The sequence below is a fragment of the Ictidomys tridecemlineatus genome, unplaced genomic scaffold, assembly GCF_052094955.1.
Source record: "Ictidomys tridecemlineatus isolate mIctTri1 unplaced genomic scaffold, mIctTri1.hap1 Scaffold_765, whole genome shotgun sequence".
In the NCBI taxonomy this organism is placed as follows: Eukaryota; Metazoa; Chordata; class Mammalia; order Rodentia; family Sciuridae; genus Ictidomys; species Ictidomys tridecemlineatus.
Genome location: NW_027525604.1, coordinates 29,532 through 101,620, shown reverse-complemented (window position 1 = coordinate 101,620; position 72,089 = coordinate 29,532). Strand labels below are relative to the sequence as shown.

Genomic DNA, 72,089 nt, shown 5'->3' with positions numbered 1-72,089 from the left:
ACACCTTGGGGCTATGAGTGTGGTGACAAAAGCTTCCTTCTCCTTGGGACCCACACAGAGAAATGCTGTAGCTGAGGACACCTGGTGCCCATGTCCACAGTGAGGTAACTCTAACCCCAACCTGGGAACCCACCCAGGAAGGGACCATGGGTGCAGGCTAAAGGCACCTTGGAGCAATGACTGTTGTGACAGAGCTTCCTTGATTCCCTCACAGGGAGATGCCTTGGCTGGGGACACCTAGGGACCGTGTATACCATGAGATTTCTTCCCCTTTGCATCTACATGTGGATGGCACAGTGATTTGGGGATAACTGAAGTCTATCAGAGGAAAAGGTGGAGGAAGAATGAGGAAAAGCCTCTTTGTCCACTATCCCAGGTGCCGAGGAAGAAGCTCTGCTGTGTTTTTACTTTTGTAGGTAATATTTTGGTGGGACTTAATTTTATGAAAGTATTCCTTGTGAGGCTTTGACTGCTCACTGTCATAGTATATTTTATGGGGAGAAAACCCAGCACACTAAAAGGAGAAATTGAGGTACAAACTCAGGGTAGTACAGGGGAGGCCTGGGATTCCCAGCACAGGGAGACTCACTAGTGCCTGAGGGCAAATGCTAATGTTGCTTCATTGTTTATATTTATTCTGGGTAAGTCTGTACACAGTTGAGTGATTTGTCTGATAATTCCCAGAAGCCACTGTGGTGATAACTGTGCTTACATAGACATCTGACAGGTGTTTGTGGGAAAAACACTGGACTACATTACCCATAATTCTCAGGGGGTAGTAGAAGCTTACAGGAGTGTCCCCCACTGTGAGCTAGCAAAGTGTGGGACTACATTACCCACAGTCCTAAGGGGGAAGAAGCTCTCAGGATCCCACCAGAGAATCAGCAAAACACTAGACTACATTACCCACAATGCTTGGGTTGGGGGTGGGAATGGGAGGTTCATAGGAATTTCTTCACCACAAGCTGTAACGTGGGGACTACATTACCCATAATGCTGGGGGACAGAAATCACAGGATTCCCAAGCCTCCTGTGAGCTGGTAAAAGAAGCGAATAAATTATTCACAATCTGGAGGTGGCAGATGCTTCCAGATTCTCCCACAGGAGCCAGCAAAATGCTACACTACAGTGCCTTCAGCCCTCTGGTGTGGAAGTTCTCAAAAGCCCCCTTTCTCCACCCCCCAGGCAGGCAAAAATGCTGAACTACATTATTTATAATCCACGGAGGGGTAGGTAGAAGTGCACAGAATCAACCCCCCTGAGCCAGAAAATACAGGGACTTTATTACCATCCTACTGGAGCAGAAGTTCCCTGGGTTCTGCAGAGAGAACCAATGCTGGACTACATTACCCACAATCTATAAGGGGGTTAACCTCATCGGAGAACTGCTCCCAATAAATTGACAAAATGCTGGACTACATTACCCACAGCCCTCAGGGTCAGAAACTTTTAGGAGAATTATTTCCACCTCTTCCCGTGAGTGGGAAAAAATCTGTACTAAATGACCTACAATCCTAAGGAAGATGAAGCCCCAGGAGCCCCATGAAGAGCTAGCAAAATGCTGAACTACTTTACGAAAAGAATGGAGTTAAGGTTTGGGTTTTTCTGACTCTCCTTGGGGGATCCTGGGTGCTTCCTCACCCTAAGAATTATGGGTGATGTAGTCCTTGATCTTACCCACACACCTCTGCCAGGAGACCCATGAAAGCTGAATGCACATGCTTGCCCTTATACCCTGAGGATTCTGAGTAATTTTAGGGGTAGGGATAGGGGTAGGGCTAGGCAAAAATTAGCCACAGGTCAAAGGTCAGTGAGATTTACAAAACCAAGAGGTACTCTTGAATTTCTGCCACTAAAGACCATGGGTAGTATAGGCCCAGGTTTAACCACTGACACTGGAGATCCTGGGAAATTCTTCCCCTTAGGATTATGGATAATGTAGTCCCAATATTTCCTGCTCTTAGCTTGGTATTGTGGGAGGCTCTCCCCAAATATTGTGGGTGAAGTATTAACAGGTGTATGGCTTAGGTTGAGGAATTCTGGGTAATTCCTCCTACCAATTCACATGGAATTGTGGGTAATATAATCCCATGTTTTATTCAAACTGTGGAGACTCGTGGGAGATTCCTCCCCTGTTAGAGTTATGGGTAATGTAGTTTCATGATTTATTGGCTCTGTGCAGAGGATCTTGGGAACTTCCTCCCTCCTAGGATTATGGGTAATATAGTACAAATTGCCTGCCCATTGCTGGGTATTCTGGGAGCCTCCTCCCTGAGGATTTTGGGTAATGTAGTCCCATGATTTGCCCTCTCCATGTAAAGAATTCTGGGAATTTCCTGAGCCATAGAATTGTGGGTCATGTAGTCCCACGTATTACACAGTGGGTGATTTGCAGAAGCTTCCTTTCCTGTGGACTTGTGGGTATTGTAGTCCCATGATTTAGCCTCTCTGAGCAAAGAATTCTGGGAACTTCCCCTTCTTAGAATCATGAATGACATAGTATCAACATTTGCTGTTCACCACTGGGTATTCTGTGAGCCTTTTTCCATAAAGACCGTGGGTGAAGTAGTAAAGAACATACCACTTACTTTGGGCAGCTCTGGGAATTCCACCCAATAGAATTGTGGGTAATGTAGTCCCATGATTTGTCCTCTTTGTGCAAAGGATCTTGGAAACTTCCTCCCCTTTAGTATTATGGGTAACATAGACCCAGTATTTCTCCACTCACCACTTGGTATTTTGGGTGCCTCCTTCCCTGAGGATGATGGGTGAAGTAGTCGGGAGCATACCACTCACTTTGGGGAATTCTGGGAGCTATCTCTCTCTCTCTCTCTCTCTCTCTCTCTCTCTCTCTCTCTCTCTCTATTTGAATTGTGGGTAATGTAGTCTCATAATTTGTTTTCTTCATGCAGAAATCCTGAGAACTTCCTCTGCTGAGGATTATGGGTAGTGTAGTTCCAACATTTGCTTGCTCTCTGCTGGGTATTCTGGAAGCCATTTTACCCCTTAGTTTTATGGGATATATAATCCCAAGTTTTGCCTGCTCACTGTAAGAGATCCTGGAAAATGCGTCTTCATAGAATTCTGGAAATTAAAGTTCCATTATTTGCTTGTTCACTCTTGGCTGCCCTGGGAGACTCTTCCCCTAAGAATTATTAGTAATTTAATTTCAGATTTATTGCTCACTTTGGGGAATCTTGGGTGCTTTGAGCCCATGTAATTATAGGTATTATAGTTCTAGACATAACCACTTCGGAGGGGGAGGGGGACACCATTACCCATAATCCTAAAATGGAGGTAGTTCCCAGTATCCCGCTTCTTCCATTTTAGTATTATTGGTAATGTCTCAGGTTTTTCCCTGATAGCAGCAGGGTCTCAAATGAGGATTATGGGTAATGTAGTCCAAATTGCCTGCCCACTGCTGGGTATTCTGGGAGCCTCCTCCCTGAGGATTTTGGATAATGTAGTCCCATGATTTGCCCTCTCCATTCAACGAATTCTGGGAACTTCCTGTGCCATAGAATTCTTGGTCATGTAGTCCCAAGTATTACCTAGTGGGGGGGTCTTGTGGAAGCTTTCTTTCCTGTGGACTTGTTACTTTCCCAATGAGGATTGTGGGTAATGCAATCTTGGGTTTATCACTCACTGGGGGATTCTGGGAGATTCCTCCCCCCATAAAGATTTAAATACAGTGTCAGGTTTACCACAGGCCAAGGGGTTCCTGGAACATCTTTGCCTTAGGTAATACAGTTCCAAGATTTATGAATAACATGCCCACATTTTTCCTTGATAAGCATTGGCAATACTCGGAGCTTCCCTTTTTTCTTGGGATTGTGCATAGTGTAATCCACACTGGTTTAGCTGGCCCACAATAGGGAATTAGGAGTTCCTAAACCTTAGTCTGTACATGATACATTCCTGGGTTTACCACTTATGTCAGAGGATCTTGGAAACTTTCTCCCATTAGGATTGTAGGTAATGTAGTCCCACGTTTTACCTGATCACTTGGGGAATCTTAAGAATTTCTGCCCATAGTAGGATTGTGGGTAAAGTGGCCTCACCATGAGGAATTTTGGAGTCTTTCTTTTTAGAAAATTATAGATAATTATGGATAACTAAATTATGGTTAATTTAGTCCTGGGTTTAACCACTCAACATGGGGTATTCTGGGACCTTCCTACCTCAGAGAAGGGCACCGTTTGCAGCAAGCAGCACCACCCAAAGGAGCCGACTCCATGGTCTACCAACTCACTCAAGTCAATTCCTTTCTATGGAACCTCCCGCTGCAAGGACACCGGGCAGCCTTGGCTTTAGCTTTCCTGGGAGTCCACTTGGGTGAGCAACAGAGGCCTGGGGCCGCTCACCCTGGAATCCCAGCTCGAGCTGGCGTCTGCGCAGATCGCGACCTGGAAGGAGACCCCGCCCTTGAGCCTCAGGGGGCTAGACGGAGCCCAAGCGCCATGGCAGGCAGCCTAGTGCAGGCGGGCTTCCTTCTCTCTTCCGCTGGTCCTCCCGTGCACACCATTAGCTCACCTGGACGCTACCGTGGGTCTGCGGTCAGTCTTGATTGCTTCGGCCCAGGTGAGGCAGGCTCCCGACCTGCGGTGGCGTCGCACAGCGAGAGGGCGGGCGCGGCAGGCGGGATGGGAGCGTGCTGGGGGACCGCGGGGTGGCGGGGCGCAGAGGCTCCTGCCGCTGCTGTGTGGTGCAGCGGATATAGCGGCGCGGGGGAGAGGGGCGCCCTGGAACGCGCCGTCCATGGCCGCCTTCGGAACTCTAACTGGGCGCCAAGGTCCTAAGGTGAAGGTCAGGTGGAGAGCGACAGCTCCCTCTGACCGGGCAGGCGGTGGTCGCATCCTTAATGCAGAGGGGTCTGCACTGCTCCGGAGTCTGCGTCTTAGAGGTCAGGGCTGTAATTAACTGGAGGGACTCATTTTGTAGCAAAGGGATCTGCAGCCTGTGATGGCAGGATGTTCAGAATTGATGGCTTTGAGTGGTAAGCAATGGAATAGTGAGTCAATGATGTCTGGACTCCCAGAGCTGCTGCTTTTTTTTTTATATGGCGAACAAGGAAGCTGATGTTCTGTTTATAAGACTTAAAGTGCTCCAAGATTTATGAGAAACATCAGGGAAGTGTGGTTCTGTGATGGTAGGACTCACAGTACTGCTGGACTCTGGTAGTAAGGGAACTGGGATTCTATTGATGACTGGACAACCAAGACTACTGTCTTCTAGATAGAAAGACATGGAACTGTTGTCTATGACAGCAGTACACACAGGGCTGCTGCAATCATCATGGAGACACAGAAAGTTGTGTTTCCATGATATTTCAGAAATCCAAGGGCTGCTGATGTCCACATGGAGAGGCAGGTAACTGGTGTTGTAAGATGACAGAATTCACTGGGTTACTGGGCTGTATGATGGCAGGATTGACAGAGCTGCTGAATTCCATGTGTAAGCAAGGGGAATTTATGGTATGCCTCACAGTACTGCTGGGATCTGCTTGGAGAGCAAGTTAACTTGGTTGTATGATGGCAGGAATTGCCAGGCTGCTGGGTTTAATGTGGAGAGCAGAGATGGGTTTCTCTAATGACAGGATTCCTGGGGCTGCTGGTGTGTATGTTCAAGGGGAGACAATTGGGTTTCTATGATGGCAGAAATTGCAGAGCTTCTTGAATTTACATGGAAGTCACAGAAATTGGGGTTCTGTGATGTCAGGACTTACAAACTTGCTCTGCTCTTTGTGGACAGCTAGGGAAATGGGTTCTTATGATGGCAGGATGTGAAGGACTGATGGACTGCTGTAGAAAAGCCAGGCAACTTGGTTTCCATGATGGGTGGACACACAGTACTGATGGGCTGTACATCAGGAACAGGAGAATGGGATTCTATGTGATCAGGAAATCATACTGTCCATAATTTCCATTGCTAGTGGTCTATAATGCTCATGGTCTCAGAATTACCATGGCTGCTGGAATCTATTTGGAGATCCACAATGCCAGGGCTACTTCTGTCCATATTCAAAGCCAGGCAACTGGGATAATGATAGCAGGAAATGCAGGGCTTCTGGGCACCAATTGTACAGACAGATGACTGGGGTTCTATTGATGGAGAGATGTGCAATACTGTTGAATTCTATATCCAGAAAACTGGAGTTTTCTGATGGAAGGATTCTTAAGGTTGATCATGTCTACTGGCAGATCCAAGAAACTTGATATCTAAAATGTGAACTATTGCAGGGTTGCACATGTCCACATGGAGAGACAGGAACATACAGGATTGCTGTGCTGTATATGGAGACCCACCTAACTGGTGTTGTATGAGAGCAAGAATCACAGGGCTGTTGTGCTCCGTAAAAAGAGCTGACAGTTTCTTTTTTTTTTTTTTTTTTTAATGGGGGATGAAACACCATAACTATTATAATTTTTTACTCAGATCCACATTTTTCTTTCTGGAACTCTTTATGAGCCTGTCCCTCATTTTCATGACTTAGACAGATGGAAAGAACACATACACATTTTGCTTTGAATATCTTCTTCTAGTTCTTTGGTGTAAAAACCTAGGAATAGATTTGAGTACTATGATAATTCTAATAATTCTAATTTTAACTTTTTGATGAAACTGCAATTATTTCACACACAGGTTACACATTTGTCTTCATTCTTACCAATGCTTGCTATTGTAAATTATTTTAACAGGAGTGAGGAAATTTCACTGTGACTTTAACTTACATAACCATAATTAATGAGACCTTAAGCATCTTTTCATATTTGCCAGTGCAGTGTGTATTTAAGTTCTTTTTCAAGTTGAAAAGCATATATATATATGCCTTTTATTTCTTTATGTGTGTTGGTGAGTCATAATAAGAAATCTGGACAAGGCACAGTGTTGGATGCCTGTTAATCTAGAGCCTTGGGGAGGGTGAGGCAGGGGGAATACAAATTCAAAGCCATGCTGAACAACTTATTGATACCCTAAAGCAACTTAGGAAGACCTTATCTAAAATTAAAATAGTTGAATAAATAAATAAATAAAGGTACGGGGATGGAGCTCAGTAGTTAAGTGTCCCTGGGTTCAATCTCTGGTATATATAAAGGTCTTTGACCCAGTTTCCTGGCACTAACCTCCTGATCCTTCAATCTATGAAGCAGTGAAGCAGTGTGTCTATTTGCAGCCAGGGAGGTGAACCATGATCTATGATTTCTGGGTGGCCCTGGATGGCTGGGTGCAGTGGAACCAACTCTGTGATTAGCGCATTGGAACTTGTGCCCTCCCACAAGTTTGGGGAGGATTGAGGATTTGGGAGGATTAGTTCCAATGAGCTAATCACAGAAGTTGATTAAACTTGTGGGAGGGTACAAGTTCCAATGAGCTAATCACAGTAGTTTCAGGTGATCACATGAGCAATTATTTAATAAATCATTAAATGAAAAGCAAAAGGACAGGGGTTAAAGACCTTCCATGTTGCTGAAGGTGCTGGGAGGTGGGACCTGGAGAGGGCATGAAGGGACACGCTCTTTATGACTTCTTTTACCTATTTTTGTCACCTGCCTATTCAAGTTTATTATTTAAGATATGTTTGAAAGATAGGCTTTGGGGTGAATTGGCAGTACTAAGTACACTCCTTTCTGACTCCTGTGAGCCACATTAGAAAAAAAGGGGGCCTTGAAAGCTCACATTTTTTAAAAATATTTAGTTTTTAGTTATCGGCGGACACAATATCTTTGCATGTGGTGCTGAGGATTGAACCCGGGCCGCACGCATGCCAGGCAAGCACACTACTGCTTGAGCCACATCCCCAGCCCTGAAAGCTCACATTTGTGTCCATGAACATGGGAGGTAATTACATCTTCTTGAGTCATCTTCAATTTCTTTATTCTATCTTCTATAGATTTCATTGTAGAGATCTTTCACCTCCTTGGTTAGATTTATTCCCAGGTATTTTATTTTCTTTGAGATTGTTGAGAATGGAATAGTTTTCTTGATTACTTTCTCTGCAGATTAATTATTGATGTATAGGAAAGCTACTGATTTTTTATGTTGATTCTGTAACTCGCTACTTTGGCAAACTTGCTTATTAGCCCTGATAGTCTTTTGGTGGTGTTTTTTTGAAATTCTAAGTATAGGACCAAATCATCTGCCAACAGTGATAATTTGACTCCTTTCTTTCCTACTTTTAATCCCTTTATTTCATTCTCTTGCCTAATTGTTCTGCCTGGAATTATATTAAACAGGAGTGGTGAGAGTGGACATCTTTGTCTTGTTATTGATTTTAAAGGAAATGCTTTCAGTTTTCTCCTGTTTACTGTGGGGTTGGCTTTAGGTTTTTTCATATATACCCTTTAGGGTATTGAGGTAGGTTCCTTCTATCCCTAGTTTCTTCATTGCTTTTATTTTGTCAAATTTTGTGCTGAATTTTATCAAAGGCTTTCTCTGTACCTATCAAGATGACTAAATGATATTTGCCCTTAATTCTACTTATGTGATGAATTACATTTATTGATCTGTGTATATTAAACCATCCTTGCATCTCTGGTATAAAACCAAGTTGATCATGATGTACAGTCTTCTTAGTATGTTGTTAAACATGATTTGCTAATATTTTACTAGGTATATTTTTTAAAAATCTAAGTTCATCAATGATAGTGGTCTGCAGTGTTCTTTACCTGATGTGTCCTTATCTGGTTTTGATATGAGAGTGATACTAGCTTCATAGAATGAATTTGGAAGTGCTCCATTCTTTTCTATTTCATGGATTAATTTGAGGAGTATTGGCTTTAGTTCTTCTTTAAAGGTCTAATAGAATTCAGCTGAGAATTCATCTGGTCCCAGGGTTTTATTTTTTGGAAGGCATTTTTTATGGTTCTATATATCATTCCTAGTTATTGGTCTGTTTAGGTTTTCTATGTCCTCTTGATTCAGTTTTAGCAGGCTGTATGTGTCTATCAAAGGCTTTCTCTGTACCTATCAAGATGACTAAATGAGGACAACCTGGTGTCTGTAGGACAAGGAACCTCCTGGCAGTAAGGAGGCAGGGCTTATTGCCCCATGTGGAAGTGCCACAGGTCAGAGCAGTGCCCAGAGCCCAGCCAAGTGTAAGATCCCTTCTGCAGTCTTCCTTTCTGCCTTTCTCCTCTGAATTACTTTCATGTATGCTATGTAGAAGTAGCTCCCATTCCACCTGTTAATTGGTATAATTCAGACTCAAGATCAGAAAGGCAAGGCCTGGGTATTTACTCAGCAGTTCTCAAAACTCCTTACATAGGCTCAGTCACTATTCCTAGACATAACTTTGTCCCAGCCTCAATATCATGTGTAAACACCACATCATGCCTATCAGCTTCTGGCCCCACCATATTGCAGGGCCCAGTCTTAGATGAAGGAAAAACCAAACCTGCTTGCATCAGACATTGAGAAAACTCAGAACCAAAGCTTGAAAGAAAGGTTTAAGTCTTGAAAGGGGGAATAGCAAATGAGGGCATTTAGTTTTAATTTTTATTTTCTTTTTATGTGGTGCTGAGGATTGAACCCAGGGCCTCACATGTATGAAGCAAGCGTTCAGTCGCTGAGCCACACCGCAGCCCCGCAAATGAGGGCATTTACTGCATGGTTCTCCAAACAATGTGGGGTACATTGAAGTATGGGCAAGTACCTATGTGGAATTACATTGTGGATGCAGTGACTTGAAGCGTGAGTACAAGCTGAATACAGAGCTATGGAGAGGGGAGCAGGATCCATGCACAGAGGGTGGCGGTGCTAGAGCCCCAGAGTGCTTTCCAACCCTGAAAGCACCAGCTCCTCGCTGCCCATCTGGTGGGAACCAGGACAGCACTGCCACCGCCTGGCGCAGGTGGGAAACTACAGCTCAGAGTTGTTAAGTCACATAGCCAAACCATGCAGGCTTGGTCCAGGGTGCAGCGGAATTAGAACTCAGAAATCACGACCTGGAATGCAGGCCTTTCTCCCACTCCAGCGCCCTGGATTGACTTTATGGAGCCTGGAGGGCACTAGCCCTTCCCAGGTGTGGCTTCAGGGGTTCCGGGTCTCCACACTCTGCTGCCAAAAAGGTCCTCTGTTTGTGTCACCCATTGGAGGTACCTGCGGACAGAAGCCAGGTTGTAGGTTTCTGAAAGGTGCTTGGTTTATCCTGCAGTGGAAACTGTGGGCCTGGCATCAGCGCACCACGGCTGGGCTCTGCCCTTTCTCCTCCAGGCTCCCCAGCCCCAGGAGGCGCTCACCTGTTATGCTCCACTCTCACAGAGGTGCCACCAGTCCCCGGGAGCCAGGGACACTCTGCTCACCCAGAGGAGACCTGCAAGATTCCGGTGGGTTGGAGCTATAGCTACTAACCTCAGGGCCACTATGGCTCAATGAAAATGAAGGGAAAAGTTAATTGGAACAACAGATAACACCTCTGCAGCCTCTGGACACAGAGAAAGTTGCTCAGATGGCAGAGTGTGCAAAACCCAACAACTGGTAAACCATCCTTTTAGATCAAAACATGGGATGATGGGCTCTATTTTAGCTAAAATATGCAAACATATGTTGAATAACCAGAACAGTGAATTTCAGAGGTTGTGCATCAGAACTAGGTAGTGGAATAGCTCTCTTCGCAACATTAAACAAGCTAATCAATCAACAGAATCCAAGCTCAGGATGCATTTGCAACCTGGGAAAGAGATAAAATTAAAAGTTGGGATGGAGGTATGAAGCTCTAGCATAATGTCTTCTTTTTTTTTTTTTATTTTTTGGTTCTCAGTGGACACAACATCTTTGTTGGTATGTGGTGCTGAGGATCGAACCCGGGCTGCACGCATGCCAGGCGAGCACGCTACTGCTTGAGCCACATCCCCAGCCCCAACATAATGTCTTCTAAGCTAATCAGAGGTGAGACATAGGGGCCATAATGACAGCCACCTCCAGGTTCTCCCCTAGATGTGGTTCTGTGGGGATCCTGGAGTTGCCTCCATGTTTGTCTGTTGTTCCCCAGGAAGCTCCTATGAACAAAGATGCAGGCCTGGGTTGTTGTGCTTGCATTTTTCTGAGTTTACCACCCACATCCAGAACTTTTTAATCTCTTTCCATAGGCAGCAATTGCATACTGAGCCTGAGTTTATCAGCTGCATTTACAGGTGTTTCTATTCAGAATTCACTTTTCCCTCTGTGAGGTATGCAAAAGTAAAGGCAGTCCAGAGTAGAGATCTGGGGGAGCTCAGAGACACCAGGGCCTCCATGGCATGGATTCATAGAAGTTATGGTATTTGTTCACCCATTGAAGCACATCCTGATTGCTTAAGGTATTTGGGGCATTGTGAATAGAACTACTATATGTAACGGTGTGCTGTTATCTCGGTATACATTTTTTGAGGCAGTTTTCTATATTTTTAGGACCATATGGTGACACCATGTCTAACTTTGGGGAAAATGCCCAGTTTTTTGATAGTGTTGAACTGTTTTGTGGTCTTCCAGCAATGCACAAGAGTGCCTGTGGCTGTTCATCATCCTCATGGTTGATACTATACTTACTAAAGACCTTAGCAGCTCGGTAGGTGTGCAGTGCACTTGGGGTCTTAGTTTGTGCTTTCCTCATGACAGGTGATACTAAGAATCATTTCTATGCTTCTTTACCATCTCATATCTTTCTTGTGAGTTTTCTGTTCATATATTTACCCATTATGTTGTCTTATTGTTGAGTATTACTATATTTTTTACACAAGTTTGTTTTAGACATATACTGTCCAAAGATTCCCCCAGTCTTTGATTTGTCTTTTTATTTCCTTAATATGATTTTTTACAGAGGAATTTAATACATTCCACATTATCAGGTTTTTCTTTCATGGATTTCTTGTTGTTATTGTTTGTTTGTTTGATAACAGGGATTGAACCCAGGGTCCTTAACCACTGAGCCACATCCATAGCTTTCATGGATTTTGGGGGTGGGTTGTATTTAGAACTTCATCATGAAACATGTGGTCATGCACATCTAGAGTTTTACAGTTTCCCATTTTAAATGCAAATCTAGAGAGTATTTTGATAGGTTCTGGCATCCATATGTGTGTGTCCTTTTGAAGTCAGTGACGTCTAGTCTAGGTTTAAAAAGAGCGTGTTGGGAATTTCTGGAATGCACTGAATCTTCAGATCAGGTTTGAGGTAGTTTCATCTTAATTATATTGAGACCTTAACAAAGACTATCTCTGTATTTATTTATATTTTATTTGATTTCTTTATAAACATTTCAAGATTTTCTGAAATATGATTGTACTTTATTACTTACATGTAAGTACTTCAAATTTGGGGTCTCTATTTTAAATATTAATGCTTTAAAACTTTTCTTATTCCAGTTTATAAATTTCACTGTTTCCCCAACATGATGGCTGAAATATAGAAAATCAATGAAATTTTGTCTACGGGCCATGTACTTTGCTGCTTGCTATCTCTATCCATTCTGATCAAGACATAGGAGGTAGGCTCTATTTCTTTTCAATTTACAAAATCATGACCTGGAATAGTCAGAACTATGAATTTAAGAGCTTCATTGTACCTAGCACAAGGGGGTGCAGCTCTGAACAGTGAACACCCAGCATCCTTCACTGCCCACAGTGGCCAGCAGGGGGCACTCAGAACAACTTTCTCTGATCAACTGCTTTTGGGGGCTGTGTTCTGTGCCCTAATCAAACTTCCTTCTCCTGGGGACCCACCTGAGTGATGCCACATCTAGGGACTCCTAGAGGCTCTATCTAAGGTGTAGACCAGAGGGTTTTTTTCTTTTCTTTCTTTCTTTTTTTAATCCTAGGGAGACACCTGGAAAGATACCATGGACTGGGGATGCCTGGTGGATATGTCTACCGTGAGGACCAGAGCTTCCTTCCCCTTGGCACCTACCCATGGAGACTCCACTGTGGATTCAGGATGACTGAGGTCCATGTGAGGAAAACATGAGGAAGAAGCTTCCTGTGCACTGCCTGGTGGGCTGAGGAGTTTCTGCCATGTTCTTTACTTTCTCAGGTAATATTTTAGGAGAATTTACTTTACAACAGTATTTCTTACTGAGGCTTTGGCTGCTCATTATCATGGTATGTCAATGAATTTTGTGTGGCTTGAGTGTCTGAGGACACAAATGCCCCCTCAACATGGTGCAGGGAGGGCCCAGTGCCTGTAGTCTCATTGGGGCCTGAGGGTAAGGGCTCATGAAAATGCAGTAAAAAGCTCTCAGGAGCCTCTAGGGTGAGAGATGCAAAAATTATGATGGATCGCACTACCCAGAATCCTGGATAACTGCAGAATCCTCATTGCAGTTACCAGAGCCTTCTGCAGTGAAGGCAGCATGGGTCAAATGACAGATTGTGCTACCCATAATTCTTGGGGACCTGCAACTTGCAGAGACCTCTGCAGAGAGGGCTGTACTGACAAAAAATCAAACTATGCTGCCAATTACTTTTGGGTGCCTGCTCTGCCCAGAAGCCTCTGGGGGTGAGAATTTTAAGGGCAGAATACAGGACTTCAGTGCTCAGAATCTCTGGGGATGCCTACATACCCTGTAACCCTGTAAGTCTTAGAGGATTTGGTGGTGATGGTTTTGTTGGTAGAGCTCACTTCCTAGAATCTCCAGGGTCCCAGGGAAAGCATGAGGTCTTCAGCTCCTGTGATCCTCAGCAGGAATGTGCAGGCCAAACACTAGACTGCATTATCCAGAACCCTCAGGGACTGCAGCTTTCAGAATCCTCTGTGGTGAGTGGGCAAACCACTGAACTGCATTACCCACAATCCTAAGAGGGAAATTTAGTTTCAGAATTTTCTGCAGTGACTAAGAAAAACACAGGACTAAATTACCCACAAATCTCGGTGCCAGTAGCTCTCAGGGTTCTCTGTTGTGAGGACTCTTGGACTGAGAGCTTAACTACAGTATCCATAATCCTTGGTGGGGTGTGTTGCTCAGGTGAGTATGCAGCCTGCAACACCCAGAGGCCTCCCAAGTGAGAGCTCTGCATTATGCAGGTCAGACTACACTACCTACAATTCCTGGGGACATACTGGTGAGTGTGCTGCCTGCAATTCCAGGAGGCTTCCACAGTGAGATCTTCAGTACCAAGGCAAGCATGTGGCCTTCAGTTCTCATCGTCCTTGCAGGAGGGGCATGTAGGCAAAACACTGGACTACCTTATCCAAAAACCTCAGGGGGAATTAAGTTCCCAGGATCTGCAATAGTGAGGGCTTCAGGGTAGAGAGCTGAAGTATACTACCTAGATTTCTTGGAGGTGCCCCGTGTCCATGTGGCCTAGAACTCTCAGAGGCTTCCACAGTGAGGGCTATGGAGGTAGAGGGCAAGACTACCAGAATCCCTGGGGGCCTGCAACTCCCAGACACCTTCCTTTTGAATACCGCCGGGGAACACTTTGTATTGCACTACACAGACTCCTCAGGGGTGTCTAGGTAGGTTTATGCTACACAGATCCCAGAGCCATGATGGGGGTGAAGTCCACTTAGATAGGATGGATTGCACCACCCAGAATAATCAATGGCCCACAGCTCTCAGTGACCTCTGCAGTCAGAGCTGACTGAGTAGAACTGACTATAATACTCAGAATTCCTGGAGGCTCTGAGCTCTAAGTAGTCACTGTACAATTGAACATAGCACCAGGCTATAATACCCATGATCCTTGGGGGCTTGCAGCTCCCAGAATCCACTGTAGTGATGCTGCATGGGCAGAACACCAGAATACACTGTCTAGAATCCCTAGGGATGCCAGAGTGACTGTGTAGCCTGCAATTTCTAGAGACCTCTGCAGTGGGGGCTGCATTGTAGAATACTGGATTACACTACCCAGAATCTTGGGTGGGGGTATGAGGTTGAATGTGCTACTTGAAGCCCCCATAGACTTTTGGAGTGAGGGCTGAGTGGGCAGAATTCCAGGCTACACTGTTCAGAATCACTAGGGGTGCCTGAGTAGCCTGCAGCTCACAGAGACCTCTGCAGCTGGGCTGCAATGTGGAATACAAGACTGCAGTACCCAGAATCCTGGTGGTATGAGGGTGAATGTGCTACTTGCAACCCCTAAGCTTCTGGGGTGAGGGCTGCATGGGTAGAACACCAGAGTCTACTGCCAGAGTTCTCCAGGGTGTCTGGGCCAGCACATGGCACACAGCTTCCATGGTCCTGAAGGGCCAAGACTGTGTGAGCAGAGCACCAGACTACACTGTCCAGAAACCCTGAGAACCCTGAATCTGTGTAGCCTGAAGCTCCCAGAGGCATCCATGGTGAGAGCTGGACAGGCAGGACAGACTGAATGATCTAGAATGCTCTCATAGGCTACTGGGAATTTGGTCTGAGCTCAGGTTCTTCTACCCTCCTACAGTGATCACCCTGGGCTGGGAATTAACAGATTTTCTTAGAACCCCTGATTCTGAATTGGAGCAGTCCCTGGCTAAGTCACTCTGTCTCAAGACTACATGTCCCAGAAGACTCTGAGGTGGTCTGTTTCTGGCCTCTGTCCTTGGGCTGAGGGTCTAGACTCCCTGTAGCTGCCTCCCTGTGTGCCTCTGCCTGCCTGTCTCAGGCTGCTGAAGCATTTGGCCTGGTGGAGTGCAGCGAGGGGGTCTCCTGGACTCCATTTCTCCTCTTCTGAGATTCCACTCCTCAGGTGCCACAGCCAGACCTATTAGAGCAGTGGAAACATATTTTATTCATTAAGTGCTGAGGATAGAAGAAGGTGCTGACATTCACCAGGTAGCCAGGAGAGGCCCCGCCTCTGAGCTGGGAGGAGCTCCTGCAAAGCGCATGGCCAAAGGGGCGTGGTCAATAAGGGGCAGGGCCTTGCCGCCATCTTTAATGCTGCCTCCTTGAGAGTGAGGAGCTGGCTTCCCCCTCAGGACCAACCTAGGAGAGCCCCAGTCCTTGGAGTGTTGGGTCACTCCACAGGTAGTGGCAGAGCTCCCTTCTCAGAGCAGATTGAGAGAGACGTCCAAGTTGCGGACTCTCGTGGGTCATGCCTCCAGGGGCTCACAGAGCTCCCTTCTTCTCAGAGCAGCCTCAGTGTTGATTCTTGGCTTAGGGACTTTCGTGAGTCGTGTCTCTAGGGATGCCTGGGGTTCCCTTCTCCTCAGCAGCCTGAGAGAGACACTTGGTGTGGGAACCCTCTTGGGCCACGTCTCTAGGGGTGCCTGAGGCTCCCTTCAACTCAGAGTGGCCTGAGGGAGATGCCTGGTGTGGGCACCCTCTTGGGTCATGTCTCTATGGACGCCCAGGGTTCTGTTCTCCTCAGAGTAGCCTGAGGTAGATGCCTGGTGTGGCGACCATTTTGGGTCACATTCTAGGGACACTGGGGGGCTCCCTCATCCTTACAGCAGCCTGAGGGAGATGAAAGGCCTGGGGAGACTCGTGGGTCACGTCTCTAATTAGGCTGGGGGTTCCCTTCTCCTCAGAGCGGCCTGGGGCTGACGCCAGGGTTGCTGTGAGCCACGGTTGCTGTGCGTGGCCGAAGGGGGCATGACCAACCAGGGGCGGGACCTCAGTGCCATCTTTAAGGCCGCCTCCTTGAGAGTGAGGAGCTGGCTTCCCCCTCAGGACAAATCCAGGTTTCGGAGTGTTGGGAGTGTTGGGTCACTCCATAGGGAGGGGCAGAGCTCCCTTCTCAGAGCAGATTGAGAGAGACACCAAGGTTGGGGACTCTCATGGGTCATGCCTCCAGGGACTCACTGAACTCCCTTCTCCTCAGAGCAGTCTCAGTGAACTCTTGGCTTAGGGACTTTTGTGAGGGATGCCTGGGGTTCCATTCTCCTCAGAGCAGCCTGAGGGAGATGCCTAGTTTGGGGACCCTCGTGGGTCACATTCTAGGGACACTGCGGGGCGGCCTCATCCTTACTGCAGCCTGAGGGATATGCCAGGCCTGGGGAGCCTTGTGGGTCACGTCTTTTAGTAGCCCTGGGTTCCCTTCTCCTCAGAGCTGCATGGGGCGGTTGCCAGGGTTGCTGTGCTTGGCCAAAGGGGGCGTGGTCAATCAGGGGTGGGGCCTCACCGCCATCTTTAATGCCGCCTTTTTGAAAGTGAGGAGCCTGCTTCCCCCTCAGGACCAACCCGGGAGAGCCCCATTCCTGGGAGTGTTGGGTCACTCCACATGGAGGGACAGAGCTCCCTTCTCAGAGCAGATTGAGAGAGTTGGGGACTCTCATGGGTCATGCCTCCAGGGGCTCACAGAGCTCCTTTCTCCTCAGCACAGACTCTTGGCTAAGGGGCTTTTGTGAGTCATGTCTTAGGGATGCCTGGGGCTCCCTTCTCCTCACATTGGCCTGAGGGAGGCGCCAGATGTGGGGAGCCTTGTGGGTTGCAACTCTATGTAGGCCCTGGGTTTTCTTCCCCTCAGAGTGGCCTGAGGGAGATGCCTGGTGTGTGGACCCTCGTGGTTTATGTCTCTTTGGATGCCTGGGGTTCCCTTCTCCTCAGAGTAGCCTTGGGGAGATGCCTTGCTTGGGGACCCTCATGGGTTATATTTTTAGGGAAGCCTGCGGTTTTCTGCTCAGAGCAGCCTGAGGAGATGCGAAACATGGGGACCCTCATGGGTCATGTCTCCAGGGACACCTGTGATTCCCTTTTCCTCAGAGCAGCCTCAGAGTGGTGGCTCAGAAGGTTCTGGCAGCCCTGGCAGCTAGTGAGGGGATGGTGGGAAGCATGAGGAGCAAACCCTGTCCTGGACCTGAGAGCTGAGGGCAGCCTTGGCTGTCAGCCCCACTCTGTCCTTCACAATTTCATCCTGGCTCCCTGTGCAGCAGTGACCCTTCCTTAGGCTATGACCCTCATCATCTTAACATAGTGACTCAGGGTGGTTTATAGGGAACCTGGCAGGGAAGAAGAAGGAATGTATAAGGAGGGAGGAATGTACAGCCTAAGGGAAGGGGACCTCAGTCCACTTCCTTGTTTTTCTTAGTGTTTAAATGGTTTGCTTTTTCTTGCAGTGTTACATAGTAAAAAAAAAATTTAAAAAGTACGTATGTTAACACTATGTTATTTTAAAAAAAATTTTAATTTTTATTTTTGGGTACTGGGGATTGAAATCAGTACTTATCTTTTTTTTTTGTTGTTGTTGTTGCATGTGACCACTGAGCCATATCTCCAGCCCTATTTTGTATTATAGAGACAGGGTTTTACTGAGGTGCTTCATGCCTTCCTTTTGCTGAGGCTGGTTTTGAAGTTGAGATCCTTCCACCTCAGCCTTTTGAGCCGCTTTAGTTTAAATATATTACTTCTAACAAAGCCAGAATTTATTAAAAAAACATCTCATGTTTTTTGTGGAACCAAACTCATGAACCACATTTTTCTTTTTCTTTAATCTCTGCTTAGTTTTTTTTTTCTTTAAATTTTTTTAGTTGTAGAAGGGCACAATATATTTATTTTATTTTATTTATTTTTATGTGGTGGTGAGGATCAAAACTAGTGCCTCACACATGCTAGGCAAGTGCTCTACCACTGAGCTACCACAGCCACACGTTTTTCTTTTGGTGGAGAGTTTAATTAGAAAGAAGCCACCCCTCCAGGACCCTCTTGCTAAGGCCTTCCCCTCCAGACCCTGCCTCTCCTCTAGACCTCACCTATATTCTATGGCCCTGCTTGTCCTCCTGAACCACCCTTTTCCCTCCTTCCTACCCTGCCTATCCTCTAGGTCCTACTCATGTTCCAGGGCCTGTCCCTTCCTCAGGTCCCACACCTCTGTGAAGCCCTGCCCCCTTGTGACTCATTCTCCCCCTTCTTCAGACCCTTTCTCTCCTCCAGATCTTTCCCTTTTTCCTGTCCTACCCCTCCTGCAGACCTCACCCCTCCTCTTTAAAAAAATATTTTTCTGTTGCACATGGACACAATGCCTTTATTTTGTTTATTTATTTTTATGTGGTGCCTAGGTTTGAACCCAGTGCCTCACACATGCTAGGCAACTGCTGTACCACTGAGCCATAATCCCAGCCCAACCTTCCTTCTCTTTAAGACCTTGACTCTTCTCCAAACCCCACTTATTTTCCAGGCCCCCCCTCCTTCTGACCTTCCATCCCTCTCCTCCAGACTCTGCCCCTGCTAGTCTAGGATGAGCAGTTCCCTGGCTGTTGTGCTAATTGGCAGTATATTTGTAATGGTGCACAAATAACATCTTTTGTATAAACACTGACATCCTGCATTGGATGAATTATCTTGACTAGTATCAAAATTTGACATACCATAAAAAAATTTAGAAAAGTCACCTTTCTCTTTTATTCTCTATAGATCATGAACATTTGAAATAAAATTAGAATTTGTTAAAGGGCAGATGACAGCCAGCCTTGAGCCCTGATGATCCCAGGATCCCATCCAGTATCAGTCCAAGGTTTTCTATGCTAATTGATTCATTTATTTTTCTTATTTTAGAGTTATTTTGCTATATAATTCCCCATGGCCTTTGGTTCTGTGTAATAGGTTTTTGCTGTTCAATTTTTAATTAATATTCTTTCAGTTTTCTACAGAATTTTTAAAATATTTTTTTAGTTGTCAGTGGATATTTTTATTCTATTTATTTATTTTGATTATTTATATGTGGTGCTGAGGATTGAATCCAGGGCCTAACACATGCCAGGCAAATGTTCTGCCTTTGAGCCACAACTCTAGCCCTGTATAGGATTTTTAATTCTGTGAACTTCTATTTTTTATTTATTTTGTATTTGATTACACCAATAAGGAATATTTTAAAAATTTCTTTTAGCTTACTCTGTTTTTGATAGAATTGTTTTGTTTGAGAGAATTGTCTTGTTTGGAAAGGCTCATAATCAAATGATTTTAATTATTTTCCATTTATTAAGACATGTTTGAGACTGGGTGTGCAGCTCAGTGGCAGAGCATTTGCCTGGCATGTGAGAGGCCATGGAGTCCATCCCAGCACCACACACACAGAAGATTTCTTTGGCAGGACTCAAGCATGAGAGATATAGTTTCAAAAGATCATGTATTGGGGCTGGGGTTGTGACTCAGCAGTAGAGCACTCGACTGGCACATGCGAGGCCATGGGTTTGATCCTCGGCACCACATAAAAATAAGTAAATAAAACAAAGGCATTGTGTTGAACTACAACTAAAAGAAAATATTTTAAAAAAAGATCATGTATTTACACATATACACATATACCAAAGTGCCTCTTCCAAATTCATATTAAATTATTCTAAGAAAATTTCAGATCAGTTTTAAAAGAGAAGAGGGATGATGATATTTTCAATGTTAACTATTGATATTTCATGATATTTAAAACCACTATAGATGAAATCTCCTGAGATGCAAATCATTACAAAATGTAAGAGACAAGTCAGTAGTTGCTTTTTTGTAATTCAGATACATTTACTAAAAGTAAGCTTTTTAAAAAACAGATATTTTCTTTTTTTCAAATTTAGAAAGCATTTCCATATGTCCTATTAAAGTTCTATATTCATCAGAAAGTTATCTTATTCCTTGCATACAAAGGGATGGGCCTTCTAATGAACATGATACTTTATGTTGTCAGAAATTCTTGTGGGAGACCTCTTTTAAGTGTTTTGCCTCTGTTCAAAATATCATTAAAAAATGTATCAATTTGCTTTTGATTTCAGAAATTTGTTTTTCTTTTGAAATTATGTATTTATTAGTATTTAGGGTTATTTCATGTAGTAAGTGACATGATTACATTTTATCCTAATGTTGGTGCCCCTATGTGCTTATAAGGTGGCTTTCAGAATGCAGTTGAGTATCTCTCTCATATTTGTTGGATTCATTAGAAAAGTACGTGCACTTTTGATCATATTTAAATGGTTGCATTTGAATTATTAGAAGCAGAAATCAGACATGTTAGTATTGTGAGCTGAACAAAGTGCAGGTTTACTTTAATCATTTTGAGGAGGTTGACATAATGGCTTCTGCCTTGTTCTGTTCCTGCCATAGTTTTCAGATATCTCACTTGGAGAATTTTTTTTTTTTTTTTTTGGCACTGGGTATTAAACCCAGGGCCTTGCTTGTGCTATTCAAGCCCTGAACTACATATGTCCCCAGTCTTTGTTACAATTTCATTCTGAGACAGGGTCTAGCTGAATTGTTAATGTCAGCCTCAAATTTGTGATCCTTCTGCTTTATACTCCCAAATAGCTGAGATGACAGGCATGAGTCAAAGTGCCTGGCTTGTCCTGGAGGATTTTGATGTCAGTATCATGTTTCCAATGTGTTAATAATTTCCTAAGCTAGACTATGTTCATATCATATGTTTCTTATCAATAGTCAATAAAGCCTTTTTGTTGTTTTTTGATGGTATGCTTAATGTGAACATGGTTTATGATGTGACACCACTGTTTATGGTGATCTAGCTATGCAATACACTGTAAGGAGAGTATTTTGATTCTGAGAGTCTCAAGTGTTTTAGGTCCAATATGTTTCCTTAAGAGGAGTGATTATTCATTTTCTATTTGATTACAAAAATAAGACAAATTCATTTTTTTTTTGTGGTTCTGGGGGTTGGTCCTAGGGACTCCTGCATGCTAGGAAATCTTTCTACATCCCCAGCTCCATAGATCATTTAGTTGTCATTAACTTCATGATGAGCTAGTGACAATAAAATTACTTAGAAGTTCAACTAGAGTTAGACTCATACAAGAGTGTGGGCATCCCTAGCTCCTTGTGATTTCTAAAAGGTAAAGTGTTTTATCACAACACAGCAGCATCTAACATAATTTCTGGACCAAGCTGACACCTCTGCTTCTCTTGGATCACCACTTCCTGCAGAGTTCTTGGAGGAGATGACTATTTCTTTGACTATTTGTCCCAGTCACAAATATTTGATTATATTGCTGCTAAAAAGGTATGCATAGAAATAAAATAGAGACAAGGATTTTTTGGGATAAATGATTCAGACACAGTGAGTCAATTTGCATTAGGACTTTTAAAATATAAAGTCACTCTTTCAAGAAAGTTAAACCAGGAGTTGGAATAGAATCTCTAAAATGTCATTTTTTTTCTCCTCTATTGATCAAGTTTTAAGAAGGCAAACCTAGAACCTAGTGAAATGTCATTTTTTTTCTCCTCTATTGATCAAGTTTTAAGAAGGCAAACCTAGAACCTAGTGACAGCATAAAAATATAAGGAGTTTACTTATGTTATTACTTCAACATGAAATATGTAAAAGAAGCACATACTTTGAATTTTATGTTATTTTGAACTATTTGATTTTTGTGTTATGAATGTTCATAATAAAATACAGAAGTAGCTAAGAGTATCAGTTACCAGTAATTAACTGTATGAATAATTAAACAAGTAAGTGTTTGAGAAAATATAACCATGTTCTAAGGTTTTACTTTAGAGTAGTTTAATTTTTTTTTTTTTTTTTGGTGTGGAGGTACTGGGGATTGAATCTAGGGGCACTTAATCATTGAGCCACATCCCCAGCCCTTTTTAATATTTTATTTAGAGGCAGGTTCTCACAGAGTTACTTAAGGCCTCACTGAGTTGCTGAGGCTGGCTTTGAACTCAAAATCCTCTTGCCTCAGCCTCCCAAGATGCTGAGATTACAGGCATGTGCCACCATGCCAGGCTTAGTTTTATCTTTATACAGAGATTGAAAAGAAAGTTCAGATATTTCCCAGGTAGCCTCAATCTGGTTTCTTCCCTTGTTATGACTTAGGTGAGCTGACTCTAAAGTGTTAACATCTTAGACCATTTGTCATGAAGAAAAAATAATGGTATGTTAACATTAACTGAAGTCACATATCCTTTGGATTCTCAGTTCTGTGTCTTCCTGTTCTAGGATCCCATCTAGGAGCCAACATGTCTCCATAGACTTCTCTTGGGGTGACAGTTTCTATGAACTTCCTTGTTCTGATGACCTTGAGAGCATTGAGGACGACTTGTCAGGTATTTTTATAATTTTTTTTGAATTTTCCTTTTTTCATATTTAAACTGGGGCTGTGGGTCTGGGGGAGGCAGGTCACAGAGGTGAAGAGCTGCTCTGTCATCTCTTGTCCTTATTGTCATATTAGTATTGACTGTGCTCATCTGGCTGAGGCAGTGCCTTTCAGGTTTCCTTTTGTTTCTCATATTTAGCCTGGGGCTATTGGACTGATGGAAGCTGGTTACTGAGATGAAAAGCAGCTCTATCATCTGATGCCCTCAAGGTGAAATGGTGGTATTGATTGTGCTCACCTGCTTGAGGAAGGGCCTTTCAGGTTTCTTACTGTGATGTTACTCTTTTTTTGCATGTCCACATTGTCTGTTCTTCTGGAGGAAGTCATAATGCAGAGCCCATGCTTAGGGATCAGAGAGTTAGCTCTACTTTCCTGATGACTGTGTCTGTCTCAATTATATGGAATTCTTCTGCACAAGAGGTTTCTATTCAACCTCATTTGTTTGTATATTCAGTCATTTATATATATCAGTCATCTGGATAGTTTTCTTAAGCTATTTTTTGTTCTCCCTCACCCTTTTTAAATACTACTTTGCTGCTCAATTCATCCCTACTTTAACCATTGGGAATTCTTTCCATTGGAGATCTTTCCATTATCTCCTGTTGTCCTTTAACATATTTTCTGGTTTTGTCTCAAAGTTTTTTCTTTCTGATATTTAAATTACCCTGACTTATATATTTACTGTCTTACTCTTAGTATCAGCCATTTATTCAAAGAGTCCTGGCTCCTTTGATTAGAGAGTGATAATAAAATCTTTCATCTGGCAGGGGCTGTGGCTCAGTGGTAGTGCACTCATCTGGCATGTGTGAGGCACTGGGTTTGATCCTCAGCACCACATAAAAATAACAAATAAAATAAAGGTCTTTAAAAAAGTCTATAAAACATATTTCATCTTGCATCTTGATCCACACAACTGACAATGCAAAGAAGTGTATATGTATTCTAATCTTTTCATATCCCCTAGTTATAACTATGTTTATGTGGAACTATCTGTGAATGTTTTAAGCAAAATGTGAGTTTATACTAATCTGCAGTCTGTGGATTCTGACCCCTTATGACATATATCCTTCTGCCTTCACCCCTTGTTTATCATAACACCCCATCTAGCTCCCAGTTTCTGCCATATAAATAATTCATTGTTTCATTATGAGCAATGAATTTATTATTGCTCCAGATTATGGGCTTTGACGTAATAAGAAATACACATTCAGGGCTGAGGATGTGGCTGAAGCGGTAGCGCGCTCTCCTGGCATGCGCGCGGCCCGGGTTCGATCCTCACCACCACATTCAAACAAAGATGTTGTGTCCGCCGAAAACTAAAAAAAAAAAAAAAAAAAAAGATATACACATTCAGCCTCTGCACCCAGTTCCTGGTACAGCACTCCTAAAATCTTCATATTTTCTGAGTGACAGAGGTATTAGGAGCAGTTTTTGTTCTAATATTGATTCTTTTACCTTGGTTATTTGCACAGAGCTCCTAAATCCTGTAGAATCTCCTGAGGGCCTAGGAGGGGCTTGTGCTTTAATAAGGACTTTTGGTGAACTCTGGGGCAGCTTCAGGATGGAGGATGGTCATGAGAAAAGCCACAGGAAGGGTGGTGCACCCCAACTCCATGTACATGGAGACTCCTGTGCTGGGAGGCTCCTGGGCCTCATCCTGCACAACTTTTCCTCTGTAATTTGATCTTTTCTAGAATGTCATAAAAGGTAAACCATACAGCATGTAGCCTCTTCAGCCTTGCTTATTTTACTTAGTAGTGTACCAGGTAGGATTTATCTATGTCCTGTGTAGGCTGACAGTTCATTCCTTTATATTCTGTGTTGGTTATGCATTCAGCTATGGGAGGACGTTCTTATTTATGATCTGATCAGCCTCATAGAGCTGCCATGCATAATTACATGCTAGTTTTGTTTTGAAATACCTTTTCAAAGAATTTCTCTAAATGAGGATAATTTATAGGGACACTGTTGGGTCATAGATTGGACTTTTTTGCTTTGGGAAGAACTGGCACATCATCTTCCAAAGTGGCCATGCCACATGTTCTCCTAGTAATACCTGAGACTGCTGGTATCTCACATCCTGCAGCTGTTGGTTCACTGCTGTTTCTTAGAGTTCAGCAGTTCTAATAGCTGTGTCATACTACCTCACTATCGTTTTAATTTATGATTCCCTGATGATATGGGATGCTGAACATAATTTTGTATAACTATTTGCCATGTTTTACAGAGTAGGAAAATTGTGTGTGTGTGTGTGTGTGTGTGTGTGTAGTGCTGGGGATTGAACCTCAGGCCTCACATAAACTAGGCAAGTGCTCTACCACTGAGCTATAGCCCATCCTTTAAAAAATTTCCTAGGCTGGGCTCAAGTTTGCAATCTTCCTGCCCCAGCCTTTTGAGTAATTGGGATTGTAGGCCTGCAACAGTGCACTTCGTAAAAATTGAACTTTATAAAGTCCATGTTATTGGTATTTTTTTTTCAGTCAGTTGGTATTTGGTATTGTGAGTTAAAACTCATCATCAAGGACTGGGGAAGTAGCTCAGCCTTAGAAAGTTTGTATAGCATGTGTGAGGCCCTGCATTCAACCCCTCATACCAGAAACAAATATACCATCACTAAATCTAAGATCACATAGATTTTCTTATTTTTTTTTCAGATTTCTTTTAGTTTTACCACATTTTATTTATGGACTATTATGAATTAATTTTTGTAGGAGTTTCTGTTTTTGTCTACATTCATTTCACTCAATATGGTTTGAATAACTTGTTCAATCACCATTTCTTAAAAAAACAAGGATACTGGGTTTCATTTTAGTTTGAATTTCCAAAATCATGGCCTTGAGTAATATAGATACAGTACTGAATTTCATCCATTTCTCAGGAATGTCAGGGGGTGCCCATACACCACTGAATTGAAGCATTCTGTGCTGGGTCCTAATGACCACCAGAGGGTATGTGCCACCTTCCTGGATATGGCAGTGTCATAATACTGTTATGGTGGAGTGATAATACTAACATGTTGTTCATGTGCAGCCTCTAATGCTAATGTATTATCCATAGTAGCTTTTGATGCTATTGTGTCCACATGTGGCCTCTGATACAAATATAGTATTTGTAGAGTGGACTTGAACACTAATACAACAGCTTCCATGTTAATATAATGTCCACATCATGGCCTCTAATATTAAAATAATATTCACAACATGGCATCAAAAACTAATATAATAGCTGCCCTATGGTCTGTAATCCAAATATAATATATATTATAACATCTAAAACAAAATAGTATCTCCCTATGATCTTTAATACTAATATGATATCCATAGTGTAGCATCTAAGGCTAATATAATAGCTGCCCTGTGTCCTTTCATGTTCTTATGGTATTCATAGCTATTGTGGTTTAGATATGAGTTGTCCTTTAAAAATCTCATGTGAGTCAATGAGAGAAAATTTAGATGTGTAATGACTGGATCCTGAGAGCATTAACCTGCATCAGTGCACCAACCTAATGAAAGTATTAACTTAATTATCCACTGATAAAGATTAACTGGGTGGTAACTGTAGGATATAAAGATAAAGATTAGGGTATAAAGATAAGATTCTGATGGATCAAAACATGGGATGATGGGCTCTATTTTAGCTAAAATATGCAAACATATGTTGAATAACCAGAACAGTGAATTTCTGAGGTTGTGCATCAGGACTAGTTAGTGGCACAGCTCTCTGCAACACTAAACAAGCTAATTAATCAATAGAATCCAAGCTCAGGATGCAACCTGAGGAAAGAGAGGAAATTAAAATTGGGACGGGGGTATGAAGCTGTAGCATAATGTCCTCTAAGCTAATCAGAGGTGGGTCACAGGGGCCCTAATGGGAGCCACCTCCAGGTTCTCCCCTAGATGTGGTTCTGTGGGGATCCTGGAGTTGCCTCCATGTTTGTCTGTTGTTCCCCAGGAAGCTCCTATGAACAAAGATGCAGGCCTGGGTTGTTGTGCTTGCATTTTTCTGAGTTTACCACCCACATCCATAACTTTTTAATCTCTTTCCATAGGCAGCAATTGCATTCTGAGCCTGAGTTTATCAGCTGCATTTACAGGTGTTTCTATTCAGAATTCACTTTTCCCCCTTTGAGGTGTGCAAAGTTAAAGGCAGTCCAGGTTCCAGACCAGAGTAGAGACCTGGGGGAGCTCAGAGACACCAGGGCCTCCGTGGAATGGATTCATAGCAGTTATGCTATTTGTTCACCCATTGAAGCACATCCTGATTGCTTAAGGTATTTGGGGCATTGTGAATAGAACTGCTATATGTAATTGCCTGCTGTTATCTAGATATACATTTTTGAGGCAGTTTTCTATATTTTTAGGACCATATGGTGACACCATGTCTAACTTTGGGGAAAATGGCCATTTTTTTTGATAGTGGTGAGCTGTTGTGTGTTGTACCAGCAATGCATAAGAGTTCCTGTGGCTGCTCATCATCCTCATGGTTGATACTGCACTTAGTAAAGACCTAGCAGCTTAGTAGTTGTGCAGTGCACCTTGGGGTCTTAGTTTGTGCTTTCCTCATGACAGGTGATACTAAGAGTATCATTTCTATGCTTCTTTGCCATCTTGTATCTTTCTTGTGCATTGTCTGTTTAGATCTTTACCCATTATGTTGTGTTATTGTTGAGTGTGTTACTATATTTTGTACACAAGTTTGTTTTAGACATATACTTTCCAACATTTCCCCCAGTCTTTGACTTGTCTTTTTATTTCCTTAATACGATTTTTTTTTAACAGAACAGTTTAATACAGTCCACATTATCAGGTTTTTCTTTCAAGGTTTTGTTGTTGTTATTGTTTGTTTGGTAGCAGGGATTGAACCCAGGGGTGCTTAACCACTGAGCCACATCCCCAGCTTTCATGGATTTTTTTTTTGGGGGGGAGCTGTATTTAGAACCTCATCATGAAACATGTGGTCATGCACATCTTCTATAGTTTTACAGTTTCCCATTTTAAATGCAAGTCTAGAGAGTATTTTGATAGGTTCCAGTGTGGATTCAGGATGACTGAGGTCCATGTGAGGAAAACATGAGGAAGAAGCTTCCTGTGCACTGCCTGGTGTGCTGAGAAGTAAATTCTGCCATGTTCTTAACTTTCTCAGGTAATATTTTAGCAGAACTTATTTTACAACAGTATTTCTTTTTTTAATATTTATTTTTTAGTTTTCGGTGGGCACAACATGTTTATTTATTTTTTTGTGGTGCTGAGGATCAAACCCAGCACCCCAGCGCATGCCAGGCAAGTGTGCTAAGGCTTGAGCCACATCCTCAGCCCCACAACAACAACAGTATTTCTTACTGAGGCTTTGGCTGCTCATTATCATGGTATGTCAATGCATTTTGTGTGGTTTGAGTGTCTAAGGACACAAATGCCCCCTCAAGGTGGTGCAGGGAAGGACCAGTGCCTGGAGTCTCACTGGGGCCTGAGAATAAGAGCTCATGAAAATGCAGTAAGTAGCTCTCAGGAGCCTCTAGGGTGAGAGATGTAAAGATTATGATGGATTGCAGTACCCTGAATCCTGGATAACTACAGAATCCTTATTGCAGTTACCAGAGCCTTCTGAAGTGAGGGCAGCATGGGTCAAATGACAAACTGTACTACCCATAATTCTTGGGGACCTGCAGCTTGCTGAGACCTCTGCAGTGAGGAGTGTACTGACAAAAAATCAAACTATGCTGCCAATTAATTTTGGGTGCCTGCTTTGCCCAGGTGCCTCTGAGGGTGAGAATTGTTAGGGCAGAATACCAGACTTCAATGCTCAGAATCTCTGGGGATGCCTACATACCCTGTAACCCTGTAAGTCCCAGATGATTTGGTGATGATGGTTTTGTTGGTAGTGCCCACTTCCTAGAATCTCCAGGGTCCCAGGGAAAGCATGGGGTCTTCAGCTCCTGTGATCCTTAGCAGGAATGTGCAGGGATTAGAGACTTTAGCTTCTAGAAGAATCCTCTGTGGTGAGTGGGCAAACCACTGAACTGCATTACCCACAATCCTAAGGGGAAACTTTAGTTTCAGAATTTTCTGCAGTGAATAGGAAAAACACAGGACTAAATTACACACAAATCTCGGTGCCAGCAGCTCTCAGGATCCTCTGTTGTGAGGACTGTTGGACTGAGAACTTAACTACAGTATCCAGAATTCTTGTTGGGGTGTGTTGCCCAGGTGAGTATGCAGCCTGCAACTTCCAGAGGCCTCCCAAGTTAGAGTTCTGCATTATGCAGGTCAGACTACACTACTTACAATTCCTGGGGACACACTGGTGAGTGTGCTGCCTGCAATTCCAGGAGGCTTCCACAGTGAGGTCTTCAGTACCAAGGCAAGCATGTGGCCTTCAGTTCTCATGGCCCTTGCAGTAGGGGCATGTAGGCAAAACAGTGGACTACCTTATCCAGAATCCTCAGGGGGAATTGCAGTTCCCAGGATCTGCAATAATGAGGGTTTCAGGGTAGGGAGCTGAAGTATACTACCTAGATTTCTTGGAGGTGCCCCGTGTCCATGTGGCCTAGAACTCTCAGAGGCTTCCACAGTGAGGTCTATGGAGGTAGAGGGCAAGACTACCAGAATCCCTGGGGGCCTGCAACTCCCAGACACCTTCCTTTTGAATACCGCCGGGGAACACTTTGTATTGCACTACACAGACTCCTCAGGGGTGTCTAGGTAGGTTTATGCTACACAGATCCCAGAGCCATGATGGGGGTAAAGTCCACTTAGATAGGATGGATTGCACCACCCAGAATAATCAATGGCCCACAGCTCTCAGTGACCTCTGCAGTCAGAGCTGACTGAGTAGAACTGACTATAATACTCAGAATTCCTGGAGGCTCTGAGCTCTAAGTAGTCACTGTACAATTGAACATAGCACCAGGCTATAATACCCATGATCCTTGGGGGCTTGCAGCTCCCAGAATCCACTGTAGTGATGCTGCATGGGCAGAACACCAGAATACACTGTCTAGAATCCCTAGGGATGCCAGAGTGACTGTGTAGCCTGCAATTTCTAGAGACCTCTGCAGTGGGGGCTGCATTGTAGAATACTGGATTACACTACCCAGAATCCTGGGTGGGGGTATGAGGTTGAATGTGCTACTTGAAGCCCCATAGACTTTTGGAGTGAGGGCTGAGTGGGCAGAATTCCAGGCTACACTGTTTAGAATCACTAAGGGTGCCTGAGTAGCCTGCAGCTCACAGAGACCTCTGCAGCTGGGCTGCAATGTGGAATACAAGACTGCAGTACCCAGAATCCTGGTGGTATGAGGGTGAATGTGCTACTTGCAACCCCTAGGCTTCTGGGGTGAGGAATACATGCGTAGAACAACAGAGTCCACTGCCAGGGTTCTCCAGAGAGTCTGGGCTAGCACATGGCACACAGCTTCCATGGTCCTGAAGGGCCAAGACTGTGTGAGCAGAGCACCAGACTACTACCCCGAGAACCCTGAATCTGTGTAGCCTGCAGCTCCAGAGGCATCCAGGGTGAGAGCTCAACAGGCAGGACAGACTGAATGATCTAGAATGCTCTCATAGGCTACTGGGAATTTGGTCTTAGCTCAGATTCTTCTACCCTTCTACAGTGATCACCCTGGGCTGGGAATTAACAGATTTTCTTAAAACCCCTGATTCTGAATTGGAGCAGTCCCTGGCTAAATCACTCTGTCTCAAGGACTACATGTCCCAGAAGACTCTGAGGTGGTCTGTTTCTGGCCTCAGTCCTTGGGCTGAGGGTCTAAACTCCCTGTAGCTACCTCCCTCTGTGCCTCTGCCTGCCTGTCTCAGGCTGCTGCAATACTTTGCCTGGTGGAGTGCAGTGAGGGTGTCTCCTGGACTCCATTTCTCCTTTTCTGAGATTCCTCTCCTCAGGTGCCACAGCCAGACCTAGTTAGAGCAGTGGGAACATATTTTATTCAGTAACTGCTGAGGGTGGAAGATGGTGCTGACATTCACCAGGGAGCCAGGAAAGGCCCCGCCTCTGAGCTGGGAGGAGCTCCTGCACAGCGCATGGCCAAAGGGGCGTGGTCAATAAGGGGCAGGGCCTTGCCGCCATCTTTAATGCTGCCTCCTTGAGAGTGAGGAGCTGGCTTCCCCCTCAGGACCAACCCGGGTGAGCCCCAGTCCTCGGAGTGTTGGGTCACTCCACAGGGAGTGGCAGAGCTTCCTTCTCAGAGCAGATTGAGAGAGACACCCAGGTTGTGGACTCTCGTGGATCATGCCTCCAGGGACTCATGGAGCTCCCTTCTCCTCAGAGCAGCATCAGCATTGATTCTTGGCTTAGGGACTTTCGTGAGTTGTGTCTCTAGGGATGCCTGGGGTTTCCTTCTCCTCAGTAGCCTGAGAGAGACACTGGGTGTTGGGACCTTTGTGGGCCACATCTCTAGGGGTGCCTGAGGCTCCCTTCAACTCAGAGTGGCCTGAGGGAGACGCCTGGTGCTGGCACCCTCTTGGGTCATGTCTCTATGGACGCCCAGGGTTCTGTTCTCCTCAGAGCAGCCTGAGGTAGATGCCTGGTGTGGGGACCATTTTGGGTCACATTCTAGGGACACTGGGGGGCTCCCTCATCCTTACAGCAGCCTGAGGGAGATGCCAGGCCTGGGGAGCCTTGTGAGTCAGGTCTCTAAGTAGCCCTGGGTTCCCTTTTCCTCAGAGCTGCCTGGGGCCTTGCCAGGGTTGCTGTGTGTGGCGGAAGGGGGTGTGGCCAACCAGGGGCGGGGCCTCACCGCCATCTTTAAGGCTGCCTACTTGAGAGTGAGTAGCTGGCTTCCCCCTCAGGACCAATCCAGGAGAGCCCCAGTCCTAGGAGTGTTGGTTCACTCCACAGGGAGGGGCAGAGCTCCCTTCTCAGAGCAGATTGAGAGAGACACCCAAGTTGGGAACTCTCATGGGTCATGCCTCCAGGGACTCATGGAACTCCCTTCTCCTCTGAGTAGTCTCAGGGGACTCTTGGCTTAGGGACTTTTGTGAGTCATGTCTCTAGGGATGCCTGGGGTTCCATTCTCCTCAGAGCAGCCTGAGGGAGTTGCCTGGTTTGGGGACCCTCGTGGGTCACATTCTAGGGACACTGTGGGGGCAGCCTTATCCTTACTGCAGCCTCATCCTTACTGTAGCCTGAGGGATATGCCAGGCCTGGGGAGCCTTGTGGGTAACATCTCTAAGTAGCCCTGGGTTCCCTTCTCCTCAGAGCTGCCTGGGGTGGTGGCCAGGGTTGCTGTGCTTGGCCTAAGGGGGCATGGTCAATCAGGGGTGGGGCCTCACCGCCATCTTTAATGCCGCCTTTTTGAAAGTGAGGATCCTGCTTCTCCCTCAGGACCAACCCGGGAGAGCCCCATTCCTGGGAGTGTTGGGTCACTCCACATGGAAGGGCAGAGCTTCCTTCTCCGAGCAGATTGAGAGAGACCCAGGTTGGGGACTCTCATGGGTCATGCCTCCCGGGGCTCAGGGAGCTCCCTTCTCAGAGCAGCCTTAGCGCGGACTCTTGGCTTAGGGACTTTTGTGAGTCATGTCTTAGGGATGCCTGGGGCTCCCTTCTCCTCACATTGGCCTGAGGGAGACACCAGATATGGGGAGCCTTGGGGGTTGCAACTCTATGTAGGCCCTGGGTTTTCTCCTCAGAGTGGCCTGAGGGAGATGCCTGGTGTGTGGACCCTCATGGTTGTGGTTTATGTCTTTTTGGATGCTTGGGGTTCCCTTCTCCTCTGAGTAGCCTTGGGGAGATGTATGGCTTGGGGAACCTCATGGGTTATATTTTTAGGGAAGCCTGGGGTTTTTTGCTCAGAGCAGCTTGAGGAGATGCGTAGCATGGGGACCCTCATGGGTCATGTCTCTAGGGACACCTGTGATTCCCTTTTCCTCAGAACAGCCTCAAAGAGATGGCTCAGAAGCTTCTGGCAGCTCTGGCAGCCGGTGAGGGGATGGTGGGAAGCATGAGGAGCAAACCCTGTCCTGGACCTGAGAGCTGAGGGCAGCCTTGGCTGTCAGCCCCACTCTGTCCTTCACAATTTCATCCTGGCTCCCTGTGCAGCAGTGACCCTTCCTTAGGCTATGACCCTCATCATCTTAATATAGTGACCCAGGGTGGTTTCTAGGGAACCTAGCAGGGAGGAAGTGGGAATGTGTAGGGAGGGAGGAATGTACAGCCTAAGAGAAGGGGACCCCAGTCCACTTCCTTGTTTTTCTTAGTGTTTAAATGGTTTGCTTTTTCTTGCAGTGTTAAAATAGTAGAAAAAAATTGAAAAGTACATATCTTAATAGCCCACTATGTTATTTTTAAAAAATTTTTTAGGGGCTGGGGATGTAGCTTAAGCGGTAGCGCGCTGGCCTGTCATGCGTGCGGCCCGGGTTCGATCCTCAGCACCACATACAAACAAAGATGTTGTGTCCGCTGAAAACTACAAAATAAATATTAAAAAATTCTCTCTCTCTCTCTCTCTCTCTCTCTCTCTCTCTCTCTCTCTCATCTCATCTCATCTCTCTCTTAAAAAAAATTTAATTTTTACTGTTGTGTACTGGGAATTGAGCTCAATACTTATCTTTTTGTTGTTGTTTTTGTTGTTGTTGTTGCTGAGCCATATCTCCAGCCCTATTTTGTATTATAGAGACAGGGTTTTACTGAGGTGCTTCATGCCTTGCTTTTGCTGAGGCTGGTTTTGAAGTTGAGATCCTTCCGCCTCAGCCTTTTGAGCCGCTTTAGTTTAAATATATTACTTCTAACAAAGCCAGAATTTATTAAAAATATATCTTTTTTTTTTTTGTGGAACCGAATTCATGAACCACATTTTTCTTTTTCTTTAATCTCTGCTTAGTTTTTTTAAAAATTTTTTTAGTTGTAGAAGGGCACAATATATTTATTTTATTTATTTATTTTTATGTAGTGGTGAGGATCAAAAACAGTGCCTCACACATGCTAGGCAAGTGCTCTACCATTGAGCTACCACAGGCACACGTTTTTCTTTTGGTGGAGAGTTTAATTAGCAAGAAGCCACCCCTCTAGGACCCTCTTGCTAAGGCCTTCCCTTCCAGACCCTGCCTCTCCTCTAGGCCCCACCTATATTCTATGGCCCTGCTTGTCCTCCTGAACCACCCTTTTCCCTCCTTCCTACCCTGCCTATCCTCTAGGTCCTACTCATGTTCCAGGGCCTGTCCCTTCCTCAGGTCCCACACTTCTGTGAAGCCCTGCCCCCTTGTGACTCATTCTCCCCCTCCTTCAGACCCTGTCTCTCCTCCAGATCTTTCCCTTGTCCTGCCCCTCCTGCAGACCTCACCCCTCCTCTTTAAATTTTTTTTTTGTTGCACATGGATACAATGCCTTTATTATGTTTGTTTATTTTTATGTGGTGCCTAGGTTTGAACCCAGTGCCTCACACATGCTAGGCAAGTGCTCTACCACTGAGCCATAACTCCAGCCCAACCCTCCTCCTCTTTAAGACCTTGACTCTTCTCCAGACCCCACTTATCTTCCAGGCCCTCCCTCCTCTGACCTTCCATTCCCCTCCTCCAGACTCTGCCCCTGCTAGTCTAGGATGAGCAGCTCCCTGGCTGATGTGCTAATTGGCAGTATATTTGTAATGGTGCACAAATAACATATTTTGTATAAACACTGACATCCTGCATTGGATGAATTATCTTGACTAGTATCAAAATTTGACATACCATAAAAAAAAATTTAGAAGTCACCTTTCTCTCTCTTTTATTCTCTATAGATCATGAACATTTGAAATAAAATCAGAATTTGTTAAAGGGCAGATGACAGCCAGCCTTGAGCCCTGATGATCCCAGGATCCCATCCAGGGCCTAACACTTGCCAGGCAAATGTTCTGCCTTTGCGCCACAACTCTAGCCCTGTATAGGATTTTTAATTCTGTGAACTTCTATTTTTTATTCATTTTCTATTTAATTGCACCAATAAGGAATATTTTAAAAATTTCTTTTAGCTTACTTTGTTTTTGATTGAGAGAATTGTTTTGTTTGAGAGAATTGTCTTGTTTGGAAAGGTTCATAATCAAATGATTTTAATTAATTTCCATTTATTAAGACATGTTTGAGACTGGGTGTGCAGCTCAGTGGCAGAGCACTTGCCTGGCATGTGAGAGGCCATGGAGTCCATCCCAGCACCACACACACAGAAGATGTCTTTGACAGGACTCAAACATGAGAGATATAGTTTCAAAAGATCATGTATTGGGGCTGGGGTTGTGATTCAGCAGTAGAGCACTCGACTGGCACGTGTGAGGCCGTGGGTTTGATCCTCAGTTCCACATAAAAATAAGTAAATAAAACAAAGGTATTGTGTTGAACTACAACTAAAAATAAAGAAAAAATTTTTTAAAAAGATCATGTATTTACACATATACACATATACCAAAGTGCCTCTTCCAAATTTATATGAAATTATTCTAAGAAAATTTCAAATCAGTTTTAAAAGAGAAGAGGGATGATGACATTTCAAATTTAGAAAGCATTTCCATATGTCCTATTAAAGTTCTATATTCATTAGAAAGTTATCTTATTCCTTGCATACAAAGGGATGGGCCTTCTAAGAAGCATGATACTTTATGTTGTCAAAAATTCTGTGGGAGACCTCTTTTAAGTGTTTGCCTCTGTTCAAAATATGATTTAAAAATGTATCAATTTGCTTTTGATTTCAGAAATTTGTCTTTCTTTTGAAATTATGTATTTATTAGTATTTAGGGTTATTTCATGTAGTAAATGCCATGATTACATTTTATCCTAATGTTGGTGCCCCTATGTGCTTATAAAGTGGCTTTCAGAATGCAGTTGAGTATTTCTCTCATATTTGTTGGATTCATTAGAAAAGTACATGCACTTTGGATCATATTTAAATGGTTGCATTGGAATTATTAGGCACCTGGGCCTAATCCTGCACAACTCTTCCTCTGTAATTTTGTCTTTTCTAGAATGTCATGAAAGGTAAACCATACAGTATGTAGCCTCTTCAGCCTGGCTTATTTCACTTAGTGTACCAGGTAGAATTTATCTATTTCTCTGTAGGTTCATTCCTTTATATTCTGTGTTGGTTATGCATGTAGGTATGGGAGGACTTTTTTTTTTAATTTTAATATTTATTTTTTAGTTTTCGGCAGACACAATATATTTGTTTGTATGTGGTGCTGAGGATCGAACCCGGGCCATTTGTATGTGGTGCTGAGGATCGAATGCTACCGCTTGAGCCACATCCCCAGCCCTGGGAGGACATTCTTATTTATGATTTGATCAGCATCATAGAGCTGCTATTCATAATTACATACTAGTTTTGTTTTGACATACTTTTTCAAAGAATTTCTCTAAAAGAAGATGACTTATAGGGACACTGTTGGGTTATAGATTGGACTTTTTGCTTTGGGAAGAACTGGCACATAATCTTCCAAAATGGCCATGCCACATGTTCTCCTAGTAATGCCTGAGACTGCTGGTATCTCACATCCTGCAGCTGTTGGTGCACTGCTGTTTCCTCAGTTCTCAGCACTGCATATAAATAAATAAAAGTCCATTGATTACTAAAAATTTTTTAAATGAGCAATTGAGTTGTGTGCCTTTGGAGTGAGACCTCTGAAACCATGAGCAGCAAATAAGCTTTTCCTTTTTAAAATTTTTCTTGTCAGATCTTTTGGTCACAGTGGTGAAAAAGCTGACTAAATCAGTGAATGGGTTTTTGCTGTGAATAATCTATACGATTCAGTAGTCTTTGGAGATGGTTTGTTGGGAGAGGAAGTTTGAAATATTTAGAGATAAAGCTGGAAAAGGTTTAGTAAGTTGCAGGTGGAGCTTAATGAGGGATTCTGGTGTTTCTCAGAAGTCTAAAATGCCAATAGGATTGTAAAAAACAAAGAATGGAGTTGTAAGGTTTCAGAGGAAGAGGACTCTATTGAAATACGACTAGAGGGCATTCATATTACACTCTTGCTAGGAAGTTGTCTACATTTTGCCCGTGTCCTGAGACATTCTATGAGGTGATGAGCTAATTAATCTGGCAAAGGAAATTTCAAGGCAACACAGCATTCAGGTAGTGAGATGGATATTGCTGGTGACCTTTAGTCAAATTTACTATGGATCAGATCAGGAAGCAGAGCAGAAAGATTTTAACAATTTCCACTTTGCCCAGAAAAATGTAAAACTGGGGTGAAGGAAGTTGTTATTGTTCAGGACATTACCACTGCAGAGATGCTAAATTACTTTACCCAGAGACAATATAAAAGATGGCTTGTGGGCATCTTAGGAATTGAAAAGATCTCACCTATCTCTGGCTCAAGGTTATAAAAATAACAATTCTTTGAGACCATTTGTGCACCTGCTTGAATAAGGGGGTTGGGAAGTTGTTTCACCATGCTAAGCACTCAGAGGATACTACAGCCATAGTCATAGAAATCTTGCCTACTGGTTGAGATGGTAAAAGAACTTGGCATCAACCAAGTTGCTTTTTCTATTATCTTCTTTTTTTTTTTTTTTTGATTGGGGGACATTGGAGTTAGGGAGTTATGGAGGCTTTCACTGCGATTTCAAAGGAAAACCTGGGAGGCCAGAAAAATGGTTAGTTGCTGTGGGTAGCCTCTGAGAGTGTGATATATGAAGTGAGAAGGCAGCTGGAACTGTAGTGGAGACCCCCAAGATTAAGAGATTCCAGTACCATGGAGAGTCTGCCAAGGAAAGCTGTGGGAATCAAACAGATGTATAAGCTGAGAGAGTCTTGTGGGTTGCAACCAGCAAAGCCATAGGGCAGAGCTGCACAAGCCCTTTTGGAGAGAACATCACCATGCCATGTGCCTCAGATGCTGGTTGTGGAACTATAGGTTTTGTGTGCCCAACTGAGTGTTAGTGTTTGTTTGGTCCCACTGGTACCAGTCTTGGATATCAAGAACAGGTCCTTGTTTCCCTGATGTTGAAGATTAAACACCCATGAAATGCTTAGGTAAGCATAGAAACCAAGTTTTATTTAAGAAAGAAATGAAGATAGACTTCTCCAAAGAGAAGGGAGCTCAGAATTGAATGTCTGTGGGGATGGGTGTGTCTTGCTCTTTTATATACCCCAGACCCCCTACATATGTGCCTAAGGGCAGGAAGAAGCAGGAATGTGACCTATCTGGTCCCCCCAGGCTAGGCAGGGTTGCACGCAGATTGCTTTTTTGGCAAAGAAAGCATGTGGGGAGTCAGTACAGTGGGCTTATTTTATATAATTATTCTCTTAACCTTATGTTTCCACCATCCTCATCTATCTCTCCTTGACATCACCCCTTCTTTAAAAGACCCTGTGCTGTTATTTGTTGATTTTTATGTAACTTGCTTTTGCTTTTTATGGGAGCTCATTGCAGAGAATTTGCCTTGAATTTCATAAGAGACTTTGGACTTGGCCTTTTGAGTATGCTGGACTCTTGGGCTGGGATATAGCTCAGTGGCAAGCATCTGCCTTGCATCCACAAAGCCCTGGGTTTGACCCCTGGTAATAAAAGGAGAGAGGGAGAGAGGGAGAGAGAGAGAGAGAGAGAGAGAGAGAGAGAGAGAGAGAGAGAGAGAGAAGAAGAGAAGAGAAGAGAAGAGGAGAGGAGAGGAGAGGAGAGGAGAGGAGAGGAGAGGAGAGGAGGAGGGGAGGGGAGGGGAGGGGAGGGGAGGGAGAGAATGAGAATATGAGAAAATATTGTTTCTTGGAAATGGACTCAAATATTTTGCATTGTGAGTGGACCTGAGCTTTTCTGGGCCAGGGTCAGAATACAATGGTTTAGATATGAAAACTCATGTGGGAGAATATGCAAGAAAGTTTTCAGGTGAAATGATTGGATAGTGACAGCCTTAAACTGATCAACATGTTAATTCACCCATAAGGAAAACTTAATAATTATAGGTAGGTAAAGTGTGGTTGGAGGAGCACTGGAGGCATTCCTTTGGGAATATATTTTTTCCCTGGTCTCTCTTTCCTGTTTCCTGTTTGGCATGTCCTGACCCGCTCTCCTCCTCCATACCCTTGGGTGAGGTGATGGTGTTCTGTCTCACTTCAGGCCCAGAGACATGAATCCACTTTCTGTGAATGGAGACTTTGGAAACTGTGAGTGCAAAATCAAAATTTTTATTCTCTAAAATTGTTCTTGTCACAAATTTTAGACACAGTGACAAAAAAAATCTTACTAAAACAATACTGCCTAGAAATAATATAATAGTGGCCCTTTGACTTTTTATGCTAATGTAATATTCATAAATAGCATCTAGAATTAATTTAATAGCTACCATATAACCTTTAATGGTATTATTATATCAATACTATAGTATCCAAAACTAACATAAGCCTGCACTCTGGTCTTTAATACTGTTTCCACAACTCAGTTCTTATCCTCAATGTCAATCCTATAATGAGTGCACATTTTTGAGAAAAAGGAAAAAGAAGATTTATTGCTTTGATAGCGAAGGAGAAACACAGGGGACTCCTGTCCCAAAGTCTATGATTCTGCCCATCAGGAACAGAGGCCTTTTAGAGAGATTATTCAAAAGCTACATTGCATGTGTTCTCTGTCTGGAATTGTAATTTACTTGTTAATTTCAGAGATAGTAATTTCTGAGATCTTCTTGTACCATCCCCAAATTCTGTATGACTTAATTCCTGAGGTGGATGTGTGTGTACTTAAGGACAGAGAAATCTTCCTAAATGGGAAAGGTAATCCTGTTTCCCCTGAGATTAGGGAGGGGAGAGATTAAGGAGGAGCAGAGAGAGAAATAAAGAAATATATATATATCAAGTGCTCTACCATTGAGCCACAACCTCAGCCCCAAGAAATATGTCCTTTTAAAAAATAAGTTGGTAGGGGAGGTGGTAGTTTTGGCTCAGTGGTAGAATACTTTCCTAACACATAAAATAAATAATAGGTATTGTATCCATCTACAACCCAAACCAAAAGAATTTAAAAAAAAAGACAACTGCTTTCAATTTCAATATTCTACTATATTAGTCATTTATTTAAAAAATATTCTACTATATTAAAAGATAGTTACAGTGGATGAAGGGAAAGCAAGGAACAAGAGATGGGTAATCGAGAAATGAAAGATGGAGACCAGGCAGAGATACACCCCAGAGTTTGTCAGAGCTGACAAATAATGGCCATATGTCTGTAGGAAAGAGAGGCAAAACAGGCTTGAATTCTGGGATTTTTATAGGGCAGGTACAGGATTCAGAGCCCGGAGGATTCTAATACTAAAGGTTAAGGTTTGGGTTGGTATGGGGGAGTGATGAGCCTTTCTCAGAAAGGGCCTTGCGTGGGAAAGTGAAACTTTTTCCTTAAAATGGCAGCTGTCATTTAAGATATCCATCCAGATGCTAAGCAAGGACCTTACAGTGGCAGAGCATAAAGGGCTATATTCAAAGTATAAAGTGGACCACTGTAATAATACAACTATAATATCCATAGTACAGCAACTAAAACTAATATAGTAGCTGTCATGTTGCCTTTAATATTAATATAATATCATAATGTGGTCACAGGGCAGCTTTTATATTAGTTTTATAGGCCACTGAATGGATATTAATATTAAAGGCCAAAAGGCAGTGATCATATCAGTTTGGTATGCCATAGTGTGCATGTAATATTAGTGTTAAAACTGAAATAAGAGCTGCCTTGTGCCCTTTTAATACTAATATGTCATCTATACTATGGAATTGTAACTGATATAATGGCTCCTCTGTGAACTTTATAACTAATATGATATCCATATTATGGCATCTAAAACTGATATATTAGCTGAAATGTGGAATTTAATGTTAATATTATATCCATCCTGTAAACCTAAAAATAATATAGTAACAGCCCTGTAGCCTTTAATATTAATACAATATTCATATTATAGCATCTAAAACTAATATAATAGCTACCCTGTGGCTCTTAGTATTAATAGTATATCTATATTATAACATCTAAAACTAATATATGTGCCCAGTGCTCTTAGTACTAATATGATATTCATTAAATAACATCTAAAAAACTGATGTAATATATCTTGTAGCTTTCAAAAATTTTTTTTAGTTATAGATGGACCCAATGCCTTCATTTTATTTGTTTGTTTTTTTATGTGATGCTGAGGTTCAAACCCAGTGCCTCACATAGGCAAGTGTTCTACTACCGAGTCACAACAACAGCCCCTCTTGCAGCTTTTAATAATAATATGATATCCATATATAGCATCTAAAAGCAATATACTATCTTTCATGTGGCCTTAAATATCAATATACTATTCATGCTATGATATTTATAACTAACATAGTAGCTGCCCTTTGTCTTTAATATTAGTATAATATTCATATAGTGACCTATAAACCCAATATAATAGCTGCCCTGTGACTTTAAAAAAAATTTTGTGTTAGTTGTTTTTATTTACTTTTGTAGATGGACACAATACCTTTATTTTATCTGTTTATTTTTATGTGGTGTTGAGGATCGAACCCAGTGCCTCACATGTGCTAGGCAAGCACTGTACCACTGAGCTACAACCGCAGCCCTGTCCTGTGGCTTTAATACTTTTAATGTAGCATCAAAAATTGATAAATTACCTCCCTGTGACTTTTAATATTAATATAATCTCCTTACTATAGCAACTGAAACTGATAGCACAGCTGCCCTGTGTCCTTTAATACTAATATACATTCTATAACACTTAAAAGTGACATAATATTTGCTTTGTGGCCTATAATATTAATATGATATCTATAAGAGCTTTTAAAACTGATATAAGAGCTGTCCTATGTGGTGTTTAATGATGATAGTATTTTAAAGCTGATATCATATCTTTCCTATTCCCTTTAATCTTGATAACTTATCCATATTAATATATTTAACACTGACAAAATGACTGTACTATGGCATTTTTTACATCTTTTTTTTTAGTTTTGATGGACCTTTTAAAATTTCATTTATTTATATACAATGCTGAGATTTGAACCTAGTGCCTCTCACATGCTAGCCAAGTGCTCTACCACGAAGCTACAACCCCAGCCCATACTGTGGCCTTTAATACAAATATAATGTCCATATTATAGCATGTAAAACTGATAGAATAGCTGCCTGTTGCCTTTAACATAATAGGTATACAATGTGTATAAAACTAATAGTTTCCCATGACCTTTAATACTTAAATATTATCCATATAATAGCGTCAAAAATTGATATTAGTTGCCCTGGGATTTAATATTATAGCCTCAATGTAGCATCTCTAACTAATGTAATAGCTTCCCTATGGCCTTATATAATCATTCTCCTGTGGCTTTTAATATTAATACAATATTCATATTATAGCATCTAATACTAATATAATAACTGGCAATGTGCCTAAGGTATTAATATGATATCCACATATAGCATTTAAAACTAATAAAATAGCTGCATTTTTTGTCCCTAATACTTATAAGAGATCCATAGTATAGAATCTAAAATTAATAGAGTAGCTGCTCTGTGGCCTTAAACACCAATATGACATCTATTTGTAGCATCCAAAAGTGACATAATAGCTTCCCTGTGGCTTTATTGTTAATAAGATATTCATACAATAGCATTAAAAACTAAAATAATATCTTACCTTGCAGCCTTAATATTAATATGATATGCATACTATGGCATTAAAAATTAATATATAGGTACCATGTGGCTTTTAATATTAAAATGCTGTCTATTTTACAGCATCTAAAATGAATACTATACACACACACACACACACACAAACTATAGCTTCTAAAACTGACAAGGTGGTTCCTCTGTGGCCTTTAATATTAATACGATACCCATAAAGTAGCATCTAAAACTATTATGATAGCTTCCCTGTAGGGTTTAATATTAATATTATATCAATAATAATAATATAATATTCTACATTATACTATATAGTATAATATAGAATATTATAATATAATATTCTATATTATACTATATTATACTATATATTATAATAATAATATAATATTCTATATTATACTATAGCATCTAAAATCAATATACACACTGTAGCATCTACAACAGATATATTAGCTACACTGTGGCTTCTAACATTAAAATAATTTCTGTAGTATAGCATCCAACACTAATATAATAGCTGTATGATGGACTTTCTTACACCCTCTCCAAAAAACAAACAAAAAAAATTAATAAAATAGCTGCCACCTGGCTCTTAATGTTTTATCCTTACTATAACACATTAAACTAATAAAATAGCTGTAGATAGTAAAGACTGAGCCCATGAGGTTTCAGAGGAAAAGGCCTCTGTTGGAAATTGGATGAGAGGCCATTCTTGTTATATTCTAAAAAGTTGTCTACAGTTTGCCTATGTTCTGAGATGTTCTGTGAGGCTAGATTTAAAGATGATGGAGTAATTAATTTGGCAGAAGAAATTTCAAGGCAACACAGAATTCAGGCAGTGACATGAATATTGCTGGCAGCTTTTAGCCAAATTTGGTGTAATAATCAAAGATCATAAAGCAGAGCAGAAAGAAAGAAACCTTTTAATTTGGTCAGAGTTAAACTAAATGTGTGAGTCAAACTGGAGCTTAGGAAGTTGTAATTGTTAAAACATTCTGACCACTAAAGAGATGCTAAATACTTTGCCCAGAGACAATAGGAAATAAACCTTGAGTGCATCTCAGGAATTGGCAAAACCACCCCAGTTTCAGGCTATCTTTTTTTTGGACCAGGAATTGAACCCAGAGGTACTTAACCACTGAGTCATGTCCTCAGCCTTTTAAAATATTTTATTTAGAGACATGATGTCACAGAGTTGTTTAGGGCCTTGCTAAATTGCTGAGGCTGACTTTGAACTTGCAATCTTCTTGCCTCAGTCTCCTAAACTGATGGGATTAGAGTCAGGCACCACCCTGCAGTTGACCCTTGACTAGGACAGGACCTCCTGGGAAGGGGTACCTGTGCAGTGTCCAGAGGTCATTTGGATGGAGGCAGGAAGCCCCTCCTTATTTTTTGTGCTCAGCCCCTATGGGAAACGGTGTCTACTCTCAGTATACTGACCACCAGCCCCCTTCCTTTCCACCTATCTGACTTTGTCTTGGATTACCCCAAGCTTGTTCTATGCTCACTCTCTCAAAGGGCTAGCCAGGCCCAGTGGGCATAGGTGAGACACCATGACCAAGTGGAGTATCATCTTCTGTACATTCCTGAGGGACTCTCCCTGCTGAGATTAAAAGAGATATTTTGGCTGTTCCAAGGTGTGGATGGCAAGAGGGGAGCTGAAAGAGAATATGAGGGGTGGTTTGTTCAGCCCTGGACTTTCTGGGATCCAGGGCTTTGGGGACATAAAATATGGGTGGAAAATATTCAAACCATAGCACCATCCTTTTAGATCAAAACATGGGATGATGGGCTCTATTTTAGCTAAAATATGCAAACATATGTTGAATAACCAGAACAGTGAATTTCAGAGGTTGTGCATCAGGACTAGGTAGTGGCACAGCTCTCTCTACAATACTAAACAAGCTAATCAATCAACAGAATCCAAGCTCAGGATGCATTTGCTACCAGTGGAAAAGAGATAAAATTAAAAATTGGGATGGGGGTATGAAGCTATAGCATAATGTCCTCTAAGCTAATCAGAGGTGGGTCATAGGGACCCTAATGGCAGCCACCTCCAGGTTCTCCCCTAGATGTGGTTCTTTGGGGATCCTGGAGTTGCCTCCATGTTTGTCTGTTGTATCCCTGGAAGCTCCTATGGATGGACAAAGATGCAGGCCTGGGTTGTTGTGCTTGCATTTTTCTGAGTTTACCACCCACATCCATAACTTTGAAATCTCTTTCCATAGGCAGCAACTGCATACTGAGCCTGAGTTTATCAGTTGCATATATAGGTGTATCTATTCAGAATTCACTTTTCCCTCTGTGAGGTATGCAAAGATAAGGGCAGTCCAGGTTCCAGACCAAAGTAGAGACCTGGGGGAAGTCAGAGACACCAGGGCCTCCATGGTGTGAATTCATAGCACTTATGCTATTTGTTCACCCATTGAAGCATATCCTGATTGCTTAAGGTATTGGGACATTGTGAATAGAACTACTAAATGTAATTGCCTGCTGTTATCTAGATATATATTTTTGAGGCAGTTGCCTATCTTTTTTGGACCATGTGGTGACACCATGTCTAACTTTGGGGAAAATGGCCATTTTTTTTGATAGTGGTGAGCTGTTGTGTGTTGTACCAGCAATGCATAAGAGTTCCTGTGGCTGCTCATCATCCTCATGGTTGATACTGCACTTAGTAAAGACCGTAGCAGCTCGGTAGGTGTGCAGTGCACCTTGGGGTTTTAGTTTGTGCTTTCCTCATGACAGGTGATACTAAGAGTCATTTCTATGCTTCTTTGCCATCTTGTATCTTTCTTGTGCATTGTCTGTTCAGATCTTTACCCATTATGTTGTGTTAATGTTGAGTGTGTTACTATATTTTGTACACAAGTTTGTTTTAGACATATACTTTCCAACGTTTCCCCCAGTATTTGACTTGTCTTTTTATTTCATTAATATGATTTTTTTAACAGAGCAGTTCAATACTTTCCTCATTATCAGGTTTTTCTTTCATGGATTTGTTGTTGTTATTATTTGTTCGTTTGGTAGCAAGGATTGAACCCCGGGGTGCTTAACCACTGAGCCACATCCCCAGCTTTCATGGATTTTTTTTTTGGGGGGGGCTGTATTTAGAACCTCATCATGAAACATGTGGTCATGCACATCTTCTATAGTTTTACAGTTTCCCATTTTAAATGCAAGTCTAGACAGTATTTTGATAGGTTCTGGCATCCATATGTGTGGCTTCTTGAAGTGTGTCCTTTTGCAGTCAGTGCTGTCTAGTCTAGGTTTAAAAACAGCTTTTTGGGAATTTCTGGAATGCACTGAATGTTCAGGTCAGGTTTGAGATAATTTCATCTTAATTATATTGAGACCTGAACAAAGTATATCTGTATTTATTTATATTTCATTTGATTTCTTTCTAAACATTTCAAGATTTTCTGAAAGAATGATTGTACTTTAAGACTTACATGAAAGTACTTCAAATTTGGGGTCTCTATTTGAAATATTAATGTTTTAAAATTTTTCTTATTCCAGTTTATAAATTTCACTGTTTCCTCTACATGATTGCTGAAATCAATGAAATTTTGTCTATGGGCTATGTATTTTGCTGCTTGCTATCTGCATTCATTCTGATCAAGACATAGGATGATAGGCTCTATTTCTTTTTGATTTCCAAAATCATGACCTGGGATAGTCAGAAGTATGAATTTTAGAGCTTCACTGTGCCTAGCACAAGGGGGTGCAGCTCTGAACAGTGAACACCCAGCATCCTGCACTGTCTACAGTGGCCAGCGGGGGGCCACTTTCTCTGATCAATTGTTTTTGGGGGCTGTGTTCTGTGCTCTAATCAAACTTTCTTCTCATGGGGACCCACCTGAGAGATGCCACATCTAGGGACTCCTAGGGGCTCTATCTAAGGCGTAGACCAATTTTATTTTTTTTAAATCCTGGGAACACACCTAGAAAGATACCATGGCCTGGGGATGCCTGGTGGATATATCTATGGTGAAGACCAGAGCTTCCTTATCATTGGCACCTACCCATGGAGACTATGGATTCAGGATGACTGAGGTCCATGTGAGGAAAACATGAGGAAGAATCTTCCTGTGTACTGCCTGGTGTGCTGAGAAGTAAGTTCTGCCATGTTCTTAACTTTCTCAGGTCATATTTTAGCAGAACTTATTTTACAACAGTATTTCTTTTTTTAATATTTATTTTTTAGTTTTCGGTGGGCACAACATGTTTATTTATTTTTATGTGGTGCTGAGGATCAAACCCAGCACCCCAGTGCATGCCAGGCGAGTGCGCTACTGCTTGAGCCACATCCCCAGCCCCACAACAACAACAGTATTTCTTATTGAGGCTTTGACTGCTCATTATCATGGTATGTCAATGTATTTTGTGTGACTTGAGTGTCTAAGGACACAAATGCTCCCTCAAGGTGGTGCAGGCAGGGCCCAGTGCCTGGAGTCTCACTGGGGCCTGAGGGTAAGGGCTCATGAAAATGCAGTAAGAAGCTCTCAGGAGCCTCTAGGGTGAGAGATGTAAAGATTATGATGGATTGCACTACCCTGAATCCTGGGTAACTACAGAATCCTCATTGCAGTAACCAGAGTCTTCTGAAGTGAGGGCAGTATAGGTCAAATGACAGCCTGTACTATACATAATTCTTGGGGACCTGCAGCTTGCTGAGACTTCTGCAGAGAAGGCTGAATTGACAAAATATCAAACTATGCTACCAATTACTTTTGGGTGCCTGCTCTGCACAAGAGCCTCTGGAGTGAGAATTGCAAGGGCAGAATACCAGACTTCAATGCTCAGAATTTCTGGGGATGCCTATATACCCTGACCCTGTAAGTCCCATAGGTTTCTGTGGTGTCAGTTTTATTGTTAGAGCACACTACCTAGAATCTCCAGGGTACCAGGGAAAGCATGGGGTCTTCAGCTCCTGTGACCCTCAGCAGGACTGTGCAGGCAAACCCTAGACTGCATTATCCAGAATCGTCAGGGACTACAGCTCCCAGAATCCTCTGTGGTGAGTGGGCAAACTATTGAACTGCATTACTCACAATCCTAAGGGGGAATTTGAGTTTCAGAATTTTCTGCAGTGAGTAGGAAAAACATAGGACTATATTACCCACAAATCTCAGTGCCAGCGGCTCTCAGGATCCTCTGTTGTGAGGACTATTGGACTGAGAGCTTAACTAAAATATCCAGAATCCTTGGTGAGGTGTGTTGCCCAGGTGAGTATGCAGCCTGCAACTCCCACAGGCCTCCCAAGTGAGAGCTGTGCATTATGCAGGTCAGACTACACTACCTACAATTCCTGGGGACACACTGGTGAGTGTGCTGCCTGCAATTCCAGGAGGCTTCCACAGTGAGGTCTTCAGTACCAAGGCAAGCATGTGGCCTTCAGTTCTCATGGCCCTTGCAGTAGGGGCATGTAGGCAAAACACTGGAGTACCTTATCCAGAATCCTCAGGGGGGATCACATTTTCCAGGATCTGCAATAGTGAGGACTGCAGGGTAGGGAGCTGAAGTATACTACCTAGATTTCTTGGAGGTACCCATGTCTATGTGGCCTGGAACTCTTAGAGGCTTCCACAGTGAGGGCTGTGGAGGCAGAAGGCAAGACTATGCTACCCAGAATCCCTGGGGGCCTGCAGCTCCCAGACATCTACCTTTTGAGTACTGCTGGATCAAGCTTTGTATTACACTACACAGACTTCCAGGGGTGTCTAGGCAGGCTTGTGCTACACAGATCTAAGAGCTTTGATGGTGAAGTCCACTTAGGTAGGATGGACTGCACATTCCAGAATAATCAATGTCCCACAGCTCTCAGAGACCTCTGTGATCAGGGCTGACTGAGTAGAAATGACTACAATACTCAGAATTCCTGAGGGCTGTGAGCTCTAAGTAGTCACTGTACAGTTGAACATAGCACCAGGCTATAATACCCATGATCCTTGGGGGCTTGCAGCTCCCAGTATTCACTGCAGTGATGGCTGCATTGGCAGAACACCAGACTAAACTGTCCATAATCCCTAGGGATGCCTGAATGACTGTGTAGCCTAAAATTTCTATAGACTGCTGCAGGGGATGGGGGCTGCATTGTAGAAGACTGGATTACACTGCCCAGAATTCTGTGTGGGTGTATGAGGGTGAATGTTCTACTTGAAGCCCCCATAGACTTCTGGAGTGAGGGTTGAATGGTCAGAATGCTAGACTACACTGTTCAGAATCCACTAGGGGTGCCTGAGTAGCCTGCAGCTCACAGAGACCTCTGCAGCTGGGCTGCATTGTAGAATACAAGACTGCACTACCCAGAATCCTGGGGGTATGAGGGTAAATGTGCTACTTGTAGCCTCTGGCTTATGTGGTGAGGGCTGCATGGGTAGAACACCAGAGTCCACTTCTAGGGTCCTCCAGGGTGCCTGGGCCAGCACATGGCACACAGCTTCCATGGTCCTGAAGGGCAAAGACGGTGTGGGCAGAGCACCAGACTACACTGTCTAGAATCCCTGAGAACCCTGAATCTGTGTAGCCTGCAGCTTCTTGAGGCATCTATGGTGACAGCTGGACAGACAGGACAGACTGAATGACCTAGAATGCTCTCCGAGGCTACTGGGAATTTGGTCTGAGCTCAGGTTCTTCTACCCTTCTACAGTGTTCACCCTGGGCTGAGAATTAACAGATTTTTCTTAAAATTCCTGATTCTAAAATGGGCAGACCCTGGCTAAGTCACTCTGTCTCAAAGACTACATGTCCCAGAAGCCTTTGAGGTGGTCTCTGCCCTTGGGCGCCTGAGTGAGTGTGTAGACTCCCTGTGGAAGCCTCCCTCTGTGCCACCTGTCTCAGGCTGCTGCAGCCCTTGGCCTGGTGGAGTGCAGGGAGGGGTTCTCCTGGACTCCATTTCTCCTCTCCTGAAATTCAGCTACTCAAGGTGCCATAGCCAGACCTAGTTACAGCAGGGGGAATAGATTTTATTCAGTGGAAGAAGGCACTGACATTCACCAGGGAGTTGGGAGAGGCTCGGCCTCTGAGCCCTGAGCAGCTCCCTCCTGGAGCATTTGCACATGGCCAAAGGGGCGTGGTCAAGAAGGGGCAGGGCCTCGCCGCCATCTTAATGCTTCCTCCCTGAGAGTGAGGAGAGCTGGCTTCCCACTCAGGACCAACCAGGGATAGCCCCAGTTCACTGGAATGTTGGGTCACTCCACAGAGTGGGACAGAGCTCCATTTTCAGAGCAGATTGAGAGAGACACCCAGGTTGGGGACCCTCGTGGGTCATGCCTCCAGGGACTCCCGGAGCTATCTTCTCCTCAGAGCAGCCTCAGGGGACTCTTGGCTTAGAGGCTTCGTGAGTCATGGCTCTAGGAATACCTAGGGTTTCTTTGTCCTCAGCGCAGCCCACCTTAGGGACCCTCGTGTGGCATGTTTCTAGGGTTTCCAGGATTTCCCCAATCCTGCCAGGGTTGGGGACCCTCACAGGTCATGTCTCTAAGTAGGCCTGGGGTTCCCTTCTCCTCAGAGTGGTCTGGAGGAGACGCCAGTGTGGGGACTTTCTTGTGTCACGTCTCTAGTGATGCCCGGGGTTCCCCTCTCTTCAGAGTTGTCTGAGGAAGACTCCTGGTGTGGGGAGCCTTTTGGGTTGTGTCTCTAGGGACACCCGGGGTTCCATTCTCCTCAGAGCAGCCTGAGGGAGATGCCTGGTGTGGGGCAACCCTAATTTGTATTATAGATAGGGTTTCACTGAGTTTCTTCCTGCCTTGCTTTTGTTGAGACTGGTTTTGAACTCAAGATCCTTCTGTCTCAGCCTTCTGAGCCGCTTAGGTTTAAATATATTACTTCTTACAAAGCCAGAATTTATTAAAAATACATCCCCTATATTTTTAATAATGAACCACATTTTTTCTTTAATCTTTGCTTAGTTTTGTTCATTTTTTTTTAATTGTAGAAGGGCACAATGCATTTATTTTATTTATTTTTATGTGTTGCTGAGGATCAAACGCAGTGCCTCACACATGCTAGGCAAGCACCCTACCACTGAGCTACCACTGCCACACATTTTTGTTTTGGTGGAGAGTTTAATTAGTAAGAAACCATCCCTCCAGGACCCTCTTGCTAAGGCCTCCCCCTCCAGACCCCGCCTCTTCTCCAGACCCCACTCATATTCTTTGGCCCTGCCTGTCCTCCTCAACCACCTTCCCTCTCCTTCCTACCCTGTCTCTCTACATCCTACTCATGTTCTAGGGCCTGTCCCTCCCTCAGGTCTCACCCATCTGCCAGGCCCTGCACCCTTGTGGCTCATTATACCTCTCCTTCAGACCCTGTTTCTCCTCCAGATCTTTCCCTTTTTCCTGTCCTGCTCCTCCTCCAGACCTCACCCTCCTCTTTTTAATTTTTTTTTATTGCACGTGGACACAATGCCTTTATTTTGTTTATGTATTTTTATGTGGTGCTAAGGTTTGAACCCATTGCCCCAAACATTCTAGGCAAGCCCTCTACCATGGAGCCATAAATCCAGCCCAATCCTCCTCTTTAAGACCCTGCCTCTTCTCCAGACCCCACCCATCTTCCAGGCTCCCTGGTCCTCCTGATATTCCCTCCACCTCCTCCAGACTCTGTCTCTGCTAGTCCAGGATGAGCAGCTCCCTGGCTGCTGTGCTAATTGGCAGTATATTTGTCATGGTGCACAAATAATGTCCGTTGTGTAAACACTGTCATCCTGCATTGGATGAATTATCGTGACTGTATCAGAATTCGATATACCATAAAATAACTTTAGAAAAGTCACCTTCTCTCATTTTATTTTCTCTATAGATCATGAAATAAAATCAGAATTTGTTAAAGGGCAGATGACAGTCAGCCTTGAGCCCTGATGATCCCAGGATCCCATCCAGTGGAGGAACTCTAAGTACCAGTCCAAGGTTTTGTATGTTAATTGATTCATTTTCTTATTTTAGAGTTATTTTGTAATATAATTCCCCATGGCCTCCAGGTTTCCAGTTCTGTGCAGTAGGTTTTTCCAATTCAATTTTTGATTAATATTCTTTCAGTTTTCTTCAGAATTTTTAAAATATTTTTTTTAGTTGTCAGTGGATCTTTTTATTTTATTTACTTATTTTGTTTATTTATATGTGGTGCTGAGGACTGAACCCAGGGCCTGACACATGCCAGGCAAATGCTCTGCCTTTGTGCCACATTGTAGACCTTTATAGAATTTTTAATTCTGTGGACTTCTATTTCTTTTATAAGGAATATTTTAAAAATTACTTTTAGCTTACTTTGTTTTTGATCGAGAGAATTGGCTTTTTTGAGAGAATTTTATTGTTTGAAAATGCTCATAATCAAATGATTTTAATTATTTTTCACTTATTAAGTTATCTTTGGAGACAGGATGTGTAGCTCAGTAGCAGAGCACTTGCCTGGCATGTGAGAGGCCATAGAGTCCATCCCAGCACCACACACACAGATATCCTTGACAGGACTCAAGTATGAGAGGTATGGTTTAAAAAGATCATGTATTGGGGCTGGGGTTGTGGCTTAGCAGTAGAGTACTCGACTAGCATGTGTGGGGCCCTGGGTTTGATCCTGGGCACCACATAAAAATAAGTAAATAAAACAAAGGTATTGTGTCCAACTACAACTAAAAATAAAGATTTTTAAAAAAGGTCATGTATTTCCACATACATACATATGCCACAGTGCCTCTTCCAAATTCATATGAAATTATTCTAAGAAAATTTCAAATCAGTTTTAAAAGAGAAGAGGGATGATATTTTTAATGTCAACTATTGATATTTCATGATATTTCAAACCACTATAAATGAAATTTCCTGAGATACAAATCATTACAAAATGTAAGAGACAAGTCAGTAGCTGCTTTTTTTTGCAATTCAGATACATTTACTAAAAATAGCTTTTTTTAAAAAAAGATATTTTTTCTTCTTTAAAATTCAGAAAGCATTTCCATATGTCCTATTAAAGTTCTACATTCATCAGAAAGTTCTCTTATTCCTTGCATACAAAGTGATGAGCCTTCTAATGAGCATGATACTTTATGTTGTCAGGAATTCTTGTGAGAGAACTCTTTGTTTTGCCTCTGTTCAAAATCTTATTTAAAAATGTATCAGTTTGCTTTTGATTTCAGAAATTTGACTTTCTTTTGAAATTATGTATTTATTAGTATTTAGAGTTATTACATGTGGGAAATGCCATGATTACATTTTATCCTAATGTTATCCTAATGTTGTGTTAATAATTTCCTAAGCTAGGTTATGTTCATTTTTCTTATCAACAGTCAATAAAGCCTTTTTTGTTGTTTTGATGGTATGCTTAATGTGAACATGCTTTATGATGTGACACCACTGTTCTTGATGGTCTAGGTATGCAATACACCATAAGGATAGTATTTTGATTCTGAGAGTCTCAAGTGTTTTAGGTCCAACATGTTTCCTTAAGAGGAATGATTATTCATTTTCTATTTGATTACACAAATAAGATACAAATTCTTTTTTTTTCCTTTTGTGGTTCTGGGGGTTGGTCCTAGGGACTCCTGCATGCTAGGAAATCTTTCTACCACTGAGCTACATCCCCAGCCCCATAGATCCTTTAGTTGTCATTAGCTTCATGATGAGCTAGTGACAATAAAATTACTTAGAATTTCAAGTAGATTTAGACTCATGCAAGAGTTTGGGCATCCATAGCTCCTTGTGATTTCTAAAAGGTAGAGTTTCCCACAACACAGCAGCATCTAATATCACTCCTGGACTGATCTGACACCTCTGCTTCTCTTGGCTTACCACTTCCTGTAGAGGTCTTGGAGGAAATGGATGTTCTTTGACTATTTGTCCCAGTGACAAATATTTGATTATATTGCTGCTAAAATCTATGCATAGAAATAAAATAGAGATAAGGATTCTTTGGGATAAGTGATTCAGTCACAGTGAGTCAGTTTGCAATTAGAACATTTTTTATATAAAGTCACTGTTTCAGGAAAGTTAAACCATGAGTTGAAATAAAATCTCCAAAATGTCATTTTTTTTTTTTCCTCTGTAGTGATCACATTTTAAGAAGGAAAACCTAGAACCTAGTGATAGCATAAAAATATAATAAGTTAACATATGTTATTACTTCAACATGAAATATGTAAAAGAGGCATATACTTTGAATTAAAAAATTTTTTTAATTTTAGTTGGACAAAATGCCTTCATTTTCATTTATTTATTGTTATGTGGTGCTGAGGCTCAAACCTAACACCTCACACATGCTAGGTGAGTTCTCTATCACTGAGCTACAACTCCAGCCCACATACTTTAAATTTTATATTACTTTGAACTATTAGATTTTTGTGTTATAAATGTTCATAATAAAATACAGAACTAGCTAAGAGTGTCAGTTACTAGTAATTAACTGTATGAATAATTAAACAAGTTTGAGAAAATATAACCATGTCCTAAGGTTTTACTTTAGAATAGTTTAATCTTTTTCAGGGGAGGGTACTGGGGATTAAATCCATGGGCGCTAACCCTAATTCTTTGGCCTTTAATATTAATATTTACTCATACTATTGCATCAAAAAGTGATATAATAACTGCCCTGTGGACTTTAATACTAGTATAAAATCAATACTATAAAATGTAAGTGATATAAATGCTATCTTGTGACTTTAAATACTTACATGATATCCATCTATTATAAAATTGATAAAATAGCTTCCCTGTGGCAATTCATACTAATGTAATATCCTTATTCTAGAATCTAAAGCTAAAGAAAAGCAGGAAAGTGACATTTAACATCAGTACTATAACATGACAAACTAGTGTAATAGATTACCTGTGGAATTTAATACTTATATAATATCCTAATACACTATGTAAAATAAATATGATAGCTCTACTGCAGCTTTTAATACTGATCTTATATCCATTCTATAGTATTTTATACTAATATATTAGCTGTCCCGTGAACTTCATGCCAACATGATATCCATATTGTAGCATCTAATGCTAATATAATAATATCTTCCCTGTGACCTTTAATATTTACTCATACTATTGATATTATAATGTAATATCCAGATTATAGAATCTAAGACTAATATACTGTCAGCCCAGTGAATTCCAGTAATAGTAAAATCTCCACAGAGAAGCACATAAACTTAATATAAGAGCTGTTTTGTGTCTTTTCATGATCATATGATATCTATAATATGCAATCTAAAAGTAACAGTAGCTGACTTTGGTTTTTAATATTAATGTAATATGCATACTATAGCATCCTAAAGTACTATAGCAGCTGCCCTGTGGTCTTTAATACTTTTATAATGTCCATATTATAGCACATAAATACAATATAATATCTGAATTTTGGTCCTTACTACTAATATTTATATTATAGCATCTAAAAGTAATAAAATATGTGCCCTATGGGCTATAAATGTCATATGATAGCCATATCAAAGCATCTAATACTAATATAATGGCTGCCCTGTAGCCTTTGACTTTAGTATAATATCAAAACTTTGTCCTCTGAAACTAACAAAATAGCTATCCTGTAGCCTTTTAATACTAATTTTATCCATATGTAGCATCATTATAATCTCCATGTAGCCTTTTATTCTGATATTATATTCATACTGTAGACTCTAAAATGAATAAAATAGCTTCCTTTTTGCTTTCAAGAGTAATATGATATGCACTATGGTACCTAGAAAATATTATAATAGCTTTCCTGTGGTCTTGAATACTAATAATATCCATGCTATAGTACCTAAGACTAATAGGTGCCTGTTGTGTTTAATATTAAAGATGTCCATATTATACCTTCCAAAAACTAATATAATAGCTGCAGTGTGACCTGTAATATTAACATAATATCCATACTGTAGCATCTAAAACTGACATAATAGCTACCTGGTAGCCTTTAATATTGAGATAAAATCTGTGCCCTCTGAAATTAAAGTAATAGCTTCAAGTGATGTTTTAATACTGATAGTGCATACATACTATAGCACCAAAAACTGATAATATAGCAGCCCTGTAGAGTTTCATAGTAATATAATAATTATAACAGAATATAAAACTTTAATATTAATAAAATATCTATACTGTTGATCTAAATCTGATGAAATGGCTGCCTGTAATCTACAATAGCCATACAATATCCATACCAAAGCTTCTAAAACTAGAATAATAGTGCCCTGTGGCCTTTAATGCTAATAGGTATTCATACTACAGTATTTAAAGCTGATACAATAGCTGAATTGTGGTCTTCCATATCAATGCAATGTCAATATTATAGCATATTGAACTAATTTAGTAGCTTCCCTATGACATTTATAAGCCAATATAATATCTAACTTGTTCACTTTAATACTAACATATTTGTATTGTAGCCTCTGAAACTGATATAATAGCTAATTTATCATCTAAAAGTAATATAGTAGCTGCCCTGTAACTTTAAAACTATTACAATTTTTATAGTATAACATCAAAATTGATATAATAGCTTCTCAGTGGCTTTTATATTAATATGATATCTGTGCTACAGTATATCCAATACTAATAAAATAGTGGCACTGTGGCTTTAAATACCAATATGACATCTATGGTACTGCAACTCAAGCTAACATAATAGATGATTTATGTCTTTTAATCTTACTATAATATCCATATAATAGCATATATTACATAATAGATGATTTCTGGCTTTAAATATTAATATTATATCCATAATATAGCATCTTCAATTAATATTACATATGTCCTGTGTCCTTAGGACACATATTATATCCATAGTGTTGGATTTAAAACTAGTATAATAGATACTTTGTGGACTTTAATACTAATATGATATCCATACTGTAGCTCCTTAACTTAATATAGTAGCTGCCTGGGCCCTTTAATATGATATATAATATGATAAACATATTGTGCTCTTTAAAACTAAAGTAATAACTGTTCTGTGGCCTTTAGTGCTGATATAATATATCATGAAAAACTAATGTAATAACTTCCTTGTGTCCTTTAATACTGATAGTATAGCATCCAAAACTAATATGATAGCTGTCCTCTAGACTTTAATATCATAATATTCATACTGTGACCTCTAAATTTAATATAATAGCTGTCTCGTGGCCTTTATTACTGGTTTGTTATTCATACTATAGCATGGAAAACCTGATTAAATAACTGTTCTGTGGCCTTTAATATTAATAGGATTTCATATCATAGCAAAAAATGATATCAGAGGTCTTTATTACTAATAGATGCAAACTATAATATATAAAACAAGTAAGTAGCTGTGCAATAGAATTTAATACTAAGTGACATCCATGCTAAAGCATGTTAAACTAATAGCTCCCCTGTAGCTTTTGTACTAATATTATAGCCTCCAAAACTGATGTAATACATGTCCTGTGGCCTTTAATATTATTGTTATATCATTCCTATAACCTGTGAAGCTAATTTAATAAGTCTCTTATGAAATTTAATATTCATTTAATATCCATATTATAAATCTAAAACTGATAAATATGTGCTTCATATAAAAATGGTAAATAGGCCCTATAGTATTAATATGATATTGTATCACCTTAAACTAATGTAATATCAGCTTTGTGGCCATAAAACTAATATGATACTTATAGGATAGTATTAAAATCAATATACTGCCATGTTGACTTTAATGCTAACATGATATCCATACTTGAGTATCTAATAGTACATAATTATTGACCTGGAGTGTTTAACTCTAATATGATATTCATATTGGAACATCTGAAACTGATGCAATAGTTGTCCTGTGGCCTTTGATATTTATATGATATCCATCCTATAGTATCCAAAGCTAATAAAATATATTAGCTACCTGTGGCCTTTAATATTAATATAATATCCATACTGCAGCATTTAAAATAATAGATGCACTGTGGCCTTAATACCAAATAATTGGTTTGGATATGCTCATGTGTGAGACAATGTAAGGAAGTTTAAAGGTGAAATGATGGGTTACGAGAGCCTTAACCCAAATTAGTAATCCTCTGACAGGAATTAACTGAGTGGAAACTGCAGGCTGATAGTGTGTAGCTGGAGGAGGTGGGTCATTGAGGCTGTGCCTTTGGGGTACATATTTGGTGAGCTGAGCTTATGTTCATTGCTTCCTGATCACCACTTTCCTTCATCACACTCTTCTGCCCCACCTTAAGCCCCAAGGAATAGAGTTGGCCATCTATTGGCTGAGATCTCTGAAACTGTGAGCCCCTAAATGAACTTTTCCTCCTTTAAAATTGTTCTTGTCAGGTCCTTTGGTCAAAGCAGCAAAAAAGATGACAGAAATAATAATATACATGTCATAGATCTTAAATAAATACAATAGTTGCCCTGATGCCTTTAATGCTAATATGATATTAAAAGTGTAACATCTAAAACTGATATATAATAGTTTCCCTGTGACATTTAATGTTAATATAATATTCATTCCATAACATCCAAAAGTAACATTATAGCCTCCTTATAGCCCTTTATACTAAAGCAACATCCATATTATAGCATTTCAAGCTAATATAATATATTCCCTGTTGCCCTTAAAGCTAATGTAATACATACCATTGCATCTAAAATTGATATAATAGCTGCTCTGTATCCTTTAATATCAATAGACATCCTTATTATAGCATCTTAACTTGATATAATACTTACTCTTTGGCCTTAATATTTATATGATACCCATTATAGAATCTAAAACTGATAAAATATTAGCCCTGTGGCCCTTATAGGTAATATACCCAAACTATATCTCCTAAAACTAATATAATTGCTAGACTGTGGCATTTAACATTATTATTTTATCCATATTATGCCCTCTAAAACTAATGATATAGCCCTCTTGTCATTTTTAAGTAAAATATCCATATGATAGCAATAAACCCTATAATATAGCATATCCATATGATAGCATAGAAAGTTAACATAATAGCTGACCTCTGGCATTTAATAGTAATCTGTTTGGCTGGGGATGTGGCTCAAGCAGTAATGCGCTGAGCTGGCATGCACTGGGTTTGATCCTCAGCACCACATAAAATAAAATAAAGATGTTGTGTCCACTGAAAAATGAAAAAGAAATATTAAAAAAATTCTCTCTCTCTCTTCTCTCTCTCTCTCTTTCTCTCTCTCTCTCTCTCTCTCTAAAAAAAAATAGTAATCTCTTATCCAAAGTATAGTACCTAAACTAATATAATTCCTTATACTAATAGGATACTCATTGCATACCATATAAAAGTAATATAATAACTGAACTTTGGAGCTTTAATATTAATGTCATATGTATTCTAAACATCTCAAAGTACTGAAAGAGCATCCCTGTGCATCCTGTGTATTTTCCATTAATATTTTATCCATACTGTGGCCTGTTAATGGAATATTATAGCTCTTTGTGGCTGTTCATATTAATATCCATTCAATAGCATCTAATGCTAATATAATAGATGCCCTATGGCCTTTAATACTAATTCAGTATCAATACTGTGACCCCTAATAGTAAAATAATAATTCTCCTGTGGCCTTTTAATGTTACATAATATTCAGTTATAGCAATTATATGGATATAATTCCTGCCCTATGGCCTTTAGTACTAATATGATATCCATATCATAGCATCTGTTAATGATCTAAAAGCAGTCCTCTTACCTTTGTACTGTTATGATATTCATATTATAGAATCTGAAGTAATATAATTGTTCTCTTAAGACTTTTAATTCCTATATTTTTTTTACCATAGCATCTCAATCTAGTATAACATCTCTGTAGCTTTTCATGCTAATGTAATATTCTTACAATTACATCTAAATGTGATATAATAGCTATCATGTGGTCTTTAATACTGATGTTATATTCATGTTAGATCATTAAAAACTGATGGAGTAGCTTCCCTGTGGCTTTATTAGTAATATGACATTCTTATTACAGCATCTAAAATTGATATGATAGCTGCCTTTAATATTAATATGATATCCATAATATAGTGTCCAAAGCTGATATAATATCTGCAATGTGCATTTCATAGCTAATATGACATTCTTTCTAAAGCATTTAAAAACATTATAAGCCAGGCGCAGTGGCACATGCCTGTAGTCCCAGCGGTTTGGGAGGCTGAGACAGGAGAATTCTGAGTTCAAAGCCAGCCTCAGCCACTGTGAGTCTTTAAGCAACTCAGTGAGACCTTGTTTCTAAACAAACTAAAAAATAGGGCTGATGATGTTGCTCAGAGGTCAAGTGCCCCTGAGTTCAATCCCTGATTGATTGATAGATAAATAAATAAATAAAATATAATAGCTGCATAATGGTATTTAATACTATTATTATATCTATACTATAGTATTGAAAATGAATATTACAGCTTCTCTGTGGCCTTGTGTATTAATGTAATCATAGCATTGCATTGAAAACTGATATAATAGCAGCCCTGTGGCTTTTAATTCTATTGTGATATACATGTGGCATCTAAAACTGATATAAGAGCTGTCTTATTGCCTTTAATACTAATATAATATCCATATTGTAGCATCTAAAAATAATTTAAAAAACTACACAGTGGTGTTTTATGCTAATATGATATCCCTAGTGTAGAATCCTTACTAAAACAATAGGTGCCTTATAGCCTCTAATACTATTATTATATTCATAGTATGCCTTCTGAAATTGATTTAATAGCTGTACTGTCACTTTTAATATTTCTATGATATTCATACTATTGATCTGAAAGTAATATCTATTCTGTGGCCTTTGATGCTAATATGATATCATACTATGGCATTCAAAACTAATATACTGGCAGTTCATTGTTGATTAAAATTAATATATTATTCATATTATATAATCTAAAGCTAAAGTAATTGTACTTACCTTTGTACTGTTATGATATTCATATCATATTGCTGCCCTGTGGTTTTTGAAACTATTATAATACCCATATTATAGCATCTAAAGCTAATATAATAGCTCTACTGTGGCCTTTAATATTACTGTGATATCCTAGTATAGCATCTAAAACTAAATACAACTACCTTTTTGCCTTTAATTGTTTTAACATTAATATTGTAGCATCATTTTTTTATATTAATGTAATATTCATATTTAACATAAAAAATTAATAGCTTCCCCGATGCCTTTAATACTAATATATGTACTATTGCATCTAAAAATAATAAAATTAATCAAATACATGTCCTAGTGCCCTTTATATTAATATGATGTTGATATTATACCATGTAAGAATGACATAATAGCTTCCCTATGATCTTTAATAATGTGATATTCAGGGACTGGGGTTGTAGCTCAGTAGTAGAGTGTTTGCCTAGCATGTGTGAGGTGCTGGATTCATTCCTCAACACCACATATAAATAAATAAATAAATAAATAAATAAATAAATAAAGTGCACCAAAACCTAAAAAATATTAAAAAAATAATAATGTGATATCCATACTATAGCATGTAAAACAAATGTAATAGCTGTCTTGTCCTTAATATACTGTCTGTATTATAGATTCTAAAACTAATATGATAGATGCCCTGTGGTCTTTAATATAAATGAACTATTCATACTATACCATATTAATATATATAATATATGTCCTATGGCCTTTAATACTAATGTGATAACCATATTTTGCATCTATTACAAATGTAGTAGCTGCCACATGGCCTTTAATAGTAATATGATATCTGTAGGAGCTGGATTTATACCTCAGTGGTAGAGCATTTGCCTTGCACATGTGAGGCACTGGGTTTGATTTTCAGCACCACATAAGATAATAAAATAAAAAAAAGATATTGTGTCCATCTTAAAAAAAGAACACCTTTTAATTTGTTCAGAGTCCAATTAAATGTGTGAGTCAAACTGGAGCTTAGGAAGGTGTGATTGTTAAAACATCATGACCACTAAAGAGATGCTAAATACTTTGCCCAGAGACAATAGGAAAGAAGACTTGAGTGCATCTCAGGAATTGGCAAAACCACCCCAGTTTCAGGCTCAAAGATTTAATTTTTCTTTCTTTTTTGTGCCAGAAATTGAACCCAGAGGTACTTAACCACTGAGTCACATCCTCAGCCTTTTAAAATATTTTATTTAGAGACAGGATCTCACTGAGTTGCTCAGGGCCTTGCTAAATTGCTGAGGCTGACTTTGAACTTGCAATCTCAGCGTCCTAAGCTGCTGGGATTAGAATCAGGCACCACCCTGCAGCTGACCCTTGACTAGGACAGGACCTCCTGGGAAGGGGTACCTGCGCAGTGTCCAGAGGTCATCTGGATGGAGGCAGGAAGCCCCTCCTTATTTTCTGTGCTCAGCCCCTATGGGGAAAGGTGTCTACTCTCAGTATACTGACCACCAGCCCCCTTCCTTTCCACCTATCTGACTTTGTCTTGGATTACCCCAAGCTTGTTCTATGCTCACTCTCTCAAAGGGCTAGCCAGGCCTAGTGGGCATAGGTGAGACACCATGACCAAGTGGAGTATTATCTTCTGTACATTCCTGAGGGACTCTCCCTGCTGAGATTAAAAGAGATATTTTGGCTGTTCCAAGGTGTGGATGGCAAGAGGGGAGCTGAAAGAGAATATGAGGGGTGGTTTGTTCAGCCCTGGACTTTCTGGGATCCAGGGCTCTGGGGACATAAAATATGGGTGGAAAATATTCAAACCATAGACACAACATCTTTGTTTGTATGTGGTGCTGAGTATCGAACCCAGGCTGCACGCATGCCAGGTGAGCGTGCTACCGCTTGAGCCACATCCCCAGCCCTAGATATACATTTTTGAGGAAGTTTTCTATATTTTTAGGATTGTGTGGTGACACCATGTCTAACTTTAGGGAAAATGCCTAGTTTTGTTGATAGTGTTGAACTGTTGTGTGCTCTTACAGCAATGCATGAGTGCCTGTGGCTGCTCATCATCCTCATGGTTGATACTACACTTAGTAAAGACCGTAGCAGCTCGGTAGGTGTGCAGTGCACCTTGGGGTCTTAGTTTGTGCTTTCCTCATGACAGGTGATACTAAGAATCATTTCTATGCTTCTTTGCCATGTCATATATTTCTTGTGAGTTGTCTGTTCATGTCTTTACCAATTATGTTGTCTCATTGTTGAATATCTCACTATATTTTTTTACACAAGTTTGTTTTAGACATATATATGTTCCAAATATTCCCCCAGTGTTTGACTTGTTTTTTCATTTTCTTTATATGATTTTTTTTACAGAGAAATTTACTACAGTCCACATCAGGTTTTCTTTCATGGATTTCTTGTTGTTATTGTTTGTTTGCTTGGTAGCTGGTTTTGAACCCAGAGGAGCTTAAATACTGAGCCACATCCCCAGCTTTTATGGATTTTTTTGCGGGGGCTACATCTAAAACCTTATCATGAAACATGTGGTCATGCACATTTTCTGGAGTTTTACAGTTTCCCATTTTAAATTCAAGTCTAGGGAGTATTTTGTTAGGTTCTCGCATCCTTATGTGTGGCTTCTTGAAGTGTGTTCTTTTGCAATCAGTGCTGTCTAGTCTAGGTTTATAAACAGCTTCTTGGGAATTTCTGGAATGCACTAAATCTTCAGATCAGGTTTGAGATAATTTCATCTTAATTATATTATTGAGCAAAGACTATGTCTGCATTTATTTATATTTCATTTGATATGTTTATAAACATTTTAAGATTTTCTGAAAGTAGGGTTGTACTTTAAGACTTACATGTAAGTACTTCAAATTTGGGGTCTCTATTTTAAATATTAATGCTTTAAAATGTTTCTTATTCCAGTTTATAAATTTCACTGTTTCCCCTACATGATGGCTGAAATATAGGAAATCAATGAAATTTTGTCTATGGGTCATGTACTTTGCTGCTTGCTATCTCCATCCATTCTGATCAAGACATAGGATGCTGGGCTCTATTTCTTTTTGATTTCAAAAATCATGACCTGGAATAGTCAGAACTATGAATTTCAAAGCTTCACTGTGCCTAGCACAAGGGGGTGTAGCTCTGAACAGTGAACACCCAACACCCAGCATCCTGCACTGCCCACAGTGGCCAGCGGGGACACTCAGAACAACCTTCTCTGTACAACTGCTTTTGGGGGCTGTGTTCTGTGCCCTAATCAAACTTCCTTCTCCTGGGGACCCATATAAGAGATGCAACATCTAGGTACTCCTAGGGGCTTTATCTACGGTGTAGAACAGAATGTTTTTTTTTTTTTTTTTTTTAATCATGGACTGGGGATGCCTGGTTGGATATGTCTATGGTGAGGACCAAAGCTTCCTTCTCCCTGACACCTACCCATGGAGACTCCACTGTGGATTCAGGATGACTGAAGTCCATGTGAGGAAAACATGAGGAAGAATCTTCCTGTGCACTGCCTGATATGCTGAGAAGGAGGTTCTGCCATGTTCTTTACTTTCTCAGGTAATATTTTAGCAGAACTTATTTTACAACAGTATTTCTTACTGAGGCTTTGGCTGCTCATTATCATGGTATGTCAATGTATTTTGTGTGGCTTGAGTGTCTGAGGACACAAATGCCCACTCAAGATGGCGCAGGGAGGGCCCAGTGCCTGGAGTCTCATTGGGGCCCGAGGGTAAGGGCTCATGAAAATGCAGTAAGAAGCTCTCAGGAGTCTCTAGGGTGAGAGATGTAAAGATTATGATGGATTGTACTACCTGAATCCTGGGTACCTGCAGAATCTTTATTGCAGTTACCAGAGCCTTCTGCAGTGAGGTCAAATGACAGACTGTGCTACCCGTAATTCTTGGGGACCTGCAACTTGCAGAGATATCTGCAGAGAGGGCTGTACTGACAAAAATTAAACTATACTACCAGTTACTTTTGGGTGGCTGCTCTGCCCAGCAGCTTCTGGGGTGAGAATTGTAAGGGCAGAATGCCAGACTTCAATGCTCAGAGTCTCTGGGGATGCCTACATACCCTGTAACCCTGTAAGTCCCAGAGGTTTCTGTGGTGACAGTTGTATTGTTAGAACACACTACCTAGAATATCTAGGGTACCAGGGAAATCATGGGGTCTTCACCTTCTGTGATCCTCAGCAGGACGGTGCAGGCAAACCCTAGACTGCATTATCTAGAATCATGAGGGACTGCAGCTCCCAGAATCCTTTGTGGTGAGTGTTCAAACCATTGAACTGCATTACCGACAATCCTAAGGGGGAATTTGAGTTTCAGAATTTTCTGCAGTGAGTAGGAAAAACACAGGACTATATTACCCACAAATCTCAGTGCCAGCAGCTGTCAGGATCCTCTGTTGTGAGGACTGTTGGCTTGAGAACTTAACTACAGTATCCAGAATTCTTGTTGGGGTGTGTTGCCCAGGTGAGTATGCAGCCTGCAACTCCCACAGGCCTCCCAAGTGAGACCTGTGCATTATGCAGGTCAGACTACAATACCTACGATTCCTGGGGACACACTAGTGAATGTGTTTCCTGCAATTCCTGGAGGCTTCCACAGTGAGGTCTTTAGTACCAAGGCAAGCATGTGGCCTTCAGTTCTCATAGCCCTTGCAGTAGGGGCATGTAGGCAAAAAATTCCCCCATTATTCAGAATCCTCAGGGGGGAATCACAGTTTCAGTATCTGGAATAGTGAGGGCTACAGGGTAGGGAGCTGAAATACACTACCTAGAATTCTTGGAGGTGCCCGTGTCCATGTGGCCTGGAACTCTCAGAGGCTTCCACAGTGAGGGCTATGGAGGCAGAAGACAGGACTATGCTACCCAGAATCTCTGGAGGCCTGTAGCTCCCAGACACCTACCTTTTGAATACTGCTGGGGAAAGCTTTGTATTGCACTACACAGACTCCCAGGGGTGTCTAGGCAGTCTTGTGCTACACAGATCCCAGAGCTTTGATGGTGAAGTCCACTTAGGTAGGATGGACTGCACAACCCAGAATAATCAATGGCCCACAGCTCTCAGAGACCTCTGTGGTCAGGGCTGACTGAGTAGAACTGACTACAATACTCAGAATTCCTGGGGGCTGTGAGCTCTAAGTAGTCACTGCAGAGTTGAACATAGTACCAGGCTATAATATCCATGATCCTTGGGGGCTTGCAGCTCCCAGAATCCACTGTAGTGATGGCTGCATTGGCAGAACACCAGTCTACACTGTCCAAAATACCTAGGGATGCCTGAGTGACTGTATGGCCTCAGATTTCTAGAGACCTCTGTAGGGAGTGGGGGCTGCATTATAGAGACTCGATTACACTGCCCAGATTTCTGTGTGGGTGTATGAGGGTGAATTTGCTACTTGAAGCCCCCATAGGCTTCTGGAGTGAGGGATGAATGGCCAGAATGCCAGACTACACTGTTCAGAATCACTAGGGGTGCCTGAGTAGCCTGCAGCTCACAGAGACCTTGCAGTTGGGCTGCATTGTAGAATACAAGACTGTACTACCCAGAATCCTGGTGGTATGAGGGTAAATGTGCTACTTGCAGCATCTAGGCTTTTGGGGTGAGGGCTGCATGGGTAGAACACCAGAATCCACTTTGAGGGTCCTCCAGGGTGCCTGGGCCAGCACATGGCATACAGCTTCCATTGTCCTGAAGGGCAAAGACTGTGTGAGCAGAGCACCAGACTACACTGTCTTGAATCCCTGAGAACCCTGAATCTGTGTTTCCTGCAGCTCCAAGAGACATCCATGTTGAGAGTTGGACAGGCAGGACAGACTGAATGATCTAGAATGTTCTCAGAGGCTACTGGGAATTTGGTCTGAGCTCAGGTGCTTCTACCCTCCTACAGTGGTCACCCTGGGCTGGGAATTAACAGAGTGTCTTAAAATCTCTGATTCTAAAATGGGCAGACCCTGGCTAAGTCATTCTGTCTCAAAGGCTACATGTCCCAGAAGCCTTTGTGGTGGTCTATTTCTGGCATCTGCCCTTGGGTGCCTGAGTGAGGGTCTAGAATCCCTGTGGAAGCCTTCCTCTGCCCACCTGACTCAGGCTGCTGCAGCCCTTGGCCTGGTGGAGTGCAGGGAGGGGGTCTCCTGGACTCCATTTCTCCTCTCCTGAGATTCTACTCTACATGGTGCGACATCCAGATCTAGTTACAGCAGTGGGAACAGATTTTATTTAGTAACTGCTGAGGGTGGAAGAAGGTGCTGACATTCACCAGGGAGCTGTAAGGGGTGTGGTCAAGAAGGGGTGGGGCCTCACCGCCATCTTTAATGCTGCCTCCCTGAGAGTGAGGAGAGCTGGCTTCCCACTCAGGACCAACCCGGGAGAGCCCCAGATCACTGGAGTGTTGGGTCACTCCACAGAGAGGGGCAGACCTCCCTTCTCAGAGCAGATTGAGAGAGACACCCAGGTGGGTCATGCCTCCAGGGACTCCTGGAGCTACCTTCTCAGAGCAGCCTCAGGGGACTCTTGGCTTAGAGACTTCGTGAGTCAAGGCTCTAGGAATGCCTAGGGTCTCTTTGTCCTCAGAACAGCCTGAGGGGGACGCATATCTTGGGGACCCTCATGTGGCATGTTTCTAGGGTTTCCAGGGTTTCCTGAGGGAGATGCCAGGATTGGGGACCCTCACAGGTCATGTCTCTAAGTAGGCTCAGGGTTCCCTTCTCAGAGCAGTCTGGAGGAGACACCAGTGTGGGGACTCTCTTGGGTCACGTCTCTAGGGATGCCTGGGGTTCTTTTCTCTTCAGAGTGGTCTGAGGAAGACTCCTGGTCTGGGGAGCCTCATGGGTCGTGTCTCTAGGGACTTCTGGGGTTCCGTTCTCCTCAGAGCAACCTGAAGGAGATGCCTGGTGTTGGAGATGCCTATTTTGTATTATAGAGACAGGGTTTCACTGAGTTGCTTCATGCCTTGCTTTTGCTGAGAGTGGTTTTGAACTCAAGATCCTTCTGCCTCAGCCTTCTGGGCTGCTTAAGTTTAAATATATTACTTCTAACAAAGCCAGAATTTATTAAAAATACATCCTCTGTATTTTTAATAATGAACCACATTTTTTCTTTAATCTTTGCTTAGTGTAGTTTAAAAAATTTTTTTTTAGTTGTAGAAGGGCACAATACATTTTTTTTATTTATTTTCATGTGGTGCTGAGGATCAAACCCAGTGCCTCACACATGCTAGGCAAGCACTCTACCACTGAGCTACCACTGCCACACATTTTTCTTTTGGTGCAAAGTTTAATTAGCAAGAAGCCACCCCTTCAGGACCCTCTTGCTAAGGCCTCCCCCTCCAGACCCCACCTCTTCTCCAGACTCCACACATATTCTTCGGCCCTGCCTGTCCTCCTGAACCACCTTCCCCCTCCTTCCTACCCTGCCTCTCCTCTAGGTCCTACTCATGTTCTATAGCCTGTCCCTCCCTCAGGTCTCATCCATTTGCAAAGCCCTGCCCCCTTGTGACTCATTCTCCCTCTCCTTCAGACCCTTTTTCTCCTCCAGATCTTTCCCTTCTTCCTGTCCTGCTCCTCTTGCAGACCTCACTTTCCTCTCTCTCTTTTTTTCATTTTTGTTTTACACACAGACACAATGCCTTTATTTTGTTTATTTATTTTTTATGTGGTGCTAAAGCTTGAACCCAGTGCCTCACACATGCTAGGCAAGTGCTCTATCACGGAGCCATAACTCCAGCCCAATCCTCCTCCTCTTTAAGACCCTGCCTCTTCTCCAAACCCCATCCATCTTCCAGGCCCCCTCCTCCTCCTTACCTTCCCTCCACCTCTTCCATACTCTGTTCCTGATAGTCTAGGATGAGCAACTCCCTGGCTGATATGCTAATTGGCAGTATATTTGTAATGGTGCACAAATAGCGACCCTTGTATAAACACTAACATCCTGCATTGGATGAATTATCTTGACTGTGTCAGAATTTGATATACCATAAAATAACTTTAGAAAAGTCACCTTTCTCTATAGATTGTGAACATTTGAAATAAAATCAGAATTTGTTAAAGGGCAGATGACAGTGAGCCTTGAGTTCTGATGATCCCAGGATCCCATCCAGTGGGAGGACTCTAAGTACCAGTCCAAGGTTTTGTATGCTAATTGATTCATTTTCTTATTTTAGAGTTATTTTGTAAAGTAATTCCCTATATCCTTCAGGTCTCCAGTTCTGGGCAGTAGGTTTTTCCAATTCAATTTTTGATTAATATTCTTTCAGTTTTCTACAGAATTTTTAAAATTTTTTTTAGTTGTCAGTGGATCTTTTTATTTTATTTATTTTGTTTATTTATATGTGGTGCTGAGGATTGAACCCAGGGCCTAACACATGCCAGACAAACAATCTGCCTTTGCATCACAAATCTAGCCTTTTATAGAATTTTTAATTCTGTGAACTTCTATTTTTTAATAAGGAATATTTTAAAAATTACTTTTAGCTTACTTTGTTTTTGATTGAGAGAATTGTTTTGTTTGAGAGAATTATATTGTTTGAAAATGCTCATAATCAAATGATTTTAATTAATTTCCACTTATTAAGGTATCTTTGGAGACTGGATGTGCAGCTCAGTGGCAAAGCACTTGCCTGGCATGTGAGAGGCCATAGAGTCCACACTGCACCATATACACAGAAGATATCTTTGACAGGACTCAAGCATGAGAGGTATGCTTTAAAAAGAGCATGAATTGGGGCTGGGGTTGTGGCTCAGTAGTAGAGCAGTCACCTACCACATGCAAGGACCTGGGTTCGATCCTTGGCACCACATAAAAATAAGTAAATAAAACAAAAGTATTGTGTCCAACTACAACTAAAAATAAAAATTTTTTAAAAAAGGTCATGTATATATATATAGTTTCTATTCCAAATTCATATGAAATTATTCTAAGAAAATTTCAAATCAGTTTTAAAAGAGAAGAGGGATGATGATATTTTTAATGTCAACTATTGATATTTCATGATATTTAAAACCACTATAGATGAAATTTCCAGAAATGCAAATCATTACAAAATGTAAGAGACAAATCAGTAGCTGCTTTTTTGTAATTCTGATACATTTACTAAAAATAAGTTTTTTTAAAAAAAGGATATTTTTTCTTTTTTAAAATGTCGAAAGCATGTCCATATGTCCTATTAAAGTTCTTTATTCATCAGAAAGTTCTCTTATTCCTTGCATACAAAGGGATGGGCCTTCTAATGAGCATGATACTTTATGTTGTCAGGAATTCTTGTGGGAGAACTCTTTAAGTGTTTTGCCTCTGTTCAAAATATTATTTAAAAATGTATCAATTTCCTTTTGATTTCAGAAATTTGACTTTCTTTTGAAATTATATATATAATAGTATTTAGGGTTATTTTATGTGGGAAATTCCATGATTACATTTTATCCTAATGTTATCCTAATGTTGTGTTAATAATTTCCTAAGCTAGGTTATGTTCATTTTTCTTATCAACAGTCAATAAAGCCTTTTTTGTTGTTTTGATGGTATGCTTAATGTGAACATGCTTTATGATGTGACACCACTGTTCATGATGGTCTAGGTATGCAATACACTATAGGGAGAATATTTTGATTCTGAGAGTCTTAAGTGTTTTAGGTCCAACATGTTTCCTTAAGAGGAATGATTGTTCATTTTTTATTTGATTACACAAATAAGACACAAATTCTTTTTTTTTTCCTTTTGTGGTTCTGGGGATTGGTCCTAGGGCCTCCTGCATGCTAGGAAATCCTTCTACCACTTAGCTACATCCTCAGCCCCATAGATCCTTTAGTTGTCATTAGCTTCATGATGAGCTAGTGACAATAAAATTACTTAGAATTTCAAGTAGATTTAGACTCATACAAAAGTTTGGGCATCCATAGCTCCTTGTGATTTCTAAAAGGTAGAGTTTCCCACAACACAGCAGCATCTAATATCACTCCTGGACTGATCTGACACCTCTGCTTCTCTTGGCTCACCACTTCCTGTAGAGGTCTTGGAGGAAATGGATGTTCTTTGACTGTTTGTCCCAGTGACAAATATTTGATTATATTGCTGCTAAAAGGTATGCATAGAAATAAAATAGAGACAAGGATTCTTTGGGATAAGTGATTCAGTCCCGGTGAGTAAATTTGTATTAGGACTTTTTTTTTTTAATAAAGTTATTCTTTAGGGAAAGTTAAACCATGAGTTGAAATAGAATCTCTAAAATGTCATTTTTTCCCCTGTAGTGATCATGTTTTAAGAAGGAATACCTAGAACCTAGTGACAGCATAAAAATATAATAAGTTAACATATGTTATTACTTCAACATGAAATACGTAAAAGAGGCACATACTTTCAATTTTTTAAAAGTTTTTTTAGTTGTAGTTGGACATAATGCCTTCATTTTTATTTATTTATTTTTATGTGGTGCTCAGGCTCAAACCTACCACCTCACACATGCTAGGTAAGTGCTCTACCACTGAGCTACAACCCCAGCCCACATACTTTGAATTTTATATTAGTTTGAACTATTTGATTTTTGTGTTATAAATGTTCATAATAAAATACAGCTAAGAGTGTCAGTTACTAGTAATTAACTGTATGAATAATTAAACAAGTTTGAGAAAATATAACCATGTCCTAAGGTTTTACTTTAGAATAGTTTAATCTTTTTCAGGGGAGGGTACTGGGGATTAAATCCATGGGCGCTAACCCTAATTCTTTGGCCTTTAATATTAATATTTACTCATACTATTGCATCAAAAAGTGATATAATAACTGCCCTGTGGACTTTAATACTAGTATAAAATCAATACTATAAAATGTAAGTGATATAAATGCTATCTTGTGACTTTAAATACTTACATGATATCCATCTATTATAAAATTGATAAAATAGCTTCCCTGTGGCAATTCATACTAATGTAATATCCTTATTCTAGAATCTAAAGCTAAAGAAAAGCAGGAAAGTGACATTTAACATCAGTACTATAACATGACAAACTAGTGTAATAGATTCCCTGTGGAATTTAATACTAATATAATATCCTAATACACTATGTAAAATAAATATGATAGCTCTACTGCAGCTTTTAATACTGATATTATATCCATTCTATAGTATTTTATACTAATATATTAGCTGTCCCGTGAACTTCATGCCAACATGATATCCATATTGTAGCATCTAATGCTAATATAATAATATCTTCCCTGTGACCTTTAATATTTACTCATACTATTGATATTATAATGTAATATCCAGATTATAGAATCTAAGACTAATATACTATCAGCCCAGTGAATTCCAGTAATAGTAAAATCTCCACAGAGAAGCACATAAACTTAATATAAGAGCTGTTTTGTGTCTTTTCATGATCATATGATATCTATAATATGCAATCTAAAAGTAACAGTAGCTGACTTTGGTTTTTAATATTAATGTAATATGCATACTATAGCATCCTAAAGTACTATAGCAGCTGCCCTGTGGTCTTTAATACCTTTATAATATTCATACTATAGCACATAAATTCAATATAATATCTGAATTTCGGTCTTTACTACTAATATCCATATTATGGCATCTAAAAGTAATAAAATAGGTGCTCTGTGGCCTATAAATGTCATATATTAGCCATACTATGGCATCTAATACTAATATAATAGCTGCCCTGTAACCTTTGACTTCAGTATAATATCAAAACTTTG

At 41.2% G+C, this 72,089-nt stretch overlaps 1 long non-coding RNA gene across 1 annotated transcript; it reads left to right on the top strand.

Moving 5' to 3' along the window:
* Window positions 1-12,345: 12,345 nt before the first annotated feature.
* On the top strand, window positions 12,346-52,814 carry LOC144374587 (uncharacterized). The gene is made up of 4 exons (XR_013433954.1): window positions 12,346-12,463; window positions 12,794-13,005; window positions 22,764-22,870; window positions 51,308-52,814. It is a non-coding gene; the product is annotated as an uncharacterized LOC144374587 (long non-coding RNA).
* Window positions 52,815-72,089: the final 19,275 nt, after the last annotated feature.